At 42.0% G+C, this 72,089-nt stretch overlaps 1 protein-coding gene across 5 annotated transcripts; it reads left to right on the plus strand.

Moving 5' to 3' along the window:
- Nucleotides 1-9,967: 9,967 nt before the first annotated feature.
- kif23 (kinesin family member 23) lies at nt 9,968-55,382 on the plus strand. Of its 5 annotated transcripts, XM_078530090.1 has the most exons (24): nt 9,968-10,076; nt 27,280-27,343; nt 27,736-27,864; nt 27,957-28,062; nt 28,525-28,661; nt 29,810-29,925; nt 31,084-31,254; nt 34,190-34,231; nt 36,519-36,631; nt 37,126-37,247; nt 38,079-38,181; nt 39,071-39,150; nt 39,357-39,476; nt 40,399-40,558; nt 42,126-42,287; nt 42,409-42,575; nt 43,259-43,432; nt 44,223-44,408; nt 46,363-46,674; nt 51,980-52,213; nt 52,498-52,586; nt 53,537-53,615; nt 53,767-53,837; nt 54,523-55,382. In XM_078530090.1, the coding sequence occupies exons 1-24, from the start codon at nt 10,063-10,065 to the stop codon at nt 54,536-54,538; spliced, it is 2,967 nt and encodes a 988-aa protein (XP_078386216.1). In that variant the 5' UTR covers nt 9,968-10,062; the 3' UTR covers nt 54,539-55,382. The 5 variants fall into 5 exon arrangements, with proteins under 5 accessions (XP_078386216.1, XP_078386218.1, XP_078386220.1 ...); XM_078530092.1 differs by lacking the exon at nt 46,363-46,674; XM_078530091.1 differs by lacking the exon at nt 34,190-34,231 and having other exon boundaries at nt 9,980-10,076.
- The last annotated feature ends 16,707 nt before the right edge of the window (nt 55,383-72,089 follow it).

A 72,089-nucleotide genomic window follows, 5' to 3' on the forward strand; every position in this document is an offset into this window, starting at 1 on the left:
CTTTTTATCTTCTCCCCAACAATGTATCTCAGCCTTGATTTCAGAGCAGTGGCCTTTATTTTACTATTCCTATTTCAAATGTTCTTCTAGGTGGTATAATCTCAGAATAAGGGGTTGGCCATTGAGGACTGAAGTGAGGTGAAATTTCTTTAGTCAGAAGGTTGTAACTCTTTGGAATTCTCTACTCCAGAGATCTGTGGATGCTCAGTTGATGAGATCCATAGATATATGGACAGTAAGGGAATCAAGGGATATGAGGAGCGGGCAGGAAAGTGGAGTTAAGTTAGAAGATCAGCCATGATCTAATTGAATGGCGAAGCAGGCTCAAGGGGCTGAATGGCCTACTCCTGCTTCTGTTTTTTACATTCCTCTGTGGTCACCATCCCCAGGTGAGATGAAAGCTGGAAACAAAAATCTGGGAGATCCCCATATGCAGCTCGAGGTGGCAGTCCCTCCTCTTCCTTTCTCTAACTGGAGGTGAAAGATCTCTCCAATGTTTCACCACAGTGCGAAGGTTGAGATCGGGAACCCACACTTTGGTGAACTACCTGCATCCTACCTTTCATCTTTCACCTTCAGTGGACTGCTGCACTAGACTGCTATAAACACTGCAGCATTAACATGTGTATTAGATGCAACGGGCAAGATTTGTGATTTCTCATGAAGTGTAGCCATCATCAAACTCATCAGTTCCCCTCCAAGTCACTCACCATCCTGACTTGGAAATGTATCACTGTTCCTTCACTGTTACTGGGTCAAAATCCTGTAACTCCCTCCTTAACAGCACTATGGGTGTAACTACACCACAGGGACTGCAGCAGTTCAAGAAGGCAGCTCACCACCAACATCTCAAGGGCAATTAGGGATGGGCAATAAATGCTGGCCTAGCCAGCGACACCCGCATCCCATAAATGAATAAAAAAAGGACACTTTGCAAGAATACCAATATAAGGGGAAAACAACAATTTATACTGTGTGTGAAGAGAGTGCTGATTGGTTGGCAAGCGGACTCTGATTGCTGGAGGCATTGCCATGGAGATTGCACCAGTGATAGTGACTGACAGTTAACTGTCAATTATTGTTTGAAATTTAAACCAGGCAGCTTGATTGTTCAAGGCATTGCCCTGAGGAATGAGTCAGCGAATGGCTGTCACTTATTTTGTTTAGCTGAAACAGGCGTAATGTTGTACATGTTCTTTCTGTCTGCAAGAACAGGGCCCTGTGTATTAATATATGTAGCTTCCAGTACACGCAAATGTGCCACATTGCGAGCACGACTGACAATCTTTTAAACTGGTTGTCAGTGTAATTCTTACCACGCTGCAGATTATTTAGCAAATGTTGTCCAATCGCGGAATCACATCTAATGTTGGACATTGTGTTTTGAGTTCTGCAAACACGGGCTGGTTGAGTACAGTCTGTACCCTGCCCATTGCGAACAGAGGCTGGGACATGATGTTTGATACGACCCACCAGTCTTTGGGACGTATGGCCTACATACCTAGCATCACACTGGCACTGAACTTCATATACCACGTTACTCATTTGTGTGATAGGCAGGATATCTTTTTGGCTTGATGGCAGCATCCTCTTAGTGGCAAATACAACTTGTGTTGCTCCTACATACTAGCCTCACCTCCTCAAATTTGCCAATTTGTCCACTTGCCAATCAAACAGCACTCTCTTCACATACAGTATATATTATTGTTTTCCCCTTATATTGGTATCTTGCGAAGTGTCCTGATGAGTGCAAGACAAAAGCTTCAACATGTCTCTTTTTTCAGCAATACTCAAAGGGATATTGTCTTTGTACACCTCTTTGTGTCCTTTCTCGGTTAATAGGTAAGCTTGGTGAAGTCTAAGGCCAGAGTCTATAAGGTCAGATGACCAAAAGCTTGGTCAAAGAGGTAGATTTTAAGAAGCATCTTAAAGGAGGAAAGCGATAAAGAGCGGCAGAGTGGTTAGGGAGGATACTCCAGAGTTTGGGGCCTAGACAACTGAAGGCACAGACACAGATGGTGGAGCAATTAAAATTGGTAATGCACAAGAGGCTAGAATTAGAGGAGTGCAGATATCTCAGAGGGTTGTGATGCTGGATGAGATTACAGAGATAGGGAGGGGTGGGTTTGAAAACAAAGATGGGAATTTTAAAATCAAGATGTTGCTTGATTGGGAGCAAATGTAGGTCAGCCAGCTCAGGGGCGATTGGGGAATGGGACTTGCTGCAAGATTGGGCAAGGGCAACAGAGTTTTGTATGATTGAGTTTATGGAGGGTAGAATGTGGGAGACCAGCTAGGATTGCACTGGTATAATCGAGTTTAGACATAACGAAGGCATGAATGAGGATTTCAACAGCAGATGAGCTGAGTCAGGGGCGGAGTCAGACAAAGTTACTGCAGTGGAAATAGGCGGTCTTAGAAATGGCACGAATGTGAGGCCGGAAGCTCATCGCAGGATCAAATGTGACACCAAAGTTGTGAATAGACTGGCTTAATCTCAGACTGTTGCCAGGGAGAGGGATGGAGTCAGTAGCTAAGGAAGGGAGTTTAGAGAGGGGACCAAAAACAGTACCTACACTAAACCTTCCAGTTCAGCAGAGGCTCTACTTAACACTCCACTCAGCATCTGCAGAGACACTCAGATTTGATGCAAGGAAAGGAATTGGCATAGTCCAGTTTTCAGTGGCCAATATTTTTTTAAGTTCCTTGAAGGATAGGATATTGGACATGTTCCGATCTGTGTAAGGAATAGACCACCCTTACTCTTTCCCTCTCTCAGGGCGCCTGGAATATTCCGGTAAATTGTTTAGCTGTTTATTTTTCTGATTTGTATTTCTGCTAAATTGCTTTTCCTAAACCCCATGAGGAAAAAAAAAACTCATGTTCATCACATGAAAATGTTTTGCATCTGTGGAGCTCCATTCAACACAGGTTTTATTTTGGGTTGGTATTACAGTTTAACCTTTCAAAAGAAATCATGAAAGCTAAGTGATCGCAGGAGATTGTGGGCCTTCCACAGACAGGCCACAAGTCTACTCCCTCCAATCATCGCCTAATGTTCCCAGAGAGCGCTCGGCACTTCTTTCCTCATTGAGGTTGAGGGGTCAAAGGCAGGGCACTCCCAAAACTGTAAAGAGCAGAGGGGAAAATTAGGAAAATCAAAAAGTGATGTTGAATGATATCATGATTGGATTTTTAATATTTGTGGATGACGAGATCCGAAGTTTGGAGGTTCTAAAACATCAAACGCATTTTTATTCCATTTGTTCATTCACAGGGTGTGGACATGACTAGCTAGGCCAGCATTTATTGCCCATCCATAATTGCCCTTGAGGTGATGGTGAGCCAACTTCTTGAACCGCTGCAGTCCATGTGACTCCAGACCCACACCAATGTGGTTGTCTCTTAACTGCCCTCTGATCAAAGGCAATTAGGGATGGGCAATAAATGCTGGCCGAGCCAGTGACGCCCACATCTGAACGAACCAAAAAAAACATCTTCCCAATTCCTCCAGATTTCCTTTGGTAGGGGCATCCCAAAATAGTTCTAGAAACAATTTTGATCACAGGTCATTTCAATGCGTGTTTTCTGTTGAATAAGCTAACTGATTTGTTACTTTCACAATGTTAGCCTCAGCTATTGTCATATTTAATACAATTCTATAGTTCCTGAGAACTACTCCGATTATTTTGTTCATTGACCAAAAACTCAAATATTCGAAACAAACTCCTGTCTCCTAGAATTGTCTATTGCTCTTCAGATGAGAAGTTAAGAAATAGGAGCAGGAATAGGCTATTCGGCCCCTCGAGCCTTCTCCACCTTTAAGTTCATGGCTGATCTTGTATGACTCCAACCAGTGGAGAGTTTTCCCCCTGATTCCCATTGACTCCAGTTTTGCTAGGGCTCCTTGATGCCACATTTGGTCAAATGCGGCCTTAATGTCAAGGACAGTCACTCTCACCTCACCTCGGGAGTTTAGCTCTTTTGTCCACGTTTGAACCAAGGCTGTAATGAGGTCAGGAGCTGAGTGGCCCTGGCAGAACCCAAACTGGGCATCAGTGAGCAGCTTATTGCTAAGCAAGTTCCATCTAATATGTTTCAGACTCACCATCTAAGAGCTCCCCATTCAAGATAATTAACCGTGCCTAGGACAATACTTCATCCAGGAGATTTTTACTTTGTTTGAGAATGTTGAGACAGAGGTCTAGCCAGAATCAAGATTCTTCATCCAAGGGCTTTTTACTTTGCTCAGGATTCTTCACCCACAGCAATCTAGTTGGATTAGGATCCTTTGGTATGTCAACCTCTCTTGGTATCTCCCACTTATGGGAAGCTTGCCTTTCTTTAAGCCTTCCTCTCCAGGAAACCCTTCTTGCTTCAGAACCTGCGTAGAGGTCCACTTGGCTCCAGACCTTATTACAGCCTTGGTCCGAACATGGACAAAAGAGCTGAATTCCAGAGGTGAGGTGAGTGTGACTGTCCTTGATCTCAAAGAAGCATTTGACTGAGTGTGGCACCAAGGGGCCCTAATAAAATTGATGTTAATGGGAGTCAAGGGGAAAACTCTCCACCAGCTTGAATCATATCTAACGCAAAGGAAGATGATTGTGGTTGTTGAAGGTCAATCATCTCAAGCCCAAGGCATCACTACAGGAGTTCCTCATGGCAATATCCTAGACCTAACCATCTGCAGCTGCTTCATCATTGACCTTTCCTCCATCACAAGGTCAGTAGTGGGAATGGTCACTGATGATTGAACAATGTTCAGTTCCACACACAACTCCTTTGGTAACAATGAAGTCCATGCCCACATGTAGCAAGACCTGGACAACATTCAGGCTTGGGCTGCTAAGTGGCAAGTAACATTTACACTGCTTTCTCAAGGGTAATCAGGGATGGGCAATAATTACTGGCCTTGCCAGTGATGCCCACATCCCGTGAATGAACTTTTAAAAAACGATGGTCTCTCTCTGCAACAGTATGGAGCTACTCCTGATCAAGTACTTTTATTGCTGTAATATTGTTATTTGGTTCAGGGATGTCTGAGTGTAATTTAAGGGCAACACCAGCCCAGGAAGACTTGAATTTCCTAGCAACAGTCTAAGAGTTAACATCTCATTACACAAACAGTCCCACATTGATCCTACATTTTTTGTATTCTTTAATAGGATGTGGGTGTTGCTGGTGCTGGCAAGGGCAGCACTTGTTGTCCATCCCTAATTGCCTTTGAACTGAGTGGCATCAGTTAAGAGTCAACCACATTACTGTGGGTCTGAAGTCACATGTTGGCTAGACTGGGTAAGGACAGCAGATTTCCTTCATTGTGAATGATCAATAATCAACGATAGTGTCACAGTCACTATTACTGAGATACCAGTTTTTAATTCCAGATTTATTAATTGAATTTAAATTCCACCAGCTTCCGTGGTGGGATTCAAACCCGTGTCCCCAGATCATTAACCTGGATTACTAGTTCAGTGACAATACCACTACGCCACCATCTCCCCATTTAAGTCTATTACCTGTTGTCTAGTTTAAAACATTGCTTGAGGTCTTTTCCTCGTGCAGTTTCCTTTTTAAAATTTGTTAAAATTAAAACTTACTATAGTGTTCTCTTATCAGTCGGTAACCATCCAATGCATGAAGAAATCTGACAGCTGGAAAAGCAGCCTCTACCCAAGTGGTTAATCATTTGGACCAGAGAGAACAAATCAAACCTCTCTCTGCCCACACAGTGGGGTCCCTATGGATTGTTCTGTGTGCAGGAACAGGCAGAAAATGTTTTGTTTTGTTTTCCTGACCTTCCACAGCTGTTTTGTGGACCCTTCTATAGGATGTTGAGATGATCTCCAAAATTCAGATATGGCGTGGCGGTCATTGTGTCCAATATCAAACTGTTAATAGAAGGATCGCTCATCCTACTGGTCAAGAGTGTCAGAGACAATGTGCTTGGAGATGACTCAAGCTTCACTGTTGCATCAAAGCCTCCAAAGAGTGGAGCTGTTGGAAATACAAAAAGAAAACAACAATAAATCACCCTAGTGACTCTGTGACATAACTGAACCATATGGTGTGACATGAGAGCCAAACTGGGCCAGGGGGACATTTCCTGATGAGCTGATGTGATTACCACTGAGGTCCCTCCTCCAACTGCCCAGGACCGAGCTCTCACCCTTGGTCAATTTGTGCCCAACGTGTTCATTCTCAGGGAACCCTGCTTTCCAACGACCATTTGGAAAATGATAGAGCCAACTGGATGGTTCTGCGGCTGACAACCCAACAGCCTTTTCTCCCCATCTCCAGTATCTTAACAATGAAAATGTTCAAAGAAAATAACAAAACAGTTTTTAAAAATTCATTCATGGGATGTAGGTGTCACTGGCTAGGCCAGCATTTATTGCTCATCCCTAATTGCCCTTGAGAAGGTGGTGGTGAGCTGCCTTCTTGAACCGCTGCAGTCCGTGGTGTAGGTACACCCACAGTGCTGTTAGGGAAGGAGTTCCAGGATTTAAACCCAGCGACGGTGAAGGAACGGTAATATATTTCCAAGTCAGGATGGTGAGTGACTTGGAGGGGAACTTCCAGGTGGTGGTGTTCCCATCTATCTGCTGCCCTTGTCCTTCTAGATGGTAACAGTCATGGGTTTGGAAGGTGCTGTCTAAGGACAACTGGTTTGCTAGGTCATTTCAGAGGGCATTTAATAGTCAATCACATTGCTGTGGGTCTGGAGTCACACGTTAGCCAGACTAGGTAAGGGGGCAGATTTCCTTCCCTAAAGGGCATTAGTGAACCAGATGGGTTTTTATGATAATCGCTGCTTTTAGCAGTATCCTGGAGATTAATCTTTAATTCTTGGCGTCTCCAGAGAAATTCTGGGAAGTGAACAACAATGTTAGCAAGGGGTAAGAACACTATCACCTGCAAGTTCCCCTCCAAGCCACACAATATCCTGACTTGGAACTATATTGGCCATTCCTTCACTGTCACTGGGTCAAAATCCTGGGACTCCCCACTGCAGGTCTACATCCACCACAGGAACTACAGTGGTTCAAAAAGGGGTCTCACCACCACTTCTCGAGGGCAATTAGGGATGGGCAACAAATACAGGTCTAGCCAGTGATTACCATATCCCATGAACTATTTGAAATAAATGCAGCTCCTAAACTCACTCTCTCTCCACATATGGTCTCACTAGTTTGAGGATGTGTCAAGCTCCCTCCATGCTGCCTACAGTGGGTTGCACCCTCGCCTAGTCACTAGGTCATGGCTTCAAGTCTCACTCCAGAGGCTTGAGCAAATATTCTAGTCTGACACTCCCAGTGAAATATTGAGGGAGTGCTGCACAGTCAGTGATGCCGTCTTTTGGATGCAATGTTAAACTGAGGTCCTATCTGGTCCCTCAGAAGGACATAAAAGATCCCATGATACTATTTCAAAGAAAAGCAGGGGTGTTCTCCCTGGTGTTCTATCCAATATTTATCTCTCAATCAACATTGTAAAAAAAAACCCGTAATCCGGTCATTATCATATTTCTGTTCAAGAGGTCTTGCTGAGTGCAAACTAGTTGTCGCGTTTCTTACTTTAGAACCATAACTACACTTTAAAAGTCATTCATTGTAAAGCACTTGGGGATGTCTCAAAGTCGTGAAAGATGCTATATAAACACAAGTCTTCTTTCTAATTCAAGATTATGTGAATCAAACTGCTGTACCGTCATTGTCCACATGAGGGTGGGTGTGAGCACAGGCCACAAGCAGCTAATAACAAGGTGAATATGAATGGGGTGGTCCTTCTTTAAAGCTAGTGAGTGAGATCAGAAACTTCACTGCCTTAAATTAGAAGCCATACAAACATTGCGCAATCTGAGCAAATATGCAAATAAAGAAATAAATACAGACACATGTGGCTCAACTCTTTAAATTAGTAAGGATTGGACAAAACAAGTTTCAAATTGAGACAAAACTAATGTAAACACAAGCTTACCAAATTATAATGTTGTTCCCTTTATCCACAGCGAATTCCAGTCCCTGCAGTGTCCACCAGTTGTGGAAGCAAGCGAGTTCTCTCTGGAGTTCTGGCCAATATATCCCTCTACCAACATCACTGCAAAACAGATTACCTAGTCATTATCGCATTGCTATTTGTAGGATTTTACATAAAATGGCTGTTTTGTTTCCTACTTTACAACAGTGATTACATGTTAAAAAACACTTTATTCACTGTAAAACACTTTGGGGCATGCTTGGGTCATGAAAGTCTCTATAATGCAAGCCTGTCTTTCTTATAACCCTCTGGGTTCTCCAATTCTAGCCCCTTAATGTCTCTTCGAGTGGGGCCATGTCTTCAGTTGTCTGGGCTCAAGCTCTGGAATTCGCTCCCTAAACCTCTCTTCCTTGAAGACTTTCCTCAGAACAACAACCCTTGTATTTATATAGCACCTTTAAGCTAATAAAACATTTCAAGGTGCTTCACAGGAGTATTATAAAACAAAATTCGAACTAAGCCACATAAGGAGATATTAAGACAAGTAGCCAAAAGCTTGGTCAAAGAGGTACGTTGTAAAGAAGGGGTGAAGTAGGGAGGTTTAGAGACAGAATTCCAAACCTTAAAGCCCAGGCAACTGAAGGCATGGCCTCCATGGAACAATTAAAACTGAGGAAGCTCAAGAGATCGCCTTCTCAACGGCAATTAGAGATGAGCAACAAATGTAAGCCTTGCTAACGGTGACCATATCCTATGAATGAATAAAAAAAGGACAGAATAGGGAAGGCAACAGATACCTTGGAGAGCTGTATGTGATTACAGACATAGGGAGGAGGTCAGGCAATGAAGGGATTTGAAAAAAAGGATGAATACTTTAAAATCGAGGTGTTACTTAAACTGGAGCCGATGTAGGTCAGTGAGTATGGGGGTAATAGGGGAATGGGACGTGGTGCCAGTAGCTCCACAGGCAGCAAAGTTTTAGATGACCTCAAGTACGGAGGGCTGAATGTGAGAGACCAGCCAGGAGTTTGTTGGAATGGTCAGGTCTAGAGATAACAAGGGCATGAGTGAGGGTTTCAGCAGCTGATGAGCTGCCAGTTTGACCTAGCTTTTGGTCACTTGTCCTCATATCCACTTTATGTGGTTTGATGTAAATTCTATTCAGTAATCACTCCTCTGGAATGCTTTGGGACTTTTCTTTTGGCTGCCTTAAAGGTGCTATAAAAATGCAAGTTGTTGTTGTTGTTGCATGGGAAGCTAACGCCAGAAGTTGCCTTCCAAAGACATCAGTTACTCAAATCCTCCAATTTGTAAAATCCTCGCGCTGCACCGATCGGGAGGGAGATGATACATTTACCTTCACATTCCTGAAAAAACAGGAATTAATCAGATAGACTGTGCGCCAGGCGTGATCAACAGAGCAACTATCCAATCAAAGTTGGACTCCTTTGATTGACAGTGAAGTGCCCAATCGCATGACCGCGAGGGCGGGGAAATCTCCGCCCTGCTATGATTGACGGCGAAAATGGTCCAATCACCTAATGGGGTGCCGGGACACACACACACACACACACACACACACACCAACAGTTATGATGGACGGAAAGAACTGTCCAATCAAACGATAGGAAAAAGCTTCGTCTCGTTCGATTGATAGGAAATAGTCCAATAATCCGACGAGGGTGGGGGAAGGGGGCGTGGCGGGGCGGGGAGGGGGCGTGGCGAGGCGGGGACGGGGGCGGGGGCGGGGAGGGGGCGTGACGGGGCGGGGAGGGGGCGGGGCAGGGGTGGGGAGAGGGTGGGGGAAAAGCCGATGGGCGGAGGTCGCTGAGAGAAATCCCTCCCCCCTCCTCCTCCGTTATGGTGAACAGGTGGAAAGGAATAGTCCAATCAGGCCTCGGTGCGGGGACCCTGACCAATAGGGAGGCGGGATTGGCGCGCGGCACCAATGGGAGGCGCGGGATTTGAACTGGCGGCGGTTGGTGGGTGGCGCGGCGCGGAGCAGAGCGGCGGCCGCTCGGAGTCAGACGGGAGCAGCGGGAGCGACATAATCGGCCTGTCTTTTATCATTAAGGGACCATGATGAAAGCAGCGTGAGTACAGCCGCACTCCTCTTCTCCCCTCTCTCTCTCTCTTCCCGGTGACCCGAAATAACTCCTAGTTAAATAACTCGGGTTGTCCGTTTTAATTTCTGCCCTGGCCGTTGGGGGGGCGGCAGCACTTTTCCCAAAAGGGAAAAAAAAAATTTGAAATGACTTTTGCTTCTTCCCCACCCCCCAAAAAAATAATAATAATTCATAGAAATGTTCGAATGCGGTGAGTTTATTATTTATCTGGGGGGGGGGGGGAGTCTAACTTTTTTTCCCAGTAACTCTCCTCCTTCTCTACGTGTAATTCTAATTTTTATTGGTTCTTTTATTACTTTTTTTTAAATGTTTGGTTTTTGCCTGCATGTTTTAAAAGTTCTCTGATATTTTTTTTACAAGGATTGCCCCCCCCCCCCCCCCCCCCTCCTCTTGTTGCTGCGCTTTGACTGTCAATTGGTCCCCAACTTGGGCAATGACAACTACAACAACAACTTGAGGCGTCAGCTGTGGCTCAGTTCATAGCACCCTCGCCTTTGAATCAGAGGGTTGTGGGTTCATGTCCCGCTCCCGGAAACCAAGAACTGTGAATGTACTCGAAAGAGTTACAACAACAACTTGCATTTACAGGAAAGAGGAGCTGGAACCGGCCATTCGGCCCCTTCAGCCTGCTCTGGCCATCCATGGCTGATCTCCCACCTCCCTGCCGGGGAATGGCACTATCTCCATACCCCCCCTGATATCTTTATCGACCCCTGTCTCGAGCACGCTCGATGGCTGAGCCTCCACGGCCGCTCTGGGCGAGAGAATTCCGAAGCTTCGCCGCCCTCCTGAGTGAAGAAATTCCTCCTCCTCCTCCTCCTCCTCAGTCCTAAATGGCCGACCTCCTATTCTGAGACCGTGCCCTCTGGTTCTGGAGCCCCTGCCCCTCCCCCGCCAGTCAAGGGAAACAAAACATCCTTCTTGCGTCTACCCCGTTGAGCCCTGTAAGAATTTTGCAAGCTTCGGTGAGATCGTTTCTAGAAACTTGAGAGAACACAGGCCCTGTGTCCGCCATCTCTTCATAGGACAATCCTGCCATCCCCAGGGATCAGTCTGGTGAAATTAAAAATTAAAAATAGCTGGAAAAACTCAGCAGGTCTGACAGCATCTGCGGAGAGGAAGACAGTTAATGTTTCGAGTCCGTATGACTCTTCATCAGAACAGGACACCCCCATCAGTCTGGTGAACCTTTGTTGCACTCCCTCTATGGCCAGTATATCCTCCCTTGGGTAAGGGGACCAAAACTGTACACAATACTCTGGGTGTGATCTCACCAAGGCTGTATACAATTGAAGCAAGACATCTTTACTCCTGTACTCAAATCCTTTTGCGATAAAGGCCAACACACCATTTGCCTTCCTAAGGGGGGAAATAGAAAGTTGCATTCACCTCTTTCCCCCTGTGCACCGAATTCCCACCTGAACCAAACTCCCAACTATGCACAATGTCTACATCTCAGAGAGAGATGGAGAGGTTAAGAGAGGGAATTCATTGGGCCATAAGATGCAAAGACTGAAATAATTGAATACTATGAAAATGGCTGGGGTATTGTTTTTAACTCTGGATGACATGCTTCAGGAAAGATGTCAAGGCCTCAGTGGGGGGTGCAAAGGAGGTTTGTGAATGATAACTGATGTCCCTCAACCCAGGTATGTGGAGGAGCGGGGGTTGTTCTGCTTGTAGCAGAGAAGGTTGAGGTGATTTGATAGACATGTCCAAAATTGAGAGATTTTAAAAGGTTAATATGCAGAAACTGTTTCCAGAGGATGCATCTAAGGTAGCCAGAGGTGACATGAAACAATCTGTAGGTTCATCTGATTTCAGACATTTTCTGCAGGAATTTGTTGACTAATGGACTTTTTTTTTAAAGGCACTCTTTGCCTCTGGGTGACTGATTCTGTCTTTTCCAAGTTAGGATTGGTGGGTGGGTGGGTTCTACTCTTGCTTGCAAGTGATCTGCCATGAGAGATTGATTGGCATTTATAATAACACTTTTCACAATCATTGGACATCTCAAATTGCTTTATGGCCACTGAAGTACTTTGGAAGTGTAGTCATTGTAGGAAACGAGATAACCAATTTGCGCATAGCAAGTTCCCACTGACAGCAATGTGATAAAATAATCTGTTCTCAGTGTTGATAAATATTAGCCAGGGCTCTGGGGATAGCTCGCCTGCTCTTCTTCAAAATACAGGTTAAGTATCCTTTCTCCGTAAATCCGAAAACTAAGCACATCCAAAAACCCCACTTCTTTTGAAGCTCGTCGGCTTTTAGCGTAGGAAGTCCCTGACTTGAGCAGACACGACCCAAATGTCGTAAATGTCAAAAAACACATCAGATACCCTTATAGCTAACAATGGGAAAAGAAAGCATAATTCGTTATCAACTGCTAAGAAAGTAGAGTTGTTGCAGAGACTTGACTATAGTGCGTCTGTGAGGCAATTGAGTGAAGGGGTGGGTATCACCACCATATACGATTTAAAGCAGAAAGGCAAATTGTGAAATTTTTTATATTGAAAGTGATTCACAAAAGTTAATGAATAACAGGAAAACTTTGCATAGGTTGAAAAATTATAAACATGATTGTGTTGTGATGGAGTGGATTCATCAGTGGAGGAGTGAAGGTTTCTGCTGACTGGCCCATTGATTATGCCGGAAGCCAAGGTCTAGCACAAAGAACTGAGACTTGAAGGTGCACGTGAATACATGACAAGTTGCAGAAATTCAAGAAGTGTAAAGTTTGTGCTGACAAAGCATCTGCCGACCATGACTCTGCTGAAAAACTCATTGAGTTTGCTATGCTAATTTCAGACAAAAATCTTTCACCTGAACAAATTTACAATGTTGGTGAAACAAGCCTATTCTGGCGGTACTTTCTTAGGAAAATGCTAGCAACAGCGGAGGAGAGTGCACTGGATGCTAAGGATAGGTTGACTATCCTTGGGTGTGCCATTGCGGCTGGCACACAATGTAAATTGGCTGTAATTGGGAAGAGCATATGTCCCAGGTGCTTCAAGGGTATTCTGACATTGCCTGTACACTATTATGCCAATATGAGAGCCTGGGTAACCAGGGACATGGTTTTCTGATTGGTTTCACAGCCACTTTGTACCAGAGGTACGTGTGCATTGTCGGGTAGCTGGACTTGGAAGAAAACTGTGAAATCATGTAGCTGCCAGACAATTGTCCAGCACATTCCCCTGCCAAACTCTTGGTGAAGAGCAATGGTTTTGGTGTTTACTCTCTTTTCTCCCCCTCCACCCCCGCAAGCGTAACGTCACTAATTCAGCAGATGGATCAGGGCATTCTTCAGTCCATGAAAGGTAAATATAAAGACGACGACTCCTTGAATAGTATGCTTGGTGCTGTGAACAGAGGCCTGGGGGTGGAAGGCTTCCAAAAGGAGTTTACAGCTAAGGGTGCCATCTACACATCTGCTAATGCCTGCTGCCTTGTTGATAAAGACACCTTGACCCATGGCTGCCACAACCTTTAGCCCGCAACAATGTTCATTGAAGACAATATTGACAAAGACTTTGAGGGTTTTCGTGTGAGCGAGGGGGGAAAAAATCTGGTAAACCAGCTCCTTGAGCATGCAATAGGTATGTCAATGGAATGTGTGAATACACTGGAGGCCGAGGATATCGAGGGAGCATTGTTATCAATGTTAAGCACTACCATCGTGTATTCTTGATTTATGGGCAGATTGCAGAAGTGATGTTACATCAAGATCAAGATAAAAACACTGATGACGAGGATGACACAGTGAATATGGTAGAGAAAGTGCCCATAGACTATGTTATTAGGCTGTGTGACGGGTTGATATAAATGCACATTGTTCGAGTGCACCTAAGTGAGCAAGAAATAATATCAATCTATAAAATAAAAGTCAAACTTAAGAAACAAAAACCAATGTTAATGAGGCAGAAGAAGCTGGAAGAACTATTCAAAAATGCCTCCCAGCAGATTTCATCGACACTCTGAACCCTTCTCTACAAGAATTGCAGATGGTGCCACGGGTGGGAACTTATTACAGGTACCCTGCATTTATTATTCACTGATGCATCTTACTGTTCTCTTCACTTTATCACTTTAGACTGTAGCTGGCCTAGGTTTAGGCTATTGTAAAATAAGTAGGCCTAGTCCTATATGTGGAATCAGAAAACCAAAATTATCTGAACCTGAAGCACAATCGGCCCTGAGGATTTTGGATAACGGACACTTGACCTGTAGTGCCAAAGGACCTTTTATGCCCATCTGAAAGAGTATAAAGGGCCAAGGAATGACACCTCATCCAAAAGCCAACATCTCTGCCAGTGAGCACTGCACTAGTGTCAACCATGATTGACAGAATGAGGGATACTGTAGACATCGTGCATAGTTGGGAGTTTGGTTCAGGTGAGAATTTGGTGCACAGGGGGAAAGAGGTGAATGCAACTTTCTATTACTTTGTGTAAATTATCAACTAATTGACTTAATTAAATATATAATGTTGACAGAAATGGCAGGGCTGGTGGTATGCATGCCATTTGCAGCTTGCATAACTTTGGCTTTAAAAATTGCTGAGCTGAAATCTGAATTGCGGGACTTCAGGGAGGGTGCATTACGTGGGTGCTTTGTTCCAGGAGGCAGTCACATCCCTTAGGTTAGGCAGAGCTTGAGTTGGTCAATGGTCAGGGACAGGAGGGTGTGATTGTGAATCAGGCAGGTATAGGGAATCAGCATGTAGTGATGGTGGAGCTTGCATCCCTTCTAACCCAGACAGGGGCTGACGTTGGATGAGCAGACTGACCATGGCACCATAGTGAAAGATGCCATTTTAAGTGGGCGGAGCAAAGAGGAACGTGGTAGTGATTGCAAACAGTACAGTCGGGGGCGAGATATTGTTCTCTGCAGCCATGACTGGGAGCTCCGAAGTTGTGTTGCCTGCACAATGCCAGGATGAAGGACATCTCATGGCTGGAAATGAAATTGGAGCAGAAGGGGGATCTAGTTGTGGTCCACATGGGAACCAACGGCATAGGTAGAACCAGGAATGATCTGTAAAGACAATTTGAGGAGTTAGGGCCCAAATTAAAATGCAGAACATCAAAGCAGAACAATCTCTGGATTGTTACCTGAGCCATGCACTAATTGGAAAAGGGTAAAGCAGATTAGAGAACTAAATGTGTAGTTCAGTGGTGTGGGAAGAAGGGGTTTGATTCAAGGGGCACTGGCACCAGTACTCGAGGAAGAATGAGCTATCCTGATGGATGGGCTCTGCTTGAACAGTGTCCTGGCCAATCGTATAACTAGGGCTGTGGACAGGACTTTGAACTAATGGGCGGCAGGGGGTGGTGGAGAGGATGTGGGTGAAGGGAGACTTAGAAATCCAAAGAGGAAGGTTGAGGTGTCCAAACAGTGTAGTGATGTGGGTGAAGACAAGCAATGGGACAAGAAAGGTCAGAGTTTTAACAGAAAATGTTCATTGGTGAATAATGTCATTGCAGGGAATAGAAGTTAAAAGAAACTAAAGGTTCTTTATCTAAATTCACAAAACACCTGCAATAAGATACAAGGTCCCCGAGGTTGGGAAATAAATATTCCAGGGTACGCAATGTTTTGGAAAGACAATGGCAAGGGAGGTGGAGTAGCCCTTATAGTAAGGGATGACATAAAAATATCAGTGCAAAAGGATCTGGCCTCAGAAGATTATGAAGTAGAATCGGTATTGGTGGAAATTTGGAATAGGAAGAGTCAGTAAACACAGGGCAGAATTTTGCCCTCTGTTGGAGTGCGGGCCTCACCGGCTCGGCAGCAGGTGGACAGCCGACCCCCGCCACTAAAATGGGGCCTGCCACCCAGCGGCCTTCCCGACAGGAAGCGCTATGCGCTGCTTGTGCGGGGGGAGGGATTTCCCCATCTGCTAGTGGATGAAGTTTCATGAATAATCTGGAGCCCGCTGGGGCTCCTGGCCTGCCCGCCAGCCTTAAGCTTGGACGGGCAGGTCTTTAATTCTCTTCATTAGCCTGTCAATGGCCTCAGTTGGCCATTGACAGGTCGGCAGGCTGACAGCTGATTTTGCTGTCCGCCCACCTTCCTAAAAATTTAAAGGGAACGAGATGACATCGGGGATTCCTCCCGACCTCATTCTGTGTCATTTTCCCGTCGACGAGCGGGCCCCGCCCCCAAATCACCGACGAGTTAATAGGCCCCACAACTGTAGTTATACTGTTGGGCAGATCATTAAACAAGAAATTATTGGGGCTTGTAACAAAGGCAATGTAATAATTTTGGGACTTGGACAATCAAATTGGCAAGAGTGTTCTAGAAGATGAATTTGTAGAATGTTTTTGTAATGGCTTCTTGGAGTGCTATGTTGTAGAACTGACTAGGGATAAAGCTATCTTGGATCTAGAATTGTGTAATAAAGCAGGGTTAATTAGTCATGTAACAGTAGAAGATCCCCTAGGAAATAGTAATCATAATACCATTAAATTCTACATTTAAGTTTGAAAGTGACATTCTCCAATTGCAAACAAGCATCTTAAACTTAACCAAACCAATTGCATAGGTATGAGGGAAAAGCTGGCTAAGGTTAATTGGCTAAATAGACTGAAAGCTATCAAGGTAAATGAACAATGGGAAACATTCGAAGTTCGAAATGTTCAACAAAAATGCATTCCGTTAAAAACAAACTTGGCAAGAGGGCCCACCTGTGGCTCACTCAGGAAGTGTTCGATTAAAAGAAGAGGCTTACATTATTGCTAAAAACAGGAGTACATCCTGAGGATTTAGAAACCAGCATAGGGCTACAAAAAATGTTGATAAAAAGGGAAGAAATGGAATATGATAGTAAACTAGCCAGAAATATAAAAAAAAGATTGTAATGAGCTTTTACAAGTTTATAAAAAGGAAGAGTGTAGCTAAAGTAAACATTGGTTCCTTAGAAGCAGAAATGAGGAAATGGCAGAGGCTTTGACCAAACTTTGTTGTCTTCACAGTAAAGGCACAAATTTCATACCAGAAATAGATGGTAACTGAAGGGCTAAAAAGAGTGAGGAAATTAATAAAATTATCAGCAGAGATAAAGTATTGGAGAAACCCAGGGACTAAAATCCAACAAAACCTGATGGCCTACACCCTAGGGTTCTAAAAGAGAGCTGCAGTGATGGTGGATGTGCTAGCTGATTTTTCCAAAATTCCTTAGATTTGGAAACAGTGACATCAGATTGGAAGTTGGAAATGTTACACTGCATTGGAGGTGGTACATTGAAGGTTCACTAGATTGGTCCCTGGGATGAGGGGGTTGTCCTGAGAGGCTGAGTAAATTGGGCTTGTATTCTGAGAGTTTGGAAAAAATGAGAGGTGATCTCATTGAAACCCCTTCGAGTTTTGTAGGATAATTGCTGAGAGATTGTGGTTGGGCAGTTTAATACACAGGAGCACAGTCTCAGGATAAGGGGCTGATCATTTGGGACTGAGATGAGGAGACATTACTTCAATAAAAGGGTGGTGAGTATTTGGAATTTTATACCCCATATGGTTGCGGATGCTCCATCATTGAATATTTGTGCTCTCTCAGGGCATTAAGGGATATGGGGAGTGGGCAGGAAAGTAGAGTTGAAACCCAAGATCAGCCATGATATTGAATGGCGGAGCAGGTTTGATAGGCCATATGGTCTACTGCTCCTGTTTCTTGTTCGTGATTTTTGCGCTCAAGTCCTGGAGTGGGTCTTGAACCTGGAACTTTTTGGCTCTGAGAGGGGCATGCTTCCAACTGAGCCACGACAGCTAACATGATAAAAGTTTAAAGTTGGGACTCTTCTGGAGTGTATCTGGTTTTCCGCAATTTAGTTAGCCATGTTGTGTTCCATATGCTTCCTGTACTCAGCTGCTGGTGATGCCTCTGACATCTCTGGCAGCATTAAAAAGAAAGCTGGTAGTAGGATTCATGAAATGGTTGTTCTTATCACTGAGGCCCTGGGAGGTAATTATGAACTCTCTGGGAAAAGTAGCCACTCGTGGGCTGAGGTGTTTCCCATCCCTTCACACTGGCCTAGAGTAGTGTTTCAGGATTGCTGAGACCCCAGACATAGCCAGAAGTGAAGATGTGAATATGCCTTGTAAACAGTTGCATGTGAATATGGTTTGTTGCTCTGGGATCCCTGCTGTTGTGAAAGTGATAGATTCAGCAGTACCAACAACCCAGGGTGTTGCTATTCTGTGACATAAATGGACTTCACTAAAGATTGGGGGGGGGGGGTTTGATTTCTGTGACGTGCTTTTCCTTTAGTGTCACAACAGGGTTGTTTTACCTGTTCTGCCTCCCTCTCCTCCCCTTTAATGTATTTGGTTTCATTAAGAAGATAATGAATGGCTATGAGAGAATATTTTTAGTTAGAAAACACATGAAAACTCAAAACCCATGAAAATTACTTCTATCCTTTTTAGAAATGTCACTTGCTTTGTGTGCAAAGTGAGAGTTAATGCCTTGACAGCCACCTCCCCCCACCCCCCACCATTTTATACATAATGGAGGTGAGTGCTGAGGCCTTGGTATTAGTAGAATATAGAAGTAGATGTGACAATGCTCTATTAATATGTCTGCAAACTGACGCTGGGATTCAGAAATAATTGTCTGACATGGAATAAATGAGCTTGGGTCTGTTGTCAAATGCAGTTACAAACTCCTGCTGGCATCTTATAATGTGCCGAAGGACATGGAAGTTATTTCGGTAACCATATGGCAAGCAAACAGCTAGCTGGAAACAATACATCATTGAGATCTCCATTAAAAAAATGTTTGTATTTTGGTACATAATGAGTTGTGGAATTTTCAGTGACGTTGGGACTAAAACTTAGTCTAAAACTTAATTCAACACGTCATCTGAATTGATTTATCATTATGCCTTGCTACAAACTCTAGCTTTTAGAAATATGTACATCATCTGATTGCAGGGACAAATAATTGAAACTCCTTATTCTTGTGCGAGGTTGGGTTTTGTTTGTGGCTTCAAGCTAAATAAATATTTTGCTTGGGTAGCTTCCTGCCATAATGGAATCTTTATTTCAGATTATTGATCACCCAGACATTTGACTTGGTGGTTTTGAACACAGTGAAATATGAGGGACATAAATTTACCCATTGATGTTCATCTCTTCATAACTTTTCCCATTTTTAGTATTCAACTTTAACTTGATCATCCCCAATGTTTTGTTTTTACTATGCTGTCTGGTTAATGATTACAGGCATTAATTACTGAGTTTAAAATGCCCTAAAATATATGAAATATTTGATACTTTTGCTTTTCATCCTTTGGTCCTACTTTGATTACTTTGAAGTAATATGTTGGCTTTATCTTATCAATGCTGTTTAACATATATTTGAGCTTCATAGCCACTGCCTTTGTCAACTGTAAAGCTCAGGTTACTCTGATACTTTCCTCAGTGTATCCATTTTACAGTTTAATCCTCTCTGTGCTTCTCAGTTACTTCTTGTGTCCTTTCCTATTCATGCAAACATACGATTTGGGAGCAGGAGTAGGCCACTTGGTCCCTCGAGCCTGCTCCACCACATAATCAGATCATCCATCTTATTGAAACCTCAACTCCACAGTCCTGCCTGCCCCTGGTAACCTTTCACCCCTTTGCTTATCAAGAATCCATATACCTCTGCCTTAAAAATACTTGGCGGAGATGGTGGCATAGTGATATTGTCACCACTAAAAATTTTAACAGAGACCCAGGGTAATGCTCCGGGGACCAGGGTTCGAATCCCACCATGGCAGATGGTGAAATTTGAATTCGATAAAAAATCTGGAATTGAAAGTCTGACCATGAAACCATTGCTGATTGTTGTAAAAACTTTTATCTGCCTTCTCCAACAGACATTAGTGAACCAATCTGCCTACATGTGACTCCAGACCCACAGCAATGTGGTTGACTCTTAAATGCCCTCTGAAGGGCAATTAGGGATGGGCAATAAATGCTGGCTTAGCCACATCTCATGAATGAATAAAAATAGAATTTAAAAAATTGCTTCCACCATCTTTTGAGCAAGAGTTCCAAAGACTCACGAGAATTTCTCATCTGTCTTAAATGGATATTTTTAAACTTATTTACCTTTTTTAAACAGTTCTAGATTCCTTTGCCTCTCTGGTGGATTAGGGACCAAAACTGTTGAATAAACTTGGGATAGGAGTAGTCCATTCTGTCCCTAGAAGCTGAACTGATAAATTAGGTCCTGGTTGATTAGTACATAACTCCATTTAACCATCTTTGTTTCATATCCCTTGGGACCCACACGTAACAGTATCAATCTTGAAATTTTCAGGTGATCCAGTCTTTAAGAGGATGGAGTTCCAGATTCCCACTACCTTTTTGTAGAGAGGGTGGGGGGAGGTGGGTGTTGGAAAAAATGCTTCCTGATTTCAGCCTTAATTTTAACAAAAGCCCCCTTGATTTGGATGCCATTTGGTCCATGTCAAATCTCAGTCATTTTAACTACCTGAATTAGATCAACACTCAACTTTCTCAATTCAAGGGATACAAATAGTTTCTCATGATTTGACCTTTTTTAAAACCTTGTGTGGCCTGGGCAAGACTCTGCACTTAAGGAGTCACTTACTCACATGAATTGGGATCTCCTTAAAATGTAGGCCAATATTCTGTTGGCCTTTCTGGGTCCTTTCTATACCTGTGCACAAGCTTTTTGTGATTTATGAACGTGGTACCTAATCCCTTTCTCTTCCATAGCTCCTAGTGTTACACCGTGATTCTAATTGGTTTTTTTCTGACCTCCCTGCTCCGCCACATTGAATTCTACCTCCCTAGTTCTTCCCTGTTTCTTAGTCTCTGTCTCTTTGTAACATGTCCTCCCCAACCACATAACTTCCTGTGACTTCCACACTAGCGTCACCTGCACACTTGGACTATTCCTTCATCCAGATCCAAGAGGGCGTTGCATGTAGATAATATGTAAGGAAATCATGCAATTAAGGGAAGTATCCAAATAGGTGACTTTTTTTTTAAACAGCTTTGGGTGGGGGTAAGCTCAGAAAGCATTTCAGTCCCTTGCCAAGGCTGGAGGAAATGATGTGCAGAATTGAAGTGAAAGCCCAGGGTACTGACTGGAGTCTGCAGGCAATTGATGGAAGAACCGAGTACCAAGGCTGTAGGAGCTGAAGTGAAGTGGTGCTGAGAGCAATGATTTCAAAGAGAACCGCTCTGTCCTGATAGGTTAACAATGAAGGATTGTTGCTGTCCCAGGCTGCATACTCACTGCAAATGCACTGCACTTGCAGTTACAGCTCTGCTATTGCCTCAACTGATCTGAACTCTCTGAAGATAGCTTCCTCTTTCATCAGCATATCAGAGTCAGATAGTTGGTGGTACCCCTCTTGGGGAACATCACCTGCAGATCACTCTGGTCGCTTTAATGTAGTGGACATATGGTTGAGTTGTGACTAGAATCTTCTTGACAAAACATTCAACATTATAGTTAGAAGCATTCCCTTGCCTTGTTGCATTATGCCCTGTGTGTCAGCTTTCTTTAGGGCCTCTGCAAGTTGTGTTGCTATTCATGATCACAGAAAATGGTTAATCTTCAAGGACTTGGGACATTCTGGAAGAATTTGTGTTTTAAAAGACACTGTCCCTTAAAGGATTAATGCAAGACTCTGCTTTTCCTGGATAAAGCATCCTTTTCCCGGAAAAAGCATCCTTTTCCTGGAAAGGATAATTAAGCAGTTGAAAAGAGCTGTCAACCTCTTGACCTTGGTGAACTGTATGCAAAGGGGGTAACGTGGGTTTTATGGCTGAGAAAAAGCCATGCCTGGAAGACTGCTTTAAAAGTGGGTTTTGGTTTTGCTGCTGCTTTAAGAGAAGGACCAATTGCTTGAGAAGGAAGAAAGCAGCCTTTTGCAGTCCACAGCCGGAAGTGAATGTAAGCTGATCCTGAGATGCTCTACATGCTGGAATAAAGTACCTTCGAGTACTCCATGGGTCTACCTGAAAAGCAGTGTCAGGGTCATTGGTGTCTCAGCACTGACCCGTGAAACAACCGTATAACCTGGGCACCAATTCAAGAACTCCACTGCCTACCCTGTGCCTTTGAACCATTGACTTTTAACCTTTGGCCAAAACCCTCCATTTCTAGTTTTATTTCATTTTTTGTGTGTGAGAAAGACTAGGGCCAGAATTTTATACCTCGCGGGCAGGCGCGCGCCCGACCTGATCGGGCGTAAAACAGCCCAAGATGATGGGCGATCGTCTCGGCGGCGTCCCGCACGCGTGAAACCTTCAGGCTGGCGGGCACGTGTGGGTGTTGGAGCTGTGCCTGCCATCAACTAAAAGGCCATTTAAGACCATTAAAAACCCAATTGATCCAGATTTTATGTTGCCTGTGCGATTTTGTGCTCATCGCATGGGCATGTGAGCAGCCCACATTTTGCAAAACCTCCAAGAGCGGGATAAAAAGGGTCAGCAGTATTGCCATTGATAGTAGTGAGGAAAGAAGTTGCTTATTTGAACTTGACAGCTTCGTCTCTGTTCTGAGCTTAATTCTTAGCATATCTAGGCTTCATTTCAGGACTCATTGGTGTTTCCAAGGCCCCTGGAGGATTTTGACCATGTGGACCCTTCCAGGTATCAGACAGCCTCCTGTGACCCTGGTAATGGGGATTGTGGTCTCCATTGATGGCACCTCCTCTGAGGAGGAAGAAAGGGGCAGAAGGGAGAGGAGACCAGGTGCCCCAATGCAGCTTCCAGGGGAGCGACCTGTGGGAGGAGGGGCACAGGGCCAACAGGCAGTCCAAGGTGGAAGGGGCTGCAGAAGACGTCACTATCCTGCTGCCAGGGTTTACAGGCAGCGATGCAGCTACCTAAGTATGTCTGAGGTGCAATGCCAAAGAAGGCTCCGCCTCTCCAGGGACATTGTGACCTCCATTTGTGAGATGATTGGGCCTGAGATCACCTCCAACTGTGTGGGTGGACACCCCATGCCAGTGGATCCGAAGGTCAGTGGCCCTCAACTTCTGTGCCTCTGGCTCTTTCCAGGGGTTCAGTGGGGGATCTGTGTGGAGTTGTCCACAGTTGCGTCAAGCTAGCTACAGAAGCTCTGTTCAGGCGGGTAATGACATTTATTCATTTCCGTACTGATGACGCCAGCCAGGCTGAGTGAGCCAGAGACTTTGCAGTGATTGCTGGTTTCCCCTGCCTCCTGGATGCCATCAACTGCACACATGTGGCCATCAAGGCACCAGAGGGTCAGCTGGGTGCCTTCGTCAACAGGAATGGATTCCACTTGATGAATGTCCAGATAGTGTGTGACCACAAGACGTAGATTCTGCAAGTCTAGGCACCCTAGCAGCTCCCGTAATGCTTATATCCTTAGACACTCCCGGGTGGCAAGGCTATATAGTACTCCAGCCTGACTGGGTGGATGGTTGTTGGGTGACAAGGGCTATCCATTGAAGAGGTGGCTTATGACGCCTCTCCGCCACCCAAGAACAGGCAGAGCAGCGTTATAATAGGAGTCATGCCTAAACAAGGGCGGTGATAGAGAGGATGATAGGTCTTCTGAAGATGCACTGGACTGTTCAGGGGAGCACTACAATACCCCCACCCCAGAGCGGGTGTCACTGATAGTGGTTGCATGCTGTGCTCTCCACAATCTGGCACTGGCAAGGGGAGACCCACTGGAGGAAGAGGATCTTGCGGCATCTCCACAGGCCAGAAAGGATGAACCAAGTAGTGAATCAGAAGAGGACCACAGTGAGGAGAATGCTGAGGGCATGGAGGCAGACGTCTGTATCCTTCAGGGAGGTAGGGACACCTTGATCCAACACTCCTTCCGCTAGGCTGCCAGAGATCAGCTTCAACCTCATGCTGGGGCTGCTGCCTCCATCCTGGATGTCTAAAATGACCCTTTCATTTGAACCCAAAGTCCACTCTGCCTGTACAAAAAAAGTTTAGAGCCACTCATGTCCAGCGTTACATACTGGCGTACCCTGCATCCAAAGAAAAGCACACTCGGGTCATTCTGACAAAAACAAAATTATGTAATTTTCACACACAAAACAAATTAACATTACCATTTCTGGTGTTAATTTCCACACCAGAAAACATATAAACAAAACATTACAGAACAGAAGATCACCCATGAACAGTCCCTCTTGAGCTCATGGTGTCTTAAACTTATGTTTACAAGTGCTATGTGTTGGTGTCCACCCTCACTGGCAGTGACATTGGAGGCAGCCTGCTGACACTGGTGTCTTGATGACCTTGGCAGTTGTCCTTTGGCTAGTGGAGCCTGTACTAGCCTTGCCTGGGAAGGAGTGGCCAGTGCCTTGGCTGGCATCTCCCCAGTCGCCGCAGCCTCATCAAATGCCACGGTCACTGGCAGAGGGGTGGAGGAGCTGCTGCTGTCGCCCTGAGAGGAGCCTGCAGAGATCACCGGCAAATTGTGCGCCAACATGAGGATTCTCTCTGGGCCTTCCTACTCGCCATTGATGGACGGGCACCTAGCTGGCATACTGGGTGCCCCATCCATCTCTCACACTGGCACTAACCACCTGGGCTCATTGCCTGTGTGAGGGTTTGCAGGTCCAAGCACAACCTGAGGAACCCCTGATTCTGTCCCTGGAGCTGCCTCTTTGAGAGTCACCACTCAATGGAGGAGGCAGTGTGCTCGGCCATGAGGGTCAACGCAGGGCTTATGCTCCGCATGGACTCCACCACAGAGACCATGGCATGCATACCCTCATGGACCTCCACCAGATCCTCCTGCACATCTTGCAGGACATCATCTGCTGCCTAATGGACGACTCCAGAGGCTCACCATCTGCCTTCGACTCAGCATCACCCTGGTTTCCAGCTGCCCTCCGACTGCTGGTGCTCTGGGCACCCTCTGCCTCCACCTGCACCTCGAGCAAGTGTGAAGTTCCCTCAGCGCTGTGCACTGACATTCTAGCTGCTGACCTGACGCCCACTGAGGTGCTGGTGTCTGTGCTGGCGAATGGTTCAGAAAGCAGGTTTGACGGAAGTGCAGCTGAAGCCCGGCGGTCTTCTGGCGCTGGGGGTAGCTCTTTGGGGTCCTGTGAACAAATGCCAGCTGGCAAATCTACGGGAAAACAGTGACGTCATTAGTTTAAGTTATCACACTGTAACTGTGCATACCAAGCACCCTGGTGACACAATGGAGATCTGCACCATGGTGCCATTGCCTTTCAATGATCAATGGGGACTCCAGTTTTGAGGCTCCCATCAATGAAGAGACTACACGAGAATGTTTGCACCATCTGAAACACTCATCTCTGTGCACTGCGCTCTTACCTTCGTCTGGCATCCCAGCCTCTCCATGACTGGCTGAATAAGGTGCATGTTGGCTCTCCAGCTCCAAGGCGTCCTGCTCAAATATGGTCAATATTAGGAGGTTTGGGAGGCCTCCGCCTGTCCGTGACCTCTCAATGTTGTTATGGCCTATCTTCTCCTGAAAGGATAGAGGAGCATTGATTACTCTCTACCTGTAGCGCCATTGCAGCCTGGCCAACCCCACCTGAGCAACACCTTGCAGGGCATGTCCAAGTCGTGGCCCTTGAGTTGTAAGGCACTTGATCCAAGCAGCCAGGGCTCACCCCCTTGACCAGCAATTAGCGTCTTCAGTGCCAACCATCAATGCCCCTGAGCTCTACGGAGCGGTGGGGTGGTGCCGGCCAGCCCTTAACACTTCACCACACTGATCCATGCCAACACGGCACTCACTCCCCGAGCGCAGCAGATAGTTGAACCTTTTGCGTGCTGCACCCATGTGTGCCGCACAAAGTTGTGGCGGCTGACCTCAGCTGCCACCTCCTCCCAAGCTTTTTTATGTCTGGTGTGATGGACTCCTCATTCTATCTCTGGGGATGAGGGTGTCCCTACTGGCAACCACCACGTCCAAGAGAACCGCGAGGCACTCGTCGGAAATCCATGGGGGGAGGGTGGCGAGTGCCCACCCGACCTGTCTTGTGTCTCCAGCCACTAGGCCATAGCTTCATTCTCCAGAATGCAGAATATATGTTTCTTCCCTGGCAGCCTTCAAGGAACTGCCTGTGTAGTTTTTAAACTGCCTGCCAGGTCGCCATTGGACCCAGTGCCCGACAGGCCCCTGCCCGGCCCTTTCTGACCATCGGTACGACACGTTTCATGCTGGGCGGGCCTTAGTTGGCCAGCCAGCATAAAAACACAGTCGAGGGCCTGTTTCCCAAATGGTCCTGGACCCACTGATCTTCGCGTGCCTGCCAAGGGTAAAATTTGGCCTTGTATCTCAAAAGGGTAATTGGTATAACTTCCTATTCCACGTTGGATGCTGATGAGCTTTCCCTTTCTATTTGACAAGACTGGTTTCATAATAAACTAATTTTGTTTATTAAAAGAAGCTTGGTTAAAGTCTTTTTTTATTCTGGGTACCAGTAATGAAGGTAAACAATTGACCATGTTGGTGAGTAAATTTAACTTTTAAACTAAGTTTATGACCTGTGGAGTAGTGGTGCTAGATCAACTGCACAATCCCCCGTCCCGGCCATAAGTGTACACCTCAGTGCAGATGTGGGTGGGCACAATTCTTCTTGTACAGCTTGACCTGTCACTCCCAATTCATCATCCTCTTCCAAATACCTGCAGATAAATATGAGCAAATCCATTGATCCAGTGATATTGCTAATTTAAAATATCAATGTCACAAAGCCTATGAAAAGCCACTGTCAACCAGGGGAAAAAGTGAAGACAAAAGAAACAAATGAAGTGCACTTTAGTGTTCATTCTATGGGCTATATAAATACCATTGAGTGCTAATCCTGAACATCCATTTTACTGGAGCTTAATTTCATTGTGGAAGCTTGAATGTTGGCAATTGGCACCCATCACCAAATTAATTAATTTTATCTTTGAGGGTAGAGTATCTGTAAGCAGCTCTCGTCTTCTAGGAATAGTTTCTGATGTGTGCTGGCATTACTGACCTCCATCCACTATTCATGATTTGTGTTCACTCAAAACCATCCTGATTGAAACTTCAGCTGGTGCTCCTCTAAAGTGAGGGAGGCAAATGCAAATCACATTTAAACTTCTTTGTTCTTGATGTGAAATAATTTGTAAATACCTGATTAACAAAGTCCTAACTTCAATACTGAAATTTTTCTAATACGCACAGGCGGATCCAGACACCCAGAAGGCCAGTAAAGAAACCATCAAATAACCTCAAAGACCCAGTTGGTGTAAGTATCAAAGCTTTTGTTGCAAGATTTGATGGGTCTACTCAGGGAATATTTTAATGTAATTGTTTTTAACTTTTAACCACCTACAGTCTTTTCGGTTAATATGTCCCAATACGTTTTCCAATTTCACACATGTCTCCATTTAAATCGACACATTTTCCATTCGTTGTGACATTTCAAGGACCACTAGTTTGCTGTGATTGAATGACAGTTGTTATTATTACATGGAATTCTGAATTGCTGCAACTTTTGGAGATCGCATTTCACAATTCAGTTTGGTTGTTTTTTTTTAGTCTCTTGACTCTGTTGGACCTGACTTCAGCTTTACAATGTGCTGGATTTTAGAAGTCAGAGGGAAAAGACTGATTCTTACCATTCATGTTGATTGTCAGGTTTATTGTCGAGTCAGACCACTGACCACAGAAGATACAGAATGTTGTGTTGAACATATCAGTAATACCACGATACAGCTTCATCCTCCTGATGGGATTAAAGTCAACAGGAATGGCGAATTCAAAGAGGTAAATTGAAATGTGAAACTGTACTCAACAATTTCTTTTTTTTGTAAAATTGATGTGGCTTGATGCTAAACTTGCTAACTTTGGCTTTTTAGATGCAGTGCTCTTTTAAAGAAGTGTTTGGTGCCTTTACAACCCAGAAGGAACTATTCAATGTTGTTGCACGACCCCTTGTGGAAGATCTGATTCATGGCAAAAATGGTATGTTAAGCCTTAAGTGTGCAATGTAAAACAGTTGGGAGTACTTCTTGTTTCCCAGAAACAAAAAGGCTTTGTTGGTGTAGAAAACAGTTGGTGCGATTTGCCTTTGTAATTCTATCAAAAATCATTCCAGCATTAATATGCCTGATTCAGAACTTTGAACACTTGAAGTTCTGACACTATTGTATGTAACTTGGCACCTAAAATGAACTGCCTGGTACTATGAACCAGATTGCAAGCCTTTAAGATGCAATGAAATGGGTAATTGGTGAGGATATGACTGATACTTTATCTGGTTTCATAACTGTTTACAGCCTTTCTATGTCATGTCAACAAATAGTCAGAGCAGTGAGTTTGATTACTGGCACCAGAATGTGGGGAAATTATCTGTCCAGTGTGCTTCTACTTGGATAAGAGGCAAGAGTATTGCTGTACCTGAAATAGATCTCTGCTATCTGTCAGGTTTGCTGTTTACTTACGGTGTTACTGGAAGTGGGAAAACTCACACAATGACTGGATCTCCTGGAGATGGAGGCCTTCTGCCACGTTGCTTGGACATGATTTTTTGTAGCATTGGACCATTCCAAGCAAAGCGATATGTAAGTATTAAAGTGTTGAGATGATTTGTGACACCATGCTCAGAAAAGTTAAATATAAAAGATGAATGCAAGGACATCTTTCCTTGAAAGACAAGTCATTCCTACTTTAATCTATTTTGCTTAACTGTTTGATTTTTTTGACAATTGGCTGCCTTCAAATTGAAATGTTCTCACGCTTGGGATTGAAATACTGGCCACTTGGTATCAGCACTAAGTCTGCTTTGTTCAAATAGAGAACAGCTAGTTGTAGCATGAAGTTTCCACTGTTTTGATGCAATAGCTTGCTGACCAATCAGCTGCTACATCAGTGTAAATTTTTGCCATTCCAGCCTCGTCTACAGCTTCCATGAGACACCTAGTCACTTTGGCTTACACCCACTAAGAACTGGGAAGAGTTTGCAAAAAAAAAAAGTCATTCCATTTAAACTTGCAATAAAAAAGCACCTAAAAAGAAATTCCTTTCAAGCCAAGTGAATTGGATATGAAGTGCATAAATGGCCGTTGATTTGTTGCTCAGTTAATCATTGCATTTAAGAGGACGTTAGATGAACATTTGTGTGAGGGGGGTGGGGTGGCAAACATAGAGATGGGATCTGAACAGATATACCCGATGTGGAGTTTGATATACATGGAGGCTGAAAGGCCTATACTGCAAATCAGCATTGACAAATCAGTGCTAAGTCTGAACCCAATTGCAGGGGCCAAAGCACTCTGTACTAACCCTTGTGTTCAAGAAATGTTCCAATGTAAATGACCTGGGGAGATTGTTCCTGGCTGTCTGTTCACAAGTGAGCGTATGTATCGTCTTTAGCTTCACGCTGCCATCTGGATCATCTGGCATCCCCCTTCTTGTTAGGCAGTGAGGATCGATGTCTATTGATGTTTTTTGTTCCACCTAGAACCCTGAGTTGCTACACATGCTGTGTCTAATGGTCTTGCCAAGTAGAGGTACAAAGTCTATGGTGATGGTAGGAGAGTTTTTAGGTTCTATTCAGGTGCTATTCTAACTTGAACACGTGTTTTGATGTTAGGACAGCTTGTTGGATCCTCGTACTTCAGATATGATCCCACCAAGGATCTTGTCCCTTTGTAAAAGAATAAAAAGCTATATATCTTTAAATGATTTTTGAATTGTCTGCCACCTGCAGGTTTTCAAGCCAGATGATAAGAATGCAATGGAGGTGCAGGGCGATGTTGATGCTCTGTTGGAGCGTCAGAAAAGAGATGCCCAGATTTCTATAATTCCAAAGATCCTGTCCTCCAGGTAGGTACCTAACAAAGAAGAATCAATAGAGATATGATGAGCTGCTAGGTGTGATTTGTCTGTATGACGATTGGGATTGTTATTATAGCCCTGAGAGCAATTTTGAAAAATTTAAATTCTACTGAGCACTATCTTCTAAGTTACAAAACTTCAAATGTTTATTAATCTAATGTACATGATTTGAATGAAAACTAAATTTATTGGACTGGGAAATGATAAACCTTCGGCCTATCCTCCCCTGGCTTCCCACTCCTGTCTGAAACCATGATTACCACAAACCCCTGCTCTCCTTGACTTATGCTGGGGAACATTCCCTCAGACCAAAATTCCACTCCTACCCAATGGGCACGTACTGATTCCCACTGGGGCCCAGGCAGGAGTCAGCTTTGGAACATTGAAATGAGGCCTGGCAGTTAAAATATCCTGGTTGCACAACAGGAGTGATGTTTCTTGCCCCTCTCATTCCATGCACACACTTCTGCTTTTAGTTTATATCCAGGCTTCAATGTATGCTTAAAGTTCAGACTTTCATTTTTAACAAATGGAAAGTTGGTTTTACTGCCATTGGGGATGTAGGAACGGGAAGGAATCAATCTGAATACTTAACCTTCACATTGTGACAACGTGATTCACATACGTTATATAGAATTCTGCTTTTGTATTCCAATATTTGATTCAATAGAAATTTGTTGCTTTGCCTCAACCATTTTTAGTGATTTTTAAATTGAAAGTCTAAATACCCCAGCTCCCTAATGCAATAGAAATATCCCAGATTTGATACCTTTTCTACTGAGTTAGCTATTTCAGTTGGGACAGCATTAGGGTTACCATTAGTATCACTGCGGTCGAGCGCTTGCTGTAATGTAGACATCTGGCGAAGGTCAGATCAGGTTTAATTGTAAATGCACATTTTGGTTCTTCGAGTGATGTCCACTTTGGTGCATTTGGACAGAATCCACAACACCAGCAATGTTCCTGAATTCCATTTACTCTGCAGATTTTATTTAAGGCACTCTAATTTTTGAAAGAACACGTAAATCTTGCATGAATGTTTAATAAAGCCAAGGACCATTTTTAAAGGTTGTGATGTCCTTTCTAATGATCCCAGTAGCTGTATCAAGTATGTAGTAAATTTGTTGGAACAATTCATTTTCACAGGCACAGAATGGATCCAGAGTTTGCAGATATGATCACTGTCCCTGAGCACTGCAAAGCTGAGGGAGTCGATGAGGACAGCGTTTATAGTCTATTTGTTTCTTATATTGAAATCTACAACAATTATCTTTATGATCTTCTTGAAGAAATGCCACCAGATCCTATTAAACCAAAGTAGGCTGCTTTCAGATTTTTATAAATGCTGTTGTGTTGGTGTTTCACTTCTGTGTCTGGCTGCATGCTTGCTGAATCTGTGGTGTATTTAATAAAATCGAGTGATATGCTATCAGATTAACATAGTGGTGGAGGGGCTGACTGGAACTAGCTAATTCTCCAAAGAAAGGAAAGGAAGGGTGTGTTTCATCCTAGGTTGTTAACTGTTTCCTAGCATCAGATTTTAGAAGTGCTGCCAACAGGGGTGAGAAGCAATCTGCTTGCCCTGCAGGGTGCGAGCACTACAGAAAGATCCAAGAAATGATGGAAGATGCGTAATTTTTTTTTCCTAATCCAATATTGAAATGTAAGTGAGAATCCCTAACCCAAGTTGCTGCCATAAATCTGGAATGGCACACAAATTAAATTAATATCAGAATTTAATTTCAAAATGTTTGATGCCTGAGGCTTGATGTGATTTTTGACCAGCTAGCCATTTAGTGACCAGAGTGTCAATGAAGGACAATGGGCAGAGACTGGAGGCACCCCCCAGCACTAAAAGGTCAGCAGCCCAGCTGTCATTGGTGGGAGCTGCCAATGTAGATAGGAGAGACACTCAGACTTTTGAACCAGTAAAAATAAAACTAGCCTCAGCTGCCAGACTGTTATTGTGGGGGAAACCCTCCAGTAGGAGACCTGCAGCCTTGGCTGTGTCCATCCCCTCTCAGGTTGCAGTGGGGGTGGGGAGTTGTGGTTGGTTTTCTCCACCTCCAAGTCTTGACACCAGGAAGCTGTCTCTCTCTCCTTTGGCCGGGATTCCACATCAGTAGGCATGCTAACAGCTGTCCAGAAAATTCCAGTCAGTATCTGCACCATGCCTTTTTTTTATATAGGTTCTTTTAGGGGCTTTAATTGGCTACCAACCACTTGCAAGCAGGTAATTGTCAACCCCTAACCATTCATTTCTAAAATTGCCCAGGGTTGGGAATGTGCTGTTAGCAAGTCTGCACCAGGAAATTGTAGGCCAATTCTCCTCTAGTCCCACCTATACATGCGTTTAAAAATTCAACTCAGTGTGTTACCTTCTACTGATTTGAAGATTATAGTGTGATTTTGGTTTGTTAAAATAGGACAACTACATTGGACCTTTGAAAGAATTAGATTGTTGATATAATGTACAGTATTTCTACAGACTTTTGTTTTCAATCTGCTTAGAACAAAGAAAACATACAAATTCCTTTGTGATTTGGTACCTGTATGATCAAACACAAGACTTGCAGCTAACGTTTAAATATTTGGCATTGGTTTCTCGGCTTATTGTGTAGAGTACAATTGCATTGATCTGTTCTTGCAAATTTCACTTGTGTGTTTTCACACGTATGTTGGCTTGCCTTAAAATGGGTTTAACATTTGCATTTGAATTTTGCGCAAAGGGAGTTGGGATGAGCATGTTGTTTGCATGGGGGACAGTGGGAAATATTTGGTATAATCTATTAGGAAATGCAAAATAAGGTACTGTACTTATTCTTTGACCTCTTCACAAATCCAAGGATGCCGAATTTAAATACACCATTTGCTTCCCAAATTTTTTTATATTCATTTATGGGATGTGGACGGCTCTGGCTAGGCCAGCATTTATGGCCCATCCCTAATTGTCCTTGTCCAGAAGGCATTTAAGAGTCAACCATATTGATATGGGCCTGGAGTCACATGTGAGCCAGACCAGGTAGGATGGTAGATTTCCTTTCATGGATGCCTTAAGATGGGTTTTTACGACAATCGGCAATGGTTTTGTGGTCATCATCAGACTGTTAATCCCAGATTTCTATTGAATTCAGATTTCGCCATCTGCTGTGGTGTGATTCAAACCCAGATCCCCAGAGCATTACCCTGGGTCTCTGGAATACTAGTTCAGTGAAAAACCACTCTGTCACTGCCTCCCCAAGTGACTCGAGCCTTGAGTTATCTTGTTTGTACTATTAGCTGATGTGAAGTGTAATAATTAGGCAAATAATTTAGTTGCAATAATATGCATTGGGAAGCAGGCAAATCCATTCATGGTTCCAGGTCACTATCCTGCGGTGGTGCCCAAGATGTATATGTGGATGTAGGTTCAACTTGAACTGCACTGCACATAGAGATTAGTGACAAGTACTATTTTATATTTTGAATAAAATCCTGAATCTTTTTCTTTTAATAGTTATGTCAGTAACTTTGGCACAATGTCTTATGACATGCCTGCTTCCAAAAAAATATATAATGCTAGTTCTACTGAAGATCTTGTTGAAGTAATAATGTATACCTGTCCCTGTTGGAGCTAATTGAATTCCTTTAGACACACACATTTTAAGTTGATTTACTGATTTTCCAGAATCTTTTTGAAAATGGCTGAATATTTCCCACTCTTAACACCCTCCACCCCCATCCAAAAAAGATCCTTTATGTAATTGTGTCTACACGACAAAAAGAGAAATGATGGGCCCATTGGGTACATTGAAAGCAGTTATGCTGTTCTTGGTCATTCCCCCCCATTCCCTTACTCTGTCCCTCACCACCACCAAACTGGCACCTTGTGTATTTGTATTCATCTGATGGGATCCATGAGCACTCAGTCAATTTTGGACATGCCTTAAATTGCATTTTATTGGTTAGGCTATGCAGATTTCAGAACACCGCGAAATAGTTTGGAACATCCCACATGCAATCCATTCAACTGCCATTAAATACAATATCTGACTTTTCCAGGTCAATGTTGTAACCTCCCAAAGCCTTTTTTTCTTGCTCCCAACGTAACAAACTTCAGTTTTAAGTCTTGAACACATACTGTAAATTGCTCACTGTTCATTTATTTCCTCCTTCATACATTTTATTCAAACCTCCTTCAAACATTTTATTAAACATAACCTAATGAGCTTTATATTGGATTTTTATAACTGTTGCCATGTTTCTTTATTAGGTGGAACAGTAACAGCACTCCTGTGCGGAACGTTGAGTTCATGTACGTCTCTGTAATGTACAAGCTATCAGAGATAATCATTGTAACTGGTAGAGTAGTTGGGTAAAATTTAGCTGGTTGATGTTTTGTTCTAGCTAATGTTGTCCTTTTTCAGCTAATCGACCCATCCTGTCAACCTATCCTCATGGCTTTCTAGCTATTCCGAACAGTAGTGGTCCCATGCATGTATAGAAGCTTTCACTCCTTGCACTTATGCTTACCCTGTAACACAAAACAACATGATGCTAGCACGACAAATGCTTGAAATTTAACTTGCTTTTTTGGTAAAAGTATACATTTCAGTGGTAAACATTTTCTGTGATTTAAATCTGGGCAAATATATCTAATTATGACAATACAGGTGTAGATTTGTGCTCTCTTTCCCTTCTGCCCCAGTAATGCATTCTGTTTATAGCAAATAGACTGTTTGCATCATTTAGATGGAACTTTGTAGTTGCCAAATACTCAACCTGCATCCTCTTAGGCAGTAGATGAGCTGATTTTTGTCATCTGTACGTCAATGGCATTCATGTGAACATTCTCTAGCTGTTCTGTGGGGGGTGCTTGCATTTATATAGCGCTTTTTGCAACCACTGACGTCTCAAAGTGAAGTACTTTTTTGAAGAGTAGTTGCTGCTGTAATGTAGGCAACATGGCAGTCAATATGTGCTCAGTAAGCTCCCACAAAGAGCAATATGATAATGACCAGATAATCTGATCTGTAATGTTGATTTGAGATAAATATTGGCGAAGATGATTTGGACAACTGAGTAAGATTTGCCAACAAAGAAAACTGATAAATTCTCTCCCTTACTTATTCATCAGGCAGTTTAGCCCTCTATTTACATAATCAGAAAGCTTGCGTTGATAGTGTGCTTTTCATGGCCTCAATGATCCAAAAGTGCCTCCAGCCATTGCAGTAAGTGTAATCACTTGTAAAGTAGGGAAATGTGACAGCTAATTTGCATACAGCAAGATCTCGAACAGCAATGAGATACACCACTAGATGATCTGTTTGTGATGCTGGTTATGGGATAAATATTGGCCAGAGCATAAAGAGAGAAACATTTAAAATTGTGTTTGGTCAAAGTTTTTAGGATCATATGTTGTGATTTTGGAAAAGTCCAGCATTCTGGTTTACATCTTGTTTTTGACTTTTTTTTTTACTTTTACTTGTAATCCTCAGATACATTTGCAGTATGACTGAACATTTTTTTTCAAAAGAACCTACTGCATGTAGTTTCTCTACAGTGTTTTTTTTTAAATGCTGCTTTTTAAACTTGTTTACAATGAGCTACATTCAAGATCAGTCATTAGAGAGTTACTTGCTGGGTGGACAGTTTCCTTGCTTAGAAAATGTGGCTTTGGTTTTAAAGCCCCTGTTTTCAATGATTCTACAACAAATTCCAAATTCTATATGTTGGAATTATTAGGCAATTTCTGCTTGTAAACTCAGTTCCTGGTTGGGCAGGGCCAATCTTAATTAGAAAATGGGGTAGTGAATACAGCAACATTTCCTGGGTAAGTTGCACGCACAAATTCTACAGATGTTTGCAATTCTGCTTTGCTGCTTAAGATAACTCCTGGTCTTGCTCCTCATGAGCCAGGATCACTTCTCTAGATTTAACAAGCAAAATGGTGCTGTGTTGAAATCTGTTTAAATTCTATGCCTGCATGTATTCACAATGATCTGAAACTTGTTATGGCAACCCACTTAATGCTGACTTCCTTGGAAGACCCCTGCTTAAAAAGAACTGCCATAGACAATTTATAGTTCATCATAAAATTTCAGTTATTTAATAGATGGATAATTTGCAACTTGAGATTCAGCAAAATTAAACTGTGATTAAAAGTTTTGAGCTTACCAGTTGGGTAGAAGAACAAAAATTAAATTCTTAAGGAATGCACTGATTTAAAAGGCTGTACTTTCCTGTCAAGTGAACTGTACCCCATAGGTAAACTTTAAATAGTGCATGTATTCAGATATGTTTTCACAAATTTGCTGTATGTCTGTCATTTATGTCAGTGAAGCTAATAACTTATGGTAGGTCTTTGGACTGTTTGTTCAGTCTCTTAACTGCTGCTCAACATGTGCATGTGAATTTTTTTGGGACAAATTTTGATGTAATTCTAGCTAATGTCCTAACTGTTGAAAGAATGAGCTACTTAGATGCTTCTCTTCAGTTCTAGCTGAATAATACATTTCTGGGATATGAGGTATAATGGCACTGTCAGGGTTTTTTTTCTTTAATATCAGTTTGAGACTTAAACAGTCAATGCTTGCTTTTAGACCTCCACAATCTAAAATTCTTCGAGAAGATTCTAACCATAACATGTATGTGGCTGGTTGCACTGAGGTGGAGGTGAAGTCAACGGAAGAAGCCTTTGAAGTCTTTTGGAAAGGTGAGTTGCACTTGATTGTGTTTGTTTTTCATCTGCAACTTTAGTTAGTACTTTGCATCCTCCATCAGTTTAGAGTGGAACGGCACCATATCCAAATATAATCCAGCGTTGTGTGTAAGATGGTTCTTATTCGAACACAAAGACATATTTAGGAGCAACATAACACTACTGCTTAATATGTGCATATGACTGTTTGAGACTGGGTGAAGATAGATCATCTTGAAAGTAAATGCATTAAATTAAATTTCCAAGCATTTGACAATTTTGTGGATATCCCCAGGAGCTCAACTATATTGACAAAACATTAGCATATGGTCTTCAATTACAAATGTAAGGGACCTGGGAATGCAAAAAACCAGGCTATCGATACCAATTTATAGATAACTCGGTATATGACCCCAGTTATTGATTGTACAGAAATCCATTTCTCTGCCAAGCTCCTTACCCACCTTGCTATCTATAAACCAGGTTCTGGGCATTCTTTTTCTTTGCAGGCCAGAAGAAGCGACGTATTGCTAACACCACATTAAATCGAGAATCGAGCCGCTCACATAGTGTTTTTATTATCAAGCTGGCTCAGGCTCCATTAGATGCTGATGGGGACAATGTCCTTCAGGTAAATGACCATGGAAGATGTTTAATTTCCTGTTATTGTGAGTTGGTGATATTAACATTGCAAATAACCTGATTATTGGGAAACAATGCATTATAGCTGTATGCCAGCTCCTGAGTTACACATGTTTTTTTTTGTCATTTAAGAATGTGTTTTTATTTTCTTTGGTCCTCTGATAACCTGGGAATGTTTCCACCCTATTGGATTGGAGCCCATTGCCCATCTATTTGGACAGAGCTTTGGGTTTAGTCTTGTACCTCTACCACTTTTATTCTCTGCATCCTTTTCCTTATCACCTCTCTCTGAAGTGTCTTGAGATGTTCTCTCTGCTGCATAAATTTCTTCCTTTGCTGAAACCTGTGAAAGTACTGTTCAGGTGCACCAATCACTCGTAGTTAGTCAGTGCCATCCTTGTCCATTGATTCCACTCTGGGGACATGAGTACTGTTGTATTCAAGAGTAAATATTCCAGAACAGCTAAGACTGACTGCACAAAGGTGTATTGAAAGTCCACCGGCCTTTTCACGACTAAGGGTATGTTTGTGCTGTTGTTGACTTAAATTGTATTGTAATGCAATGTGTTCTTTTTTTTGCAAGTGGTTTAGTGAGTTTTTTTTTCCCCTCCTGGAATCCATCAACTGTTTTAAAATAGGAAACCAGAGAACCTTCTGGAAAATCCCAGGAGAGATTTAACATGCTGTCAGCTCCCTCAGTTTTATTGTGATGGATAAATCATGCATATAGTTTAAGTCAATATTTTGATTTTTTTTTTAAACAATTTTGTGTGTGCGTGTAAAAGTTGATGAAGTCACTCAAGTATTCCTTTTATCTCAGGCCAAGGATCAGACAATAGTGAGCCAACTGTCCCTGGTGGACTTGGCAGGAAGCGAGAGAACTAACAGGACAAAAGCTGAAGGTAGCAGGTTGCGAGAGGCAGGTAAGGATTTTAACAAAGCAAGATCTTGTTCGTGAATATATTTGTGCGCATATATCCCTTGGCTTTGTTACTTCTGTGTTGTGCACCTGTTTTGAACACTGCTGAGATTAGTTGTAAGATTTTTCTACAAAAGTGTTATTGCCTGAAGTTGAGGCTAGGTAAGGAGTTTTCAATTTGTTCCTGAGTGGGGAAAGTCTCCTTCCCCTCGCTGCCCGGTGCGCGCCCTCCCCCCCTCAAGTGATTTTAACTGTCCATGCTGTGAGCAAAGATATTCGTGTAGCAGCATTGTGTGACATTAAGATGTGTTGAGGCAGAACTTCAGAGGCTTTGCTTTTAAAGACACTCCAGGATTTTCTGCTGGCTTTCTGGATTGCTTTGGCCTACAAAGATCTGAGCTCTTGATGTTGAAATTTTTTCAAGCTGTGCTTCTCTTGGGCAGTTTTTTTTTTAGGTTTTGAGCTCATTTGCAAAAGTTACAAAGGCAGACCAGAACTATTCTTTACATAGTAGGTCATAAAACAAGTTATGCTTTTATGTCTATCTTTACCACCTTGCTGCACACAACTTTTCAGCACAAACTAATTTCCAGTAGAATCTGGCTGTGGATGAAGTCAATGTGAAAACAAAAATAAATTTGGTTATTTTTCCTGAGATGAAAAGGATTTTTTTTTTAACTTGGTATTTATTTGTGTATTTTGAAAGTTTGTCCAGCTGTGCCACAGGGTCTGTTTGACTTCCAACAATGTCTCGCACAAACTTCTGCTTGTTGAAGTGGTTAGATTTTCACCAGAAATGGCCATATTTGAAAAATCATTCATAGTAATGAGTACAAACATTGTTTATGGCCATTAAGATCAATACAAATAAAATAACTTTCTCTCTCATGCAGGTAACATTAATCAATCGTTGATGACATTAAGAACATGTATTGAAGTGCTAAGAGAAAACCAAATGTATGGGACAAATAAGGTAATGCTTGTCTGTTTGAATTTCAAAAGTAACTGGGTTGTAAGCAAGCAAAAATACTGTTACACACTGAGATACAATGCTTTGAGACTAAAATTTCAAAGCTATATTCTTGGTCCTCTTCTGCACAGATTGATTTTGTAAAGGGTATTGATAAATAATTTTAACATAAGGTGAGACCAGATGACATGTTGGATTTTTTTTTTCAGATGGTTCCATACAGAGATTCAAAGCTTACTCACCTTTTTAAAAACTATTTTGATGGTGAGGGGAAGGTTCGGATGATTGTGTGCATCAATCCCAACGCAGATGACTATGAGGAAACCCTGGTGAGTGCTGTAGAAAGAATGGAGTAGATTCTCCTAACATTCAAGTCAGAACATCTTCAGTCTTTTGGCAACACGAAAGTGATCTGTTATGCTTTAATGAATATCTGTCTCATAATGCTGAATGTAGTGCTCCTGTGCTATATCCAGCTTCTTTACACTTTCCTTTAAAACATGTTTTTTTACTTTTGAGAAGCTATGAGGAGTTTTCGTTTCATGGGTCTGGATCTTCCGGTCGGGGGCATTGTTGAGTGCATTACAGCTGCCCATGAAGATTTTACCGATTGCTGATTTCTTCTGGGATCTTCTGATACCAGCTGACCCAGAAATGGGCAGCACGGTATCTCCTGTCTAAGTCCAGCGAGCGAGCAGAGTTGGGGGAAGGAGAGGACTCTCCCACTTTTTACACTGCTAGCTGTCAAATTCAGGTTAAAGTTTTTTTAAAGGTGTAAGTCTGTTCATTAATGTGTGCATTAGTGAAATGATGTGGAGGGTAGTGGAGTTGGGGGATGGAGGCAGGTTGGAGTTATTAAGGGATTAGTCAAGCCGGGGGTTAGGGGGTGTGGTGGTTTCCCCAGTTTTTAGACAGTTTAAAGCTTTTCCAGGGTAAGTATACAGGCGAGCCCCACGTTGTAGTCCAAGTCTCCGTCCCAATCTCAGCCTCAGAGACATTAGCAGAGGGTCCCAGGCAGCAGGGGATCAACCCATCAGAAGTTGAAACTTTTCAGGCATTTACCATATGTATCCACACATCAGGACTTCCACGGAGTCTCCAATCCAGAGACAGGAAAAATTGGACCATGGTTTCTTTTAAAACAAAGTTGGTATTTTTTTCCAACATTTTCTGTAGATCAAAATTGTAAATGACATTTTGAATTCACACACTTTAAACATTCTAATTTGAACTGTTTTACATACACTGCAGCTGGTTATGAGGTTTGCTGAAATGACTCAAGAAGTAGAGGTAGCCAGACCTGTCGATAAACCGATCTGTGGCCTCACTCCAGGCCGTAGATACAGGAATCAGGCTTTCAAGGAAGAATTGACAAGGAAACTAGAACTACGAGGAGGCCCCATTAATGGAGGTATTGTATTGTGTAATGAGATAAAAGATTGCTGCTCTGTAATTTGGGCTTTTTTTGTATAGGCCATACAAAATACTTGCTTCAACCCTTTTCAAACAACTTCCAGTGCACATCAAACTTCCTTTTAAAAAAAGGATGTGACAGTGATTCCTATTTAAAATGGACACTATCCTGTTTAATTAATTCTCCAAAATTTAAAATAGTCATTATGTAGTATCATCAATTCCAGGATGACTCAATCCCACTCCTGTTCCTCCTGAGCAGTTGTCATGTATGTACATTTGATGCTTCAGATAAAAGTTGGTCTGTTTTTAGAGTCCCCCATTTCTTGTTTTTGTTGGAATTGGCATATTTCATTAGAGAAGCAGTAAAACATTAAAGGAAAAAAGACTTGTGTTCACACAGCACCAGGACATCCCAAAGCACATTACACCCAATATAGATGCTGTTGTAGAAACATGGCAGCCAATATAGGCTCAGCAAGCTCTCTCAAGCAGCCATGTGATGATAACCACCTTTTGTGATGTTGATTAAGGGATAATTATTGGCCCAGGGCTGTGGTGCCATGGGATCTCTTACGTCTGCCTAAGAAGGCGGATGGGGTGTCAATTTCATGTCTTTTTTAAAGGTGGTGCCTCCAGCAGTTCAGCACACCCTCTGTACAGTACTGGAGTTGTGCTCAAGCCTGTGGAGTGGGATTTGTACCCATGATCTTCTGACTCTGCAGAGTGCTGCCAACTGAGCAATGGCTGACACCCATTGAAAGTTAAATTTTACACATTGCTTGATCAGATTTCTTAGTGTATTTAACTTTAGAATTAATAGAATTTCACTCTTCCTAAATGAGCCTTTTTTTTCTCTTTTGCTTCCATGGAGCTTTTTTTTGAGTTTAAAAACTGGCTTGGTCACAATTAATCTTTGTTGCATGTTATACTGTTTGCTTATTAAACATCCAGGGTGTGCACATTTGTCCAGCAACCTGAAGAAAAATTATTTAAGCCTTTTTATATAAATTTTCTTTACCTAAAGATGCATGCTTAATTCACATTTTCTATCTATGGATGCCAATGATTATTGGAATGCCAAAGGTTTTGCACTGGGGCAGGAATATTTATTCTTTCGTCGGTTTGAAAAGCCAGCATTTGTTGCCCATCCCTAATTACCTCTTGAATTGAGTAGCTTGCTTGGTCATATCAGAGGGCAATTAAGAATCAACCACATTGCTCTGGGTATAGAGTCACCAGGTAAGAAGGGGCAGACTTCCTTCCCTAAATGACATTAGTGAACCATATAGGTAGTTGTCATGGTCACCAATTCCAAATTTTATTAATTGAATTTAAATTTCACCAGCTGCCATGGTGGGGTTTGAACCCATGTCCCCAGAGCATTAGCCTGGGTCTCTGGATTACTAGTCCAGTGACATTACCATCTTTCCCTACTTTTCAAATATTAAAACAAGACTTTAGCAAAGTCAGACCAATGAGGGAGAGCAGAAGGGCTTTTTGAGTACAGAATAGTGTTTATTTTACAATCCCAATTGAGCTCTTTTGTTTGCCTGCCATTTCAGAAGACCCATCCATTGCAGAAGCTCTTCTGCAAGGTTTTGTACCATTGCCTTCAGTTGAGATAACGGATGCCAATGATGAACAAACTTTGCCACATCTAATAGAGTGTTTGGAACAACGGAATAAAATACGCCACCTGGCAACTGAGGAGATGAAGAAAACTGGTACGTAATGGGCAAGTGCAACAAGTTTCTTTTTGCCCAGTAGTGTGTCATTCTCTTAATGCTGCCTCCGTTTTGAGTTTGGGAGAAAACTATATCATTTCTTTGCTTTAATGTTGATCAGTAAACACTATCAGAGGGATGCTTCATGATTGGGACAGTAAGTTCACAGCAAAGGAGAACTACATACAGGATCAACAAGAAAAACTGCTGGAAAAGAACCGGTTTATAAATGGGCAGAAAACTGAGACTGAACGGCTGGAGAAGAAAATCAAAACCTTGGAATATAAGGTAATTCTTTTGTGCTTTTTTTCCCTGAATAATAATGTGAGCAAGTGTGCATGGCTTCTAGCTAGAAATGTATGTATACATTGTTTTTAGTTGATGTTCAGGTTCTCAACACTAGTTAACATGAGGAGTAAAGATCCTGCTATTCAATGAGTCTTAATTAACTTCTGACCACCCCCTTCTATAGCAGTGCGGCTTTGTTTTGCTCTGTAGCCATTTGAGTAAGTTGAGCAACTTCTTCCATCTACAGTCAGAATTAAAATTGTTGCAGTTTTGTACAATTAGCACTCTCAAGTTGATTTTTCTCCTGACGTTGTTAGACCTCTGAAGTGGTGGGTGTGAGCATGCAACGGGAAAGAAAAGGGTCAAAGCGCCTATTCTAGTAACACCCTTTTCTGGGCTAGGATAGCTTTACTTTGTCTCTCTGGGTAGTGAGAGAACAGTGGTAAATCTCAACGCTGCTATTCCACAGTCAGGGAAGCTGACTGGAAGTTTGAATTTGGGCCATCAGCTCAGCCAAATAGTGCGGGTTGTGATTGGTGGGAAGCAACAGCCTCCATGTTGTGTTACAAGCATTGGTGATCTAATGGATCTGCAGCAAAATCAACTACTGGGCCAACCCTAGCACAAACATCAAGCTTTTGAATGTGAAAATTTTGGAGCCAATTTTAATTTTCTGCTCCTAGATTGAGATATTGCAAAAAACAGCAAATATCTACGAAGAGGACAAGCGGACCTTGCAACAAGAGTTGGACGAGAGAGACCAAAAGCTGCACCGAGAACAGTCGGACAAACGACGCTTAGAGCAGAGAATGCAAGGAGTGATGACTGATACAAAGATGAAATGGGAGAAAGAATGCGTGAGTAATTCTAGGTTCTGAATGCTGTGACCTGCACAGGGTTACAGCTTAATTTTCCTGAGTCTCCAGTTCAGTAAAGTTCTTTAATGTGAATGTTTAGATACTTCGCAAATACTGATAGTTAATGGAATATCTTAATGTCCCATTTGTATGTATAAAATATTCCCCTATTCCAACAATAAGTAAAATATGTGCCATTTTGGGAGTTTTGCCATGTTTGTCAATCACAGCAGCTCTAACTAATAAACTATTTACATGGCAAGCTCTTTTTTTTAGTTTCTGAACATCCATATTTTCATTAAGATGCTAGAGGGGATCATTTTTTTTTCTTGAACTTTCAAGACTCTGCAGGCGTGTCCATGTTTTTGTCTACTTGTTTTAGTTTTATACTATGAAGCCTTCAAGGCCACTGTTCTAACTAATTTGCATATAAAACTGTTTAAACTGTCTTGATATTGTGATTTAGCCACCAATAAGGCAAGAGCTTGCTTCAAACCTTCAGACCTACACAACCAAGCATTAATGAAGTATAAATGTGAACAGAACAGAGTTTCATGCACTGTGGTGAGGGCTCATGTGCTGACCCACTTTGTTACAGGGCACTCCAAAATGACACACAAAGCATAAAAGCACACTAGATTCCCTAAAATCATTCCAAAGATTAATCTTTTCCCCAATTTCTCTCTCTCTCTCTCTCTCTTCCTCCTCTCACTGTGTGTGTATCTCTCTTTTCTCCCCTCCTTCTCTTCTCCAAACCAACCACCGCCCCCCACTTCCGTCACAACTCCAGGAACGTCGTGTTCAAGCGAAGCAACTTGAGATGCAAAATAAGCTTTGGGTGAAAGATGAAAAACTTAAACAACTAAAAGCAATTGTTTCAGAGGCAAGGACAGAAAGGCCTGAGAAACCAGAGAGGCCACCAAGGGAAAAAGAAAAGAAAGTACATGTACGATCAGCATCTCCACCTTCAGTTCCTGTATGTACAGTAAGACACTATTTAATTTGTTTTGCGCAACACTAAATCTATGTGCTTTTGGAAACAAGTGCTTGTATAGGGTGAATATATTTCATATTTTTAGAATGATATTTGGTTTCTGTCAAATTAAACAATTTGATAGGATTTTTTTTTTTTAGTGGGGTGTACTTTTTAACATGCCTCATTAAAATACCATTTTGTCCTGCCTTTTAGGTTCCTACATGCAAATCAGACTCTTAGCCTTCCTGCTGCAGAATTTATTTTAAAATCATACTTTGTAGTTAATATATTATGTTATTGTAGAGTCAGTGATAATCATGACGTAACTTTTTTTATTTCATGAAGTAGATGAGAGTTGGCACTATGATCTAGTAATGGGCCTTTTTTGTATGTTGTGTTGCACTACATTATTACAAATTATTTCATTTGACAAACTTGGCTTGGTGCTAACAGTGAAATGCCTCTTCAAATTAAGTGTATGTGGAACTCAAAGTATTTAGTACATGAGTCAATTTCTGAAATTCTATACACTTTTTTTCTAAAACTAATATTTTATTTTTGGTTTTCAGCTGTGGTTTAGTGTTACCCCATAGTGATCAAATAGTTCATTCTATTTTCCCCAGACAATTAAACTTCCCCTCTTTTACCCTCCCACCAGAACTATTTTGAACGCCATGCTTTCTGAAAGGCTAAATGGCGTCAAGTAATATTTTTTTTTTTGGTAATTGTCAGAATGGAAATACAACTAACCAGAACTGTCTTTCACATGTTTTCACTGTTGCATTAACTGTATGTCTGAAAAGAAGCTGCTTGAGAAATATTTACAGCTACCTGTGAGATATATTGCATATAAGCATTTGAATTTGGCACTTGCATAGGGGGTTTCTCTAGATTCTTTCTGATGGATGAGATGGAGATGCGCCATATAGCTGCTCCCTCCTGTGATCTATTCTGTGAATTTACACCCTTATCACTTTTGACTATTCTGGAAAGGGATGATTATTTATATCTTGAATTTGTTTAAAATTATTACATGCCATAAATATAAAATGGTTTTGTTTCTGTAAATTTCATTTTATTACTGGCAAGGGACACTTTTGATTCTATAGGATAAATGCCACAGGTCCAGTTTGCTAGCATGTTTACTGTATTAAGAACATTCACTGACATGTTTTATTGCCCCTAACAGTTATTAGTTATCTTGCAGACTTTACGGTCAAGTGAAATATTGAAGGAATCCAAACCTGAGTTTAAAGTTGCAATAATTACCACTGTGTCTACTCCACAGCTCATTGTTAGTAATCCTGGTAGCTATGTTTGTACATGTCTCTGCAGCACTCAACCTTGTACCTTACAATGGAAATAAGATTCTGCCTGAGATCTCTAGGGGCGCATGAATTCCTAGGACGTTTGTAATCTTTTTTTACACAGCAGAAATAATTCGAGGAAAATTGTGCACTAAAATCTAGTAAGGTAAATTGTACAGTTTTTAGAAAAATCGTCCATCATACCTATAGTTATCAGCACACAAGAGGAAACATGCAAGTGGATTATTTCCATATTCATTTGCAGACTTTCTAACCTGTGGTTCTATCTGCAAAATCATTGTTTGGCAAACATATATCTGATTTCGAAGTGGTGAAGAGGAACTCCAGTGGCTGCTAAAAAAAGTGCACATGTGACACCCTCTGGTTAAGACCAGGTTTGGCAGTGATGCCTTTCACAGTCAAATAACCTGGCACCTTCACATGAAGAGTGGTACTTTGAGGTACCAAGAGGGTGGCTAATACGATTCAAGCTGTACCTCAGCAAGAATACATTTTTAGCAGGCGATCAGAACGGAAGAAAAAAAGAACAGGAATCACTGTTAGTAGCTATTACATCATGGGGAAATGTTTAAAAATGCTTTGGATATTGCATGCTTTTTTTCTAATTTTTCATCCTATTTCTATAGTTTCCTGGTAACACTGTAGCATCCCTACCCATTAGCCAGCACTGCCCAGTATCTGGGCCACAGCTGCATAGGCGCTCTAACTCCTGCAGCACCATCTCTGTGGCCTCCTGCATCTCCGAATGGGAGCAGAAAACTCCAGAATGGAACAAAAATGGTAGCGCATTGCCTAAGAATAAGCATAGCCTGCTGGAGACTCCACAAGTTAGGGGCTTCAATTTCCGAGAGAGAAGGCAGGGAGTGAACAAGTTGGGCGGCTGCAAAATCGACGGCTGTAGAAGAGAAGTCGGAGTAGACCAGGATGGACCCCGCCGGGTTAGTGAAGCACTTTGCAATGGACAAGAGAGATTGTACAGTTTAAGACAGAGACATTTGCACATAGCTCACACTTCCTCTAAATGTCACACTTTTTTTCCCATCTCACATTGGTAATACTGCTATTGTTATTAAAAAAAAATCAGATAATGCAATGGGCGCCTACTACATTGTGTTTATCTATTTTGTAATAGAAATCTTGCATGCAAATACAAATCTTGTCAAATTCTCCATTTATAAATATCGATGTCCATGGAATGGAAACTACCTAAATAATTGTGTCCTTCCATAGTGGAGATGTTGTAGTGCCCCACTGGTAGGAGGACGGTCTTTACGATGTGACAAGTTTACATAGGTAGCTACCATTGTAGATGTGGGCATAGAAATTTGTAATTGAAAGAAGTAGACAAGAAAATGTGTGAAAATGTAAGATTTTAATTATATTAAATAGACACTGCGTCTACTTCCCACATAGGGAGTGAGAATTACTGTAGTTATAACTTGTATCAAAAGTGGGTAGAGCTTGGCAAAAGCGGATCATGGTTTGTTTAACTGGTGTGAATGTTGCATTCTTTCTTAACTCCAGGAAAATAGTTTGCAGGTAACTGTGCCATGACTGCAGTTTTGAGAATTGGTGCATTTAATGTGTGACATTTACAGCAAGTGTGCATTATATACATGAGACTTAAATCAGTTATGTGCTGGTTATTTACCCAGATACATAATGAGAGTCATGGGTTAACTTTGCAGCCACCTAAAATGCTTTTTGGGAATGGAAAGGAATATGTCACTGGCAGAAGGAAGTCAACTTCATTACTGGCCAGTGTCATCCACAGAATGTATTATATTTTGCATGTCATGCAATGTTGCTGTACTGCTACTTGCTGGAAGGAGCTGTCTAACTGGTTGCTTGTTATGCTCACCAATCAAGAGTGTTCATTATTGAAAATGGTTCACAGGGAACAACTATACTTAATGAACACTTTCTGGAAAACTACAATTTTTAAATGCCCTTGATTTCCTAATCTTTTGTATAGCTGACTTGTCACTTGTGTCAGGTCATCCACTTTCCCCCCACTGCTGAAATTATATAATTTGAGTGGTTAAGTCCAGCTCAATATGTCAAATCAAAGGACAGGCTCTTGAATGTATTTGGAGTATTTTTGCAATCATGGTAAATAAGGTGTTTCTTGTGCTAAGGTTTGCTTAGATACAAGTGGATGTTCTGATGCTGGGGATATCCTTGGAGATGAAGGCCTGCTTTTAAAGCATATTGTAAACTAAACTTTGAGCTGTAATGAAAGCATAATACTGAGGATACTGGAAATAACACAGTGCTGGAAAGACTAAGCAAGTCTGGCAGCATCTGTGGAGAGAGAAACATTTTGAGTCCAACATGGTTCCTCTGTGTTCTGACAAAGTCATATTGGACGTGAGACGTTGACTGAGATCTGCTGAGCTTTTCCAGCACTCCTGTTTTTATTAAACTTTTAAGCTGACTGGGATTCAAAAGTTTGAAATGCTTTTTTTAAAAAATCAACTCCTGCATCCGTCCTTTAGCTAAGGGCATGTAATCAGTTATTAGGAAAACGCCAATTTCACATTTGTTGAAGAAGTATGTCTGTACTTTGCCCCTTTTCTCTTCAGAAATCACCATCTATTGTTTCCCCTTGTGGCATGGCTACTTATCAGCTATGGTTAACGTACATTTTTAAATGTTCTGAGTTGACCTTTAGAAAATATGAAAGCTGTTGAGGGAACAATTCTCCTAAGTACCCCCCTGCCACCCCCATGCAACTTGAGTGCCTAGCTTCATGGTACAGGACATAAACCTGTCTCTTACTATTTCATGCATGTGATATTTCAACAAACTTGTGTCAATCATTGTCCCCCCCCCTCTTGCATTTTTGAGTTTCTGGCTCTCAATAGCTGTCTTGTGATCCAAATTTAGAATTATTGGCTTAAAATGTAATCAGCATTTGAAAGCAAATGAGTGCTTCTTTTGCAGAAAGAAATCTGTCAATTTACTGTTATATTTGCACAAGGATATTGCAGTAACAAATTTTTTTGAGGGATGGGTGCAATTTATAAGATATTATAAAATACAGCCTGGAAGGGCAGGCTAAAAATCTTTGAAGCTACTGAATGTGAGGCAAGTGCTAAATGTTTTAGGGAATATCTGTTATTGGTGTCGGCAACGAGCAACCTGCCTATTGTAATTCTGCTTGTGTTTAGTGCTTGCAGCTTTAATTGCCAAGATTATAAAATTCTCAGTTCGCAACTTCACCTGTGCAATTGGATGAAAGCTCCAAGGCACAAATAACTTAAAAGGCCACAGCAATCCCTAATTTAAATTATAAATTGTTTGCTGTGTTGAGACTGAAAAATGCCTTTTACAGTTTTTGGTTTTGACACATGAAATAAAATTACTGAAGTAATAGAGGTTGCATTGGCATTCTCCTAGTAACACCTATACATCTATGTAGATGTACCTATGAAGCTTGTTCACATCAGTGCTGAGTAGATTCTGGCTACTATGGCTGTTGTGTAGAAAACATTTTTTCTAATTTGCAATTCTAATATACCCACAATTTTATTAATATTTCAGTTTTAAAAACAATGGTTTAATTTGACACATCTGGCAGTTTATAAGTACCCTCTGCACACTAGCAAGCATTTCTTGGTCAGCTGGACTATAGCAAAGGCAATGATCAAAGCTTCAAGTCAGCTAATGCCATAGGAGTTCTTGTGGCTCTTGTGTGGTAGCACTCCTGCCTCTGAGCCATAAGGCTGAGTTCAAGTTCCACTCCGGGACACTATGGCCATGGAAGGAGCATTCATGACATTCTCCGAGGGAAAGTGTGTGAGGATACAGAGCAAAGCTAGTGCAATTCTCACCAAGCTCTGGTGATTAATCTATTCTTGTGGTGCAACAATTAGTTGTGAGAAATTAACTCATGGGATTTGGGCGTCACTGGCTAGGCCAGCATTTATTGCCTATCCCTAATTTTTTAAGAGTAAACTACATTTCTGCGGGTCTGGAGTCACATGTAGGCCAGACCAGGCGAGGACAGCAGATTTTCTTCCCTAAAGGACATTAGTGAACCAGATAGGTTTTTATGACAATTGACAATGGTTTCATGGTCATCATCAGACTTTTAATTCCAGATATTTACTGAATGCTGTGATGGGATTTGAACCCTGGTCCCTAGAGACTTACCCTGGGTCTCTGGATTATCAGTCCTGTGACAATACCACTATGCCACAGCTCCTGCTCCTGGGGAGGTGGCTGAATAAGATGAGACCTCAAAGATTCTGCAGAGGAAGAGAAGCAAGATGCAAAAAAGAAAATGCTGTTGGGTATTCGGGCTTGTGTCACAGCTACTGTTTAATAACGCGCACTGTTCCACACATACAATTATACCTGGAGCCTTTTCCCTTGTGCGAAAGCACATGCAGCATCAGATAACAATCAAATTCTAAGTTTTCAAGCCACCTATATTGACCTTGGCTGCAAATGCAAGGTGCAGTTTTCAATCATGCAAAGTAGATGGTGTTGGGATGGATTCTGTCTGTGCTAATAGCTGAAGTCAGCATTAAGCTGTCCTCTCTGCCCCTTGCGTTTGAAAGAGGTAAATCATCATGGGGGGTTCCTATTCCTGAATACTATCTGGTGACCCCAGGATAAGTAAGTGCAAAACTCTGGACTCTGCTGTGATTCCACCATGGTAGGATTTGCTGATGAAGCAATATCCCAGCAAGGAATCATGCCTTGTGAGCAGGAACTGGAATTAAAAGTGTTTCTGTAAAGAGAAGAAAATGCTAGGGCTGTACTACTTGACACAGTAAAGGTGTGTGTGTCATGTGCCTAAGTGCAGCAGAAAAACCCATTAATTTGTTGAAATATGGTGCCTACCTAAGATGTGTGGGTATATAGATTTCTTAGGGTTAAAAAGCATCAGCTTCTAAATATTGCAGATTAGCAATTGGTTAGTTACATGTCTGCTTTCAAAAATAACTATCCCTAGCCTGCCTGCAAGTGCTTTTTTGGCATCAATGTCGTGCTTAACTTGCTGTGTAACTTTTCAATTTTACTCAATTTTTGGCCAATTAGCTAAATAAATACATTAGTGATCAAATCCCTGTCCAGATACTGCAGTGTTTAATGCTGAAATAGCCTCATGAATTTATGTAGTACCTTGAATAAACTTTCGTGCTGATAACCAATCATTTTTCAAAACCGGACATTTGCTTCTCGATGCAGTTTTACTACTTTGAATAAATGCACGCATGCTACAATGAAGGGCGCCTATAATGGAATAGTTTTTCCTTCTTGGATGACTTTCTTTTGTGACTTAACCTAATTCATGTGAGCTAAAGATCGTGTTTCCTAGCTCTCTAGTGCATGTTTATAACGCGATGGCTGAATCCAAAAGAAGTAAAATCAGTTTCTATGCCTGCTCCTTTTTTGTCTTGCTTCACACAGAAGCAAACACTTGTTGTCCAAACATAACACAAAAGGGAACTGGGAGTTTCATAGTGTGGTGAGCGTGATTCTTGGCATGGACTGAACCAAACCTGCTTTCATCTCGCTTGCTGTTTAGCTACAATTTCTGTTCTAACCATTGGCGATGTGCATGTTTTGGTTTTCCCTAAATATGTACTTTGGCACAAATACATTTGGAGATGTAAAGTTGGGTAATGGATACTGTCTGTATAAAAAGCTACTAAATGTCTTAAGGTCTTGTAGCATGGTCCCTTTGCCTATATTCTGAGAAATGCTCTTGTATGTGGTAGCATTACTGTGCTTGAGAACTTTGTTCTGCTTTTGGTGCATGGTGGTTTGCTTGCATAACAGTGAAGGATCATTTTCCTAATTTACAGTTGGCCATTAATGTAAGCTAGCTGAAGTCTTTTCAAGCTGGTTAGCCAATCAATTTGGGATAAAGGTATATTTTAAATTCACTTATGTTGAAGTTTTACTGTGATATTTGCAATTTCCAAATTAAATTGGAAAACGGTGCATTTTTTAAAAAAAAATCATTCTGCCTCCTAATCTATTATAATGCTGCTTTGCAGTTCTGGTTCTTGCCAGGTTATTTTCTAGCAAAGCAGGTTTTAAATTCAAATGTTGAATTTGTTCTACCTATTAACAAGAACAATGTAATTTGGCAGAAAAGAATACTGCTGATAAGCTGTTTTCCTTTTGAATTATTTTTGCTCAATCAAATCTTTTTTTTAAGGGATCCTCTAATTAGGAATCTCTGATTACAATTTCTGTTGATTACTGTTTCAATCTGCTTAGAATGCACCACCTGTTCGCCTACTCCACAGACGGTCACGCTCAGCGGGTGGGGAACGATGGGTAGACCATAAGCCAGTTGGTAGCGTGGAAACAGACACTGTCCTACAGCCACACATTCCCAATGCCATCACAGTGGCAGTGCCAAATGAAAAAGCTCTGGCTAAGTGTGACAAGTACATTTTGACACACCAGGAGCTTGCATCGGATGGGGAGATTGAGACCAAGCTTATCAAGGTAATGAACAGCATTGTAGAAAAATCCAAATAAACCAATAAAACTTAATATATTATAATGCTTGATTTAGAATGCTCACTTTACTAAATTTCATGTTTCTCGTTTTTACTTCAGATAACGTTCAAATATGTTTGAATGTAAAAGTGATAACGATTTGTGTTTGCCAATTTTCTTAATGTGTTTCCTTGTAAATAGTAAGGGGCTTGATATTTTTAAATGTTTGAAATTCCAATGTGTTAATGGTGATTCATGCGATAATTTTTTTCCTTTTTTCCATTTTGAAGGGAGAAGTATACAAGACTCGGGGTGGTGGGCAAGCTGTCCAGTTCACAGACATTGAAAAACTAAAACAAGAGCCACCCACTAGTACAAGGTATGTATTGTGGAGCAGTGTTGAACTTTCAGTTTAAAATGAGCTTTGAGACGTTAGCTTGACTTTGCAAGCACAGGTTGAGTGGTGGGAAGAATAGTAGAACCCCTTTTTTTTAATGCCTAGTAACAGTCTTATAAAAATATCTCCCTCTAAAATTTTGAATGGAATACATTCAATACCCATTTGTACTTTGCATAAGAACTGCACATGTTTGTATTTGTCCACAGCAAGATATAAATGAGCACTGTACACTTGTCCATTACACATTATAGACCACTTTTTATTTTTAAATGAATAACTTTTAGCATTTTAAACATTGAAAAGTAAGAATTTCAGTGTTTTATTTTACAAATGAAAATAGCAGTGATTGATTTTGAGGGAGAAATCAACTGGAAGAGCAGAGCTACTTGGTGAATAATTTAATGCACAGTTATAGATTAAATTGGCTTCTTTACTGTTAAGCTCAGTGGCCCTTTTGAAACAACTAGGAAATGAAAACTTTCAAAACCATGTGACTATCTTCACCTGCAGTCAGTAAAATTGTTCCCATGAGTAATTAGCTGAATCAGTAGATGTGGTTTCAGTCAATTCTTTTAAGCCTTCTTTTTAAAAAAGAAGTCTATTCTGTTGACTTTTTTCAAGTTTCTATTTAGTTTCTGGTGCATCAAGTATATTAATTCATTATCAATCAGTCTTCAGTACCTTCCCTTTCAGTCAGTCATTATAAAGATTTAGATTCTTGGTGCATGAGATAATAGACCTAACCAACATGGTAGTCATGCCACATTATATCCTACCATGATGGTAATATGTAGCACATTTATAGTGGGAACTCAAACTCCTTTGCGTCTTGGGCCTACAGCTCCCTGCACTAGCAGGAACATGGTCCCAATCTTGGAGAATATGTAATTAATGTGTTCACCTTAATATTTTTTATCTCCATTTATTAGAAAACGTAGATCATCGCAATCAGCACCCCCACAACAAGAGGAGACTACAGAATCTGAATGGACAGATGTGGAGACTAGGGTAAAGACCTGTGTTTTTTGTTTTTAAAGGCTAAGCTTCCTCATGTATATTTTTTCCTCAATTCCTTTGCTAATTTTTGATGGTTTGTTATCAATGCTAATATTTAAGACACTAAACACTCTTTTCAGCTTATGATACTCCTGTTTTTCAGTGTTCTGTTGCTGTAGAAATGAGGGCAGGAAGCAACCTTGGACCTGGATATCAGCATCATGCTCAGCCAAAGTATGTCTTCTAATCTGCTTTTAAGTTTTATTTCCCATGATTTTTATTGAGATTGTCTTCGAACTTGACAGTTTGCAGTCCTGGATTGTGTGTTGCAGCTCCAGTTTGAGGTGGTCAGCAAATTATCCCAGTGACTGGAGCATTCATTCTTCACTCACCTGCAAAATGGCCCATGATGTGATGCTTCCATTTCTTTTGTTAATGGTCAAAGCATGTACCCTGCTCAGGCAGCAATCTGAATTCTGCTAAATAGGCCCCAAGGTGGCTTATTGCTACCAGTGATGCCAACCGTGGAAGGTGGGTGGGATACTTCAAACAAAAAAATAAATAAGCTGTTCCCATTAGATAATGGTGCAACGACTAGGAGACATAGATTTATGGTTTTGAACAAGAAGGAGGGAAGTGAAGAGGAACTTTTTAATGCAGCAAGTGGTAATGATCTAGAACTTGCCTATGAAGGTGAGGGAAGTGGAGATAATTAATGATTTCAAAACAAAATTGGATGGGCACTTGAGGGAAATAAGCTTGCAGGACTGCGGGAATCTGGCAGGAGAGTGGGACTGACTGGATTGCTCTACAGAGTTGGCATCGACTTGATGGCCTCCTCCAATACCATACTGACTCTGCTCTTGACTGACTTTACTCAGGTGAAATCTTAATTCATTTTTCTCCTTTTCATTTCCAGGCGCAGAAAACCATAAAATGCCAAGTACGGTGTTCAAATTTCCTTCAAAGGAATAATCTTCAGCAATATTGGACAGTTGCTAAAACTCTGCAGGGTAGATGATGCTATGCAAAATTAAGGATGAATATGATATCAACGATGCTGTAAACCTTTTGAATTGGGGCAATAGTACTTCAGTACTTAGCTGGCTTGTTATGTATATATTTGATATTCAGGTGCCTTTTCATTATACCCTGCAGATTATGTATTTTACAGTAAGAGCATCTTTTACATATGGATACGAATTTATACCTTTCCCATGTAGATTAATCATGATCTTTTGTTTTGCGATTTTTGTTGAACAAATGGTCAGTATCACTGATGGAAAGAACTTGCGTTCATAGATTGGCTGTAGTTTTCATAAGAGCATTTCGGAAATCCTACTTTTAAACTGCAGCATCCTATTTGTGACCCTTTCACTAGTTGTCTTTTTAAAGAAAATAGGATAATGCCTGCCATATGTAGTTTAAAAAAAAAAGAAAGCAATGTACATTGATCACCAAGCCCTGGCTAAACCCTGGCAACACATGTTTTGAGCTGCTGCTATTCAGTTGACACAATGCACTTTAAAACAAACCTGTTTTTCGTATGTGTATATGCATGTCATCACGGCAACACCTTCTGTACTCTTGTACCATATGCTTTTCATAAGACATAATTTTGTGATAATTACTTTTGACTATATGTCCTAAATAGTTAAACTAATAATAGACTTTTGCTTAACATGTTTTCATCTGAAATAATCCACATGTAAGTGATTTGTATTTTCTAGCATCTAAAATGAATAGTCTATTCATTTTAATTAAATCATTCATAAATAATATGTGGCATTTTGTGTGCATCCCTCTTTATCTTTCTTTCTCTCTCTCTCTCTCCCTCCCCCCTCTCTCTCCCTCCTCCCCCTCTCTCCCTCCCCTCTCTCTCTCTTCCATATCAAGGTGGGCAGAATGGAAAATGTCTGCTGTTTGAAGATTTTATTTTAAGGGGGAGTTGCAGCTGTTTGGACTTGTGGTTTGCTCTGTGAATGGGTGAAAAGTTACTTGTGCTGCACCACATGCTTCCTGGTCTTGGTGCAGGAAAGTAGTGTGGTAATAACCAAAACCTTACATTTCAAGAAACAGTTTTTGTTTTACAGATTGTTATAATGCCTAACTGCATCAGTGCCAACAGAATACATCCAACTTCTGGTTATATGGAACCCTAAGTTTGCGATCTGCCATTTGTTAAATCAGCATTGGATGTTGAAATACTTGATTTATATATAATATATATATATCTTTGTAAACTTGAAATGAGTTGGGCTACTTATTTTCTGACAATTTTCAGAGCCCATCATGTTTAATATTACTGATCCCCATTTCTCTCCTCTCATCCTGCTCATTGTCTGTCACTTCTGCTCAGTTCTTCTTATACCCCCCCATCTATTTTCAACAGATTGGAGACCACCTGGGTGGGGTTCCATGTGGCTCCAGTTATTATGCCATTAAGTAGAGAAAGTGAACTGATCACGGGCATCTGGTTATTGATATCTGGATCAAGCTGACCCAGAAGAGTCTCCTGTTGCTCAGTTGAGGGTCAGATACACTTGAGGCCCAGCATTTGTGGAGCTGCAATCCAAATCCTTTATTGTAGGGAGGGGGAGAGGAAAAGTGCAGCAATATCATTGGAGCAGCTCATTGGGCATACTGCATGAACTGGGGAGAACCTGAAGTGTGACAAGAACAATTAACTGAAATTTTACCAATGCAGCAAATACATACTCACTAACCTGCTGCAGTTGGACCATATGAGCCAACACTTTGACTACAACAGTGGCTTTCCAACTTATTGTTTGTGGGGAAGGGACTTTGCAAGGACTGACACACCTGAGGTCCCTGTTCTACCTTCTGGCACTGCGTTTTATTTTATTTATTTATTACCTGAAGTAAGAGTACCTAATTTTTCACGAAATAAAACGCAAGTGCCCCAACAAATACAAAACCTTTTTTAAAAACTGGAACCCCAGTGTCCAAGTATCTGTTTTGAAGTCTAAAAAGAAAATGACGTCTTCTCTTTCCCAACGTCCCACATGGGAATCTAAAATGATGCACAAAGTCTTTCTGCTTATCCTCCTTTTCCTGTTCCCAGGATCAGGCAGATTCATGAATGGTCTATCAGTTCCCAGAGTGAAAGAAGCCCTGGTTCCTAGCTTTTGGTTTGATTTGCTGCCAGCGAGGCAAGTAAAATTTCTATTTTGGGGCACTTTAACCTCACTGCAGTCAATTCTTATGCTATTCCTTCACTCTGCTGTGTTTATTTTACTACACTGAATCATTACTGTTTGCACAAAAACGATCATTTAAGACTTTTTGAGTAGACTGTTTGTTCAACCAATATCTCTTGGCACTTTTGTAGGTAGAATTGCCATTTACTGTATTTTTTATTTATACCTTTTTTGCCAGTTGACAGGAAATGTCAACACAAATGGGTATGACAAACAGAAGCACACATTCACATGTACTTTCTGCTCTCACTGAACTCTGCCAAGCTCCAGATCTTCTCAATGCCTTTGCTTTTCACTGGATTTTATTGGATTGCAAAGATTTTTTTTTTTAAGGGTGGGGGAAGGGAAGTAAGCATGAATTGTGATGGTTACTTGGGAATAGGAGCACTGGTGATGGTATAGTGAGAGACCCGGATTTCCACCAAGTTGCCTTGCGAGGGCAGACTGGAGAAAGAAAAGACTTGCATTTACTTAGCGCCTTCAGAATTTTCCAAAGTGCTTTACAGCCAACTGTGTAATTTATTTTTCTGAAGTATTACTTTAATGCAGGAAATGTGATGGCCAATTTGTGCACAACAAACACCTGCAAACAGGAATGTGGCGTTCTGCTCTTAGTGATGATGATTGAGGGATAAATACTGGTCAGAAACAGATACTACCCTGCTCTTTGAATTCAGGCCACAAGAACATTTACTTTCACCTAGACAGTAAATAGGGATGTAGCTTAATGCCTTGCCCAAAGGACAGCCCCTTTTGACATGGAGAGATTTGGGCATTTTTCCCCTTGGAATGGAGATGTCTGATTTTGGATGGATACGTAAGATTGTTGACGGCATAGAAAAGCTTAACCTGGAATATTTCAAATTAAACCCAGGGGACACAGACTCAAACTGAAGACTTATTAATGCAAAGAATAATGCAAGTGTATTTGTTTCATCATTTTATTTTTATAATTGTTTTAGTCCTCACTCCAAACTCCATATTCTGACAACCAACTCTGCACTTGAAGGCAACCACCCGTTCAATACTCTGTTCACACCCTTGTCACATTTGACCCCAAGCTGAGCTTCCAACTTCACATTCGTTGCCATCGCTAATATTGTGTATTTCCACCTCCGCAGCACCACTTGACTCTGCCTCTATCCCGGCTCAATTGCTGAAACCCTCCTTCGTGTTGTTGTCATAGCTAGACTTGACTATTTGAACGCAGTCCTGGCAGGTCTCTGACATTCTCCTTCTGTTAATTTGAGGTCATCCAAAACTTTGCCTGTGTCTTAACTCGCAGCATCTCCTGTTTTCCCCCGTCATCCCTGTACTTGCAGAACTACATTGGCTCCTGGTCAAGCAACATCTTGATTTTAAAGCTCACCCTTGTTTTCAAATCCCTCTGTGGCCTCACCCCTCCCTATCGTGGTAACCTCCTTCAACCCTACAGCCCTTGAATCTCTATGTCATCAAATTCCACTGTCCTCTTATGCATCTCCAATTTAATTGCCCCACCATTGGTGACAATGCCTTCAGCTGCTCAGGTCCCAAGCTCTGGAAATCCTTCCCTAAACCCCTCTACAGCTGTCATGTCCTAAAAACCTACTTCTCTGACCAAGCTTTTGGTTACCTGTCCCAACATCTTATGTGGCTCGGTGTCAAATTTTGTTTGCCAATTTTCCTGTGAAGTGCCTTGGGATGTTTTACTACATAAAGAGATACTATATAAATGTACGTGGGGGGGAGAGGGTGGCATAGTAGTAATGTCACTGAACTAGTAATCCAGACTAATGCTCTGGGGACATGGGTTCAAATCCCACTACGGAAGCTGGTGGAATTTAAATGCAATTAATCTGGAATTACAAGCTAGTATCAATAATAGTGTCATGGTCACTATCATTGTTGTAAAAACCCATCTGGTTCACTAATGCCCTTTTTGGGAAAGGTAATCAGCCACCCTTACCTGGTCTGGCCTACATCTAACTCCAGACCCATGATAATGTGGTTGACTCTTAACTGCCCTCTGAAATGGCCTAGCAAGCCACTCTGTTCAATGGCAATTGGGGATGGGCAACAAATGCTGGCCTTGCCAGCGATGCTGACATCAAGAAATTTTTTATAAGTTATTATGAAATGACCAAAATTGCACTTTTTTTTTCCAGTATGAATGTGAATAGTTAAAACCGGTGGGTTGGGGGGGGTAGAAATTCAGATGTTGTCATCCTTTGTGATGGGCCAAATGACCAATATTTTTTGACTGTTGACATGTTCTCCTTTTATAAGGACGCCCAGGGAATGTTCATCACTGCTGCCTTGTGCAAAGCAGTAAATGTGCAGCAGGTGGCACTATTGTGCTGTCAAGAATAATGTTTTTCAATGGGACCGCATCAAATTTCAGATGCTCCTAAGGTTGAGAATTCACTTGTCCCAATGCATATTCCATTTCACAAAAAGATGTGGCAAAAAAAATGAACAACGTGCTGACGAGGCACATTTTAAATGCTCATTTCTGGCAGTTCCCTTGATCCAGCTGCAATACTTTGTGTAGAAAAATAACACCTTTAGTGTTTGTGAAACTTAATGTCTGATTAGTAGGAGCAATGTTTGTTTCTACATATTAATATCACAGCTCTATGTTAATAAGCAGTTTCACTGATTTTAGTGGGTTAACTTTTCAGCTTTAGAACCAGGGTTCAAATTCAGTCCAGATTAAAAGCTCCTTTGTGCTGACATCAATGTAAAATACTGCAGATGCTGGAATCTGTTTCTCCATGTCTGACTTGAATGTTTCCAGCATTTTCAGTTTTTATTTCCCCCTATGCTAACTGTAATGGACCTACAAGAAGTAAACCTGTGTCTCCATCTAGTCCCATTTACGTACAGGTTCGCAGCGCAAACTTGCTCCTAATTCGCTAAACTAGCAACCTCACCCGGAGTAAGAAAGTATTTGCATTTATATTAGAGCTTCAGGACATCTCAAAAGTGTCTTACAGCCGCTTTTGAAGTGTAGTCACTGTTGTAATGTGGGAAACATGATGGCCAATTTACACAGCAAGATCCCACAAACAATGTAATCATAACTAGATTTTTCTTTTAGTGATATTGGCGCACCTGAAAAGCGCACATATTTCAAACTGATCAAATGCATCATATTTAAGCAGACCTTGAGATGGTATTCACTCCTGTGTAATTTGTTTGACTCCCCTGATGTGTCAGATGTAAATTTATCCTGGGGTGTATACGTAGGGTGTTTACAAAGTCTTTGTGCAACTTTTAACTTTAATAACTTTTTGGATATCCACATGATAGAAGCAAACAGTAAATGGCAAAGCATAACTCACTAAAGTTGTTGGTGCTGAAACTGAAAGGAAAAGTAGTTTGGTAAACCTGAACGATGTATCAGTTATGTTGTGGCCTAGAAATTTCAGCTGTATTGTATTAAACTTTAAGAATTATGCTTTAATATGCTGTTTACAAGTTCCTTCCATCATGTTATTATAGTTTGAAGTTTCAGAAAGACATTATAAATACCCTGTATGGAAGTGTGTGCTGTACAATCACTGGAGGGTGCTGTTGTTCACTGCCAGGCCAACACCAGCTCTCCTGCTGATCCTGCTCTGGTTAACATGCTGCTAATGTTGACAAGATCTCCCAGATGTTCTGAGTTACTCTGCTTTTATGCACAGAGGCTATACGTTATTAACCAGAGTAGAACAAGAAACAAACTCTGGCTGGTGTAACTCGAGAGGGCTCTGGCTGATTCCAGTAGAAATAATTGAACACAGCAAAGGGAGCTCCCCCTTTGGTGTGGTACTGAAGCAGAAAACAAAGTTTGATCCTGGGTCAGCACAAAGTTGGCTGAGCTCAGGCAGGTTAACGATGGAACTGCTCCAAGAGCCTTAGCCTCCCTGGCTATGGAGGATGGGCTGTTCAAATTTAGGAGACAACTCTGCCTTATTCAGTGCTCACGCAACAGTTACAAGCTTACACAGCTTGCATTTCTATAGTGTCTAACATAGTGAAATGTTCCCAAGTGCTTCACAGGAGTCATTATGAAACAATGGGTCATAACATCCAAGCGCCAGGGCAGTGTAGGTGGGGGGGGGGGGGGGGGGTGGGGAACCTTTATGCTACCAGCTGCTGTATATCAGGTAGGTTTAAAGGTGACTCCAGTGCTGGAGCATGGTGCAGCACACAGATCTCACCTGGCCTGAGTCAGAAGGATTGAAAAGATTACAAAATAAAGTAGGTGCGGAGTGACAATCAGTTGGATTGCCACTCTGTGAAACTTCAGGCCTAATATTTGACAACTGAGCCATGTAAGGAGATATTGGGAGAGGTGACCAAAAGTTTTGTTCATGATGTAGGTTATAAGGGAGACTGAAGGAGGGAATGCCAGAGCATAGGGCCCAAACGGCTGAATGTACTCATCGTCGTTGTGGGACTTAGCTTAGGTTGTCCTTGGTTAGGATTGATAGAGCTGGAGGCAAGGCTGTTGGTGAATTTTACCTTTTATTAAACATTCTTTTAACTGCAGTACAAGGTTTCACACACAACCATCCCGCAAGCTGTTGTCATGTGATCTTATTTCAGTGATGATGTAGACTGTTTATTTACATATGTAACATTTAACCTTTCTACACTACCGGTACAGCTGCCAATGATGGAGCAATCAAAACTGGGGATAGACTAGGGGCCAGAATTGGAGGAACGCAGAGATCTCAGTTAATTGTAGGGCTGGAGGAGGTTACAAAGGTGGGGAGGGGTGAGACTATGGAGGAATTTGAAAACAAGGATGAGAATTTTAAATATTAACATTAAATATTAAAAATTGAATATCCCAAGAGCAAATATAGACATTTTTTCTGGCATTCCAATAGTTTATTGGAGGTAAATTCTGTCACCTGAGCCATCCTGTGTTTTGTTCCACAAAGTATTTTTAAAAATCCAATACCAAGGAAGCTCTGGTCGTACTGATATTGTAACGTTATCACCTCTTTCCTTGTGTTGTCTTAAGAAGCCTGAAGAATGTGTCAAATAAACCTCCTCTTGATGTAACTCATTTTTGTTTTAGTTAAACAAGTCTCTTTTTTTTGTACAAACTGAATTTGAAGCTAACGGTATCTATTATAAAAGCTGAGATTCTTTTTCTCATGCTTAATTCCTATTCATATGTCTCCAGTTACTGATACAGGCCATTCTGCATGCACAGGAGGCCATTCATCCTGTCATGCCTGTGCTAGCTCTTTGAAAGAACTATTCAATTTAGTGCTATGTTCCAGCCTTTTCCCCCAAAGGCCTTCAAATTCATCCATTTTAAGTCCATGTCCAATTGGCTTTTGAAAGTCCAGTGGAATCTGCTTCCATCACCCTTTTTCGGAATTGTGCTCCAGATTTTAACAACCCTCTAAAGAAAATTCACCCCATTTTCTCTTTAGTTCTTTTAACAAATATTTTACATCTATGATCCCTGGTAACTAACCCACTTTATAGTTTCTTATGGAGAAATAGTTTCTCTCCTCCATCAAAACCGCTCATGATTTTGAGCACCTCTATTAAAATCTCCCTCTAGCCTTCTGTAAGGAGAACATCTCTAGCTTCTCCAGTCTGTCCACATTATCTGAAGTCTCTCAGGCCTGGTATCATCCTGTTAAACCTCCTCTGCCTAACGAAAGTGTGCTTTGCACACTAACCAGGCATGAAGGCTAACAAGAGCCCCTTCCAAGCCTGAAGGCCAACAGGGTTCAAGCAGCTTCAAGCAGCAAAATAGAGGGCTCGAGGAAATAAGATGGTGGGCCTTAGCAGTTTACCAATGTGTCAGACATCTGGAACCTGGACAACTGTGCAGAAGCTTAAGTTCTTTGACAGACGCAACACCGTCAGTGTGGGCACTGAGAGCAAAAAGAGGCAATATGGCCTAACTTATGTTGAAAGTTAATCCCAAATGTTTTAATGAAGCTGAGCTTGGAAAATATGACGTTAGCTGTGGATCGCACGTTTACCTCGTAGTCAGAACATCATGGGTTCAGGACACATTCCAGGGCCTTGAGCATAAAAATCTGGGATGAAACTCCAGTGGGATTATGGAAGTGCTGTCTTTCAGATGAGATGATAAACGGGCTCTCTGACCTCTCAGGTGGATATAAAAGATCAAGTAGTGCTATTCTGAAGATGATCAAGGGAGTTATCCCCAGTGTCCTGATCACTTTTTTTAAAAAGCAGATTATCTGGTAATTTTCACCTTGCTGTTTGTGGGAGCTTGCTGTGTGCAAATTGGCTGCCACATTTCCTACATTACAACAGTGGCTGCACTACAAAAAATGTATTTCGTTGGCTGTGAAGTACTTTTTGGGTTGGAGGCTTGAGGTTGTGACAGGTGCTATAGAAATGTAAGCTCTTTTCTACAGGGATATCAGCTACATATTACAAAGGTAAATATGGGAGCATGACTGAGTTTAGCGCAATCTGTAGAATCCTGGACCCTACCAGGAAAACAGCCATTGAAACCTCAAGCTGAACGTGTTGGATCTGTAACAACCTCTGATGACCCCACTTTCTGAATGCACAACATATTGTAAAATAAACAGGAGATGTGAAAAGTTTGTGGTAAGCTGTAATGTTGAGAATCACAAGACACAAAGAAGGAAGATAAGCTTTGTGTTTTTAGCACTAGCACAGCTTTTATTGTACGTGAGCTGACCTCTGTAAAACACACAATGGTCTTATCTTTTTTTTAAGAGAATATCAGTATACCTGAGACTTTAAAGAAGCTTTTTGTTCTTGGCAAATATTGCAGATAGCCAGAGCCCTGATTTGTAACTACACCTGCATTAGTAACTCAGTTAATATAAATCCCCTAGGGGGAAAGGAGTGATTCTGTAAAGGGTAGGAAGAAGAGGAAACTGAGAGCAGCCCATCATCCAAAAAGTGCACATTACACCCACTATAATGTGGGTTAATTCCTGGGAGATTTAGTCACATGACACCATCTCCCAGGACCCCATCCTTGCAGTCCTGCCATTGGTCACTCGACGTCCATTTTTGAGTTGCCCAGCCTCGCTGCACCGATGGGAAAGTGGGTGATTCTTGACTGTCGGTCAACCAGTCCCACCTCCAATAATTTTAGAACTAATAAACAGAAGTGTTCAAAGAAAACTAAAAAACACAAACAATCCTACACTCTGGAATTCCCTCCCTAATTCTCTGTGTCTCATTGACTCCTCTTTTAAGATGTTTCTACATTAAGACCCATTCATCTATCAATAATAATAATAATTGCTCTCTTCAACCCCTGTGAAGCTAACTTAAAATCCTTGTCTTTACCTACAATTCCTTCCGTCGCCACCTTATTGCACTCTGCCTCTACACCTCTCTGCTGTGTAACATACTGGTACGTGAGTCCTGACTCTGACCTCTGTTTTGTTTCCCTCCTTCCCTCCAGGCAGCTCCATCACCCAACTTGGTCCCACTCTTAGAGACTAATAAAGGTTCTGAATTGGGGGGTGGGGGAAGGCCAATTTTAATATAAGACAGGATCTGGCCAAAGTGGACTGGGAGCAACTACTTGTAGGAAAATCTACATCAGAGCAGTGGGAGCCTTTCAAAGAGAAAATAACGAGTGCCCAGGGCCAACATGTTCCCCGTAAAGGTGAAGGGTGGGGCCAACAAGTCCAGAGAACCCTGGATGTCGAGGAATCTACAGGATTGGATATGGAAAAGAAGGGAAGGTTATGGTAGATACTGAGGGCTCAAATCAGTGGAAGCCCTAGGGGAGTATAGAAAGCGCAGGGGTTACTTAAAAGAGTGAAGAGGGGGTATGATAAAAAAAACTTGTGGGTAAAATAAAGGAAAATCCAAAGGCGTTTTATAAGTATATTAGGGTCACCAGGGAAAGAGTAGGGCCCATTAGGGACCAAAGTCCAAAGTGGCAACCTGTGTGAGGAGCCGGAAGACGTAGGTGAGGTTTTAAATGAGTACTTTGCATCTGTATTCTATTCGCTACAGAGAAGGACGATGTAGGTATAGAAATCAGGGCGGGGGAGACTGATATACTTGAAGAAATTAGCATTGAGAGGGAGGAGGTATTGGCGGGCTTAAAAGTGGATAAATCCTCAGGCCCAGATAAGCTGTATCCCAGGCTGCTGTGGGAGGCAAGGGAGGAGATTGCAGGGGATCTGGCACTAATTTTCAAATCCTCTCTGGCCACAGGACTGGAGGATGGCTAATGTGGTACCATTATTCAAGAAGGATACTAGGGATAAACCAGGGAGTGAGTCTAACATCAGTGGTAGGGAAACTTGGAAAAAAATTCTGAGGGACAAAATTAATCTCCACTTGGAGAGGCAGGGATTAATCAGGGACAGTCAGTATGGCTTTGTCAGGGGGAGAACATGTCTAACAAATTTGATTGAATTTTTCGAGGAGGTGACTAGGTCTGTAGATGAGGGTAGTGCAGTTGATGTAGTCTACATGGACTTCAGTAAAGCTTTTAACAAGGTCCCGCATGGGAGAGTGGTCAAGAAGGTCAGAGGCCATAGGATCCAGGGCAAATTGGATCCAAAATTGGCTTAGTGGCAGGAGGCAGAGGGTGATGGTCGAAGATTATTTTTGTGACTGGAAGCCTGTGTCCAGTGGCATACTGCAGGGTTCAGTGCTGGGTCCCTTGCTGTTTGTAGTGTACATTAATGATCTAGAAATAAGTGTGGGAGGTATGATCAGTAAATTCGCAGATTACACGAAAATTGGTGGTATGGCAAATAGCGAGGAGGAAAGCCTTAGACTACAGGATGAATAGACAGGCTGGTTAGATGGGCAGAACAGTGGCAAATGGAACTTAATCCTGATAAGTGTAGGGTGATGCATTTTGGGAGGACTAACAAGGCAAGGGAGTACACAATGAATAGTAGGACCCTAGGAAGTGCAGAGGAAACTTGGTGTGCATGTCCGTAGATCCTTGAAGACAGCAGGACAGGTAGATAAGGTGGTTACAAAGGCATATGGGATATTTGCCTTTATTAGTCAAGGCATTGAATACAAGAGCAGGGAAGTTATGATGGAGCTGTATAAAACGCTAGTTAGGCCACATCTGGAGCACTGTGTGCAGTTCTGGTCGCCACACTATAGGAAGCAGAGGAGGTTCACCAGGATGTTGCCTGGGTTGGAGCATTTCAGCAACGAAGACAGTCCAGATAGGCTGGGGTTGTTTTCCTTAAAGCAGAGAAACTCCATCACCCAGGGAGTGATGAGAATGTGGAATTCGCTACCACACAGAGGTGAATAGCATCAATGCATATAGACAAACATGAAGGAAAGGGGAGCAGGGGGATATCTGGCTAGATGGGGAGAGGTATGGGGAGGAAGCTCATATGGAACATATAACTCATAAAGAACATAAATACAGGCATAGGCCAAATGGCTGTAACTATTATGTAACAATGTAACTAACTCCTTCAATCTTCTCCCCTCTTTTCTTGAAAATATTGACGTCCTATCATTAAAATCTTTCTCAAAACCCCTTTTTAATTAAGTTATCAGTTAGCAGCCTGTAGTAATTATGGTTTTATTTAATGTGTAATGTACCTTTAAGAATAATACGTGTTAGGAAAGATCACATGATCTGTAGTAACCAATAGGAGAGCAGTGCGGGCTATCTCACCAGTCGGTGTAGAGAGAAAGTTGGAGTTGAAAGCACAGGTGTAGTTGCAGCTGAGTATATTGTAAATAAACTTAATGTTTCCACTTAAGAAGTGTCTGCAGATCAACTCTATCACTAGTAGTACAACTCGGCCACCCTACAGCAAACTGGTGATGGGGATAAAACAGGATTTAACATGAGAAACCAATTTAAAAAGAAACTGGCACTGTAGCTCGCCCAGGGATTGTAAGTAGCTACCTACGTTAGAATCGAAGAAGTTATCCCCTCTCAAAATGCCATAATTTGGGAGAATTGATCCTTTTGAAGCAGCCACAGATGATTGGTCACAATACATAGAACGCCTCACGTTCTTTTTTCAAGTGAACGAGATCACGGGGAAGAGAAGAGGTGAGCGATCCTCTTGAGTTCTTGTGGGAGCAAAACCTATGGTTTGATTCAAAGTCTGACAGCATCCAGTGCCCCAGATTCGAAGAATTTCGATGAATTGGTGGACCTCGTGAAGGGTCACTTTCAACCCAAGCCCTAGTCACGATGCAGAGGTTCAGGTTTAATTCATGAAATAGAGCCCCGGGTGAGACAATTGCATGCTACGTGGCAAATCTGAAGCAGCTAATGGAACATTGTGAGTTTGGTACGACTCTGAATGACATGCTGAGAGATCGTTTAGGGTGTGGTGTGAAAGAGGACACTATTCAGCAAAGATTATTACCCGAAGTGAATCTGGATTTTAAGAAGGCGCTAGAGATAGCGCAGGCCGTGGAAAGCGCAGTAAGAGATTCACAAGCAATACAGGATGCGTAAAATGGCGCCGTCCTCCACATCGGGCAGGAAACCTCAGCCGAAAAGGGCGCGAAAAAGCGAGACTCTGCCAAGAAGCGGGAAACAGCCCCCACTAGCCGAAGAATAAAGAAAAATAACTTTGCAGCGAGATCGAAGAATAATTTTCATAGAGGTGGAAAAGGCCATACCACCCATTACCTCAGCAAGAATACAACGATGGGCCTTAATCCTGGCAGCGTACGCATACACTTTCATACATAGGCCTGGCAATCAAATCGCAAACGCCAATACCTTTAGTCATTTGCCTTTACAAGAAAATGATGAGCATGTCCCAGTTCCACAGGAACTTGTTTTGCTGTTAAGTTTCTTAGGTTCCTCGCTGGTATGTGCTCGACAGATCAGACACTGGACAGGTCAGAACCCAGTCTTATCTCAAGTGTGAGAACAAGTGCTACATGGTTGGTCAGAAGAGCCCGTATATGATGAAGTGAAACTGTACTTCAACAGAAGACATGAGATAACCAGCCAGGACGGCATCTTATTGTGGGGCGCACGAGTGATAGTTCCTCCAAAGGGAAGGGAGCCTCTTTTAGTTGAACTACACAGTGCACCATCCAGGAATTTCCTGAATGAAGACCATAGCACGCAGCTATCTATGGTGGTCTGGGATGGATGGCGAAATAGAGAGTTTAGTAAAGCACAGTGTGCAATATCAGCAACTGCAAAAGTTGCCAGTGACAGCTCCGTTACACCCATGGGAGTGGTCAGGTAGACCCTGGATGCGGTTACACATTGACTATGTTGGACCTTTCCTGGGAACAATGTTTCTGCTCATTGTCGATGCCCGTTCAAAATGGTTGGACGTATATGAGGTGAAGTCACCAATGTCGAGAGCTACAACTGAGAAACTACGTCAGAGTTTTGCCATTCACGGACTACCAGAAGTGGTCAGTTCAGATAATGGCACAGCATTTACGAGTGCTGAGTTTCAACGGTTTATCAGCCTCAACAGTATCACGAATGTAAAAACTGCACCGTACCACCCTTCCTCAAACGGACTGGCTGAAAAGGTGGTTCAAACATTCAAGACGGTCATGAGAAAGCTAACTGGTGATTCCTTGGCAACCAAGCTAGCACGCTTTCTTTTACATTACAGGGCTACCCTTCACCCAACAACAGGTGTCACACCCGCGGAGTTATTGTTGAAACGCCATCTCAGGATGAGATTGAGCTTAATAATGTCGAATTTAGAGGGAAGGTGGAAAGGAGTCAGGGAAGCCAGAAAACTAAACACAACTGGCATAACCTCGAGAGGAAATTTACCATGGGAGAGCTGGTATACGTGAAAAACTTTGGGAAAGACCCAAATAAGTGCAGTGACTGGACCTCTATCTTACCACATGGAGGTGGAAGGCCAGATCATCCGTAAACAAGTGGACCATTTAAGGTAGAGACAAATCATCAAGACATGGTTACACCAATGACCATGACCGGGTCTGCATTTCCTGTTAAAGATCCTCAACCCAGGAATGACATGTCTGATGTTCCTGTAAGAGTTGAGGATACAGAACTGCAAGTGCCCACTGAAGCACTTGATGTTTAGGCAACTCCGGAAAAGAAGGTTCCTGACAAAGAATCTGAAGTTGTGGAGCTGGACATTCCACACATACCAGGAAACCACCTGCAAGACTGAACTTGTAAATTCCTTACCCAGTGTAAATATTATGTTGTCTTAAAAAATATGTACTTGTAAATATAATATGTCTAGCCGAGTTGAAGGGGGAGGAATGTAGTAATTATGGTTTTATTTAGTGTGTAATGTACCTTTAAGAATAATATTTTAGGAAAGATCATATGATCTGTAGTAACCAATAGGAGAGTAGCGCAGGCAAACTCAGCAGTCAGTGTAGAGATAGAGTTGGAGTTGAAAGCACATGTGTAGTTACTGCTGCGTAAATTGTGAATGAACTTAATGTTTCCACTTAAGAAGTGTCTGTAGTTCAACTCTATCACTAATAGTACAACTCGGCCACCCTACAACACAGCCCAACTCTCCCTTAAAGACTCAATGCCTGTGTTAATCCCCCTTTTGCAATGAGTCTTAGAACAGTTTCCTATATTACAGGCACTCTATCAATGCAGCTTCACATGTAGGAGGACTGCATCAGGACAGGAAGTAAAGTGAAGAAATTAGAAGGGGGGGTGGGGTGTGGGAAAATGAATCTGGGTAAAAATGTGAATGAGGTTTCGTTCTGAATTCTGAAATTTCTAGAGTGCCTCAGTAAAGTGCTAATGCAAACAGCGAGGAGCTTAACAGGTGCTACGAGCTGTTCACTGGGCTGTGAGAATGAGCCGAGAATTTAATCAGCGATTAATTTTATCATATTGACTTTGCAGTTTGCAACAAAATGTCAACATTAGCTCTGTCAACAATGAAAGAGTTGCTATTTACACAACCAACACTGAGATGCCAATAACACAGAGAATATTGGAGGTCACGGGGAAAGCGAAGGAGGAGTTTATTACAATATGTCTGGGCAAACATAAAGAGGTACGGTTTGAGCACTGGGTATCCCCATCTTTGTCATCGTCCAATGTTTTAAAATTTAAAGTAACGGGTGTAGCAAATGTAATGGGCAACATATAATTATACTGAGTAACCCTGCTCTCGCCATGTTTGTTTAAAGGGTGGCTGGACCTTTAGTACCTGTGAAAATATTGACCATGAGCACCTACACTTTGTTCCTCAGCTAGCATAACAACTGTCAAGTGTTTGTTGGGACAAATATCACATGGCTTTGCAGCCTTGCCAATGGAACACTCACTAATGAGAGATTAACTGCTTCCTTATCAGCTTGTCCTCTGTGCTTGCTCAGGGAGATCGTTTTCCCTGCTCCTTGCCCCTTTTTTATTGAGTCCCAGCGTTGGAGGTGTGCTTCTCAGGAGTTCACTGCTTCTCAGATGCTGTGTTTACTGCTCCCCAGCTGGTTTGGTAACGCAAACCTAAAGACATGAGCCCTTTCATTTTCATTGTGCCTCTGAGTAAGGAGGTCATGGGTTCCAGTCTCCGGTACAAGTAATCTGAGTGGACGCTACCAGCGCAGCACTGAGGGACTGCTGCACTGTCAGAGGTGCAACCATTGAGATCAGATATTAAACCAAAGCCCCTTCTGCCCTCTCAGATGAATATAACAAATCCCATGTAATATTTTGAAAAACAGATGAGTTCTCCCTGGTGTCCTGACCAATATTTATGCCTCAACCAACATCACTAAAAAACAGATAATCTGGCCATTTATCACATTGCTACTTCTGGGATGTTCCTGAGCGCAAATTAGCTGCTGTGTTTTCTACATTGTCTAAACTTCAAAAACCATTGGTTGTAAACCATTTTGGGACATCTTGCAGTTGTGAAAGGCACTACATAAATGCAAACACTTTCTTTTCCTGACGATGTTGATGCATTGACAGTTCCAGTGGACACTGGATATCCTTTTTATTCATTCATGGGATGTGGGTGTCGCTGGCTAGACCAGCATTTAGCGCCCATCCCTAATTGCCCTTGAGAAGGTGCTGGTGAGCTGCCTTCTTGAACCACTGCAGTCCATGTGGTGTAGGTACACTTGCAGTGCTGTTAGGAAGGGAGCTCCTGGATTTTGACCCAGTGACAGTGAAGGAACGGCGATATATTTCCAAGTCAGGATGGTGAGTGACTTGGAGGGGAACTTCCAGGTGGTGGTGTTCCCATCTCTCTGCTGCCCTTGTTCATCTAGATGGTAGTGGTTGTGGGTTTGGACGGTGCTGTCTAAGGAGCCTTGGTGAATTCCTGCAGTGCATCTTGTAGATGGTACACACTGCTGCTACTGTGCATTGGTGGTGGAGGGAGTGAATGCATGTGGAAGGGATGCCAATCAAGTGAGCTGCTTTGTCCTGGATGGTGTCAAGCTTCTTGGGTGTTGTGGGAGCTGCACTCATCCAGGCAAGTGGGGAGTATTCCATCACACTCCTGACTTGTGCCTTGTAGATGGTGGACAGGCTTTGGGAAGTTAGGAAGTGAGTTATTCACTGCAGGATTCCTAGCCTCTGACCTGCTCTTGTAGCCCACAGTCCTCCAATCCCTTGTCCAAGTACCCTTTCTTCTTGTGAGTGCTTGGGCACCAGATGTTAACAAGAGCAGGCATACTGGGCTAGTAGATTGATGCTATTCCCCAACCAAAACCCAAGCTCTTCCTAAATCATGATACTGAGCAGCAATCAGAAGCTGAAGCCTGGACATAACCGAGTGCAACCCCTTCCTCACTTGATGGCTACAAACAGATACGTTCTCCAACAGCACTCACTGAATAGTGACCAGGATAAGGAACTATGGCTCATTTTCAATTTTTCAAACCAATGGGCAAATCTATATTTGTAGGGAAAGCGTGCAGGGAGAATTCCTACCTCCTCCTCGAATTTGCAGTATGTGCTGTCATTGTACAAAGCTGTATTGTTAGTTCATCAAATCTACCTCCTCCTCAATTTAGGCTTGGTCTTTGAGGTTTGGAAACACCATCTTGCTTTTATATAGCACCTTTGGCTAGTAAAATTTCCTGAGGTCCTTGGTAGAACTGTAATCAAACAAACATTGACACCTAGACACATATGGAAATATTAGCAAAAGCTTGGTCAAAGAGGCAGCCTTTAAGGAGTGTCATAAAGAAGTAATGTAATTGTCCATCTCTCTGTTAGAGAGATATTATTGGTTACTGCTCTGTATCAAACATGGGGCAAGGCAAGCCTCCATGAACTCCCACAGCTGGTACAGGGATAGAACCCATACTATTGCTGTCATTTTGCATCACACTC

The sequence above is a fragment of the Cetorhinus maximus genome, chromosome 26 (genome assembly GCF_964194155.1).
Source record: "Cetorhinus maximus chromosome 26, sCetMax3.hap1.1, whole genome shotgun sequence".
In the NCBI taxonomy this organism is placed as follows: domain Eukaryota; kingdom Metazoa; phylum Chordata; class Chondrichthyes; order Lamniformes; family Cetorhinidae; genus Cetorhinus; species Cetorhinus maximus.

Excerpts from the sequence above, each read along its gene's own strand:
- kif23 (XM_078530090.1), top strand. Across the intron at positions 31,255-34,189 it reads CCAGATCCTATTAAACCAAA|GTGGAACAGTAACAGCACTC; the intron begins GTAGGCTGCTTT and ends TTTCTTTATTAG. Across the intron at positions 52,214-52,497 it reads TTGAGACCAAGCTTATCAAG|GGAGAAGTATACAAGACTCG; the intron begins GTAATGAACAGC and ends TCCATTTTGAAG.